Genomic DNA, 72,089 nt, shown 5'->3' on the forward strand with positions numbered 1-72,089 from the left:
AATTTTAGTGTAAGATTTGCTTCACAAGTAATAATAGTCTTTAGACAAAGTCCCAGTGTTATTTTGGCACTGTTGATTGTCCAAGATTGTCTGTCTATTTGTGAATGTATGAAGATTCTAGAACTATGCCATAAAACATTAGCTATATTACTATTCAAGTTTTTTTTTTTTTGTATATTGATTTGAAATATTAGTGTGTGAGGTTTTCAATCTTGACCATACACCTTAACCTAAACTCTACAACATCATCTATGTTGTCAATGAATTTACTGTATTCAGGAATAGATGAGACTAGGAATGTTATTAGCGTTAGGATGATAATCAGATTAAAATCACTCATAATATGTGAGTGCCCTGTTCGATAGCTGTATGATTTAAAGTGTATCTATCAGCTTGATAAGTTAATCAATGTGATTATTGATTTTGTGTTTCAGATTGGTATAAGAGTATTATTGGGTTGGTTACTAGTAACTAGAGTGATCTAATTAATAGCTGGTGTGTTTCGGGCTATGGCAAGTTGATCCAATTCGTCATCAGATTCGTCTATTTCTGGTAGCATAGGTAGTCCATATATGAATGATCCTGAGAAATCAAAATCAACGACTACCTCTCTGACAATAGATTGGTCGCTGGACTCTATGTAACCAGTGATAACTGTGTTGGTGATAGTGTGATTGGAGTTGTTGATTATTAGAGCTCTGCCACTGAGTTGTCCATCATCATTGATAATGAGTTGTGTTTGTCCAGGTAAGATCTTAATTCCTGCGTTTTTGTTTGAAATATGATCGTCGCTGAGGATCACTTGTGTTCCAGGTGCTAGGTTGAAAAAGTGGTTGATATTCATTACTATCACTTGGGTTTCTTTAGCTTTGATCTTTTTAACTACTCCTGTACAGAGCTGGAGCTCAAGTTCAGAACAAAAGATACTGCTCAGTGGTCCTTCAGGGTGAAGTATAGAATACAAACATGGCGCTAACCGGTGCTTGTCTGTGACAGGAGTCCATGTTAGCTGTAGGCTTCTAATACCATTCAATCCAAGTATCATAGGTGCAACATCCTCATGGTCTTCAGCTACAATTGAAAAGAGAATTGGGTAATGACGGCTTGAAAATGATGTGGGACGAATCATGAGAGTTACTTCTCTTGGTTCGGAGATCTTGTGATCTGCACATGTGACTGGTAGTTCATGACTTTCTTCCAGCTGATTTTTATCATCATTCATTACTATGCCAAACAACTTGCTATAGTATCTGGCTGATATGAGGTTTTTATCTGTTGCTGAGTCAAGTAAGGCTGTCATGCGCACATCATAGTCATATTTACAATCTATTTCTTCTGGCATACAACCAGAGCAATGAAGGTACAATTTTCTTTCTTCCTCCTTTGCTGGTGTAATGTTGTCTCCTACTTGATCGTTAAACTCATTGGGAATTATTTCCGCTGTGGCAGCTTTGATTCCACTGAGGTTACAATCTTTAGATGATTCCTTAGCATTGGCTTTAGCCCAGTCTTCATATGTTTGCCTGAAGACACCACTAGGTTTCACCTTACCACTATGGTACAATTCCATCATGGCTGGCCTTCCAGGACATAGGTGTCGAGAATGGTATAACTCTTTACCATATGTCTTATAACAGTTTGTGCAGAAAGCTGACGTCAATACAGTTGGGTATAACCTTCCTGTATCGTCACATAATAATCTACATCCATCAGATATGTTGTGAGAATATTGTCCACATGCTACACAGTAGCGTCCAGGTGATAATCTATAAGAAGCCTGATAATCCCGCTTGGTATTCCTTTGAAAATGCCTGTCCCTGTTATCCCTGTGATAAGGTTTGGGATTGGGTGATTTTGTAGCCATTTCTCTAACGGTGGATTTTCTTCTATGATAATTTGAGATGGCCTCTATTTTGGCAATTTGTCTGTCTCTGTAGTTGGCTCTTCTCTCTTTAGATTTCGAAGTGTTGGTGTTGTGGGTTCTCTTGTGTTCTACACTCTTTGTACAGTTTGTGCAGAGATTCCTCCCAACTTCAAGTGAACCACTCGTGTTAGGTCTACCAAGTTGTATTGTGTTCAGTTTCTGTGAGAGTAGAAGTTCTTTTGCTGGCTCTGCTACTTTTGTCCGCCTACGGGAAACAGTTTTCCACGAGTTTGGTAAGTTAGCTTGAGTTGATAGTGAGGCCAGAGATATCGCATTCAATTCAGGGCTCATATTCCTCTCACCAATTTGTTCTGATTCTTCTAGATTGGATATTTGTATTTCCTCATAAGCATCAGAGTCTCTAGTGTCTGTATTAGCTGAAGGGGTTTTTATACCAGGTGTTGTCGAGCGTCCCCGACAAGGAGTGGTTTCCTTATCAGCTTCATCATCCTTCTGGCCTTGCATGCGGGAAGATGACATGATAATAGTTGTAAAGTCTTAGAACTAATTGTAAGTTCTTTAAATGCCTGTGAGATGTTGTACTATTTTTAAGATAAAAATAGCGAAAGCTCGAGAGGTGTACAAATAATGGGTATAGTTTAAAACAGTCAAGAATCTGTTTAAACTAACAATTCTTTGCTTTAAAATGTGTTTAGCTATAGATGGGTGTGGTATCTGCTTCACCTATAGTCGTTTCTACGTCGCATATACGTGCGTGTGAGCTTTTGATTGATATTCTAAAATGTGCGCTAATGCACCCTTATCCTTAATTAAGCTCAACTGTAGAAACACTCCTACTTAACTTTTATATAAGTTTATTTATGGAGTCAATTTGAGCTAGTTAGCTATTCAAATTGGTTATCAAGTTAAGTAATGTTTGCAGCGGAGTCAATTTGGGTATGCTTATATACTATCACAAATTAACTTTAGTTTGCCCAGGAGTCGACTTTCCTAGCAAATTATGGTTGTCGAGAAAAAGAAACAGCAATTTATAATCCTTGTTGAATTCTTACTTCACTCTAAGGATATGTGTTTATAGCCTACGATCTACTTATTCCTGTAAGGCTATTATGAATATAACTTACTAAGGTTCACTCCCAAAGGATCGTCTATATTCTAATAATATTGCAACAATTTTGCCTGAATATCAAAGATCTCGCCACCTCTTACTTATAGTTGTATTAGGGGTTTCCCTTCCAATCCTATAAAGTAATTTGCGCAATATTGGGGCTTCACTTATGACTTCAATTCTTATAACTGTAGTAAGATATACAATTTAGATATACCTATATTTATATATGTAAAGATTGTTTTCAAAATTATCTAACCGGATGTAATCTAATTATAATTAGTAGTAATACAATATTCAAGTGCAAGTTTACTCTGAGGAAGTGTGAGATCCTACACTAGGTGGCCAACCTATAATGTGGAGGTTGTCAATCAAACTTCAAAGGAGCCTATCAACTTTGAATTAACGATACTTATACTTTTGAAAACTAATCTAACTGGTTTTAGTGCACTTCTTTCTAATTTATCTAAAGGTAATCTGTTAGGTTATAAAAACTCTGGGCTATATGTAGACACACTTTTATGTTACTTGGTTATAGTCTATGTGCTAGTAAGCCTAAGTAAACATACGTTTCTCGATATGAAAAAAAATTTTATGATTCCGGATATTTAAAGACAGTAGGGTACTTTTCCGTAGTACTTCTGCTACTTCTTTTAGAGACGTCCTACTCTCCCAAGGTAGGCTGCTGCAACCTCCTGCTGCGTTTGGTTTATAGAACTTTGTCTCTTAAAGTGTGCTATTCAGTACATAAAGGGCCTATATTGTTGACTATACTTTTATATCACTAATGGTCACTATCACTAGTAATTAACTTGTCTTCACTTTCACTGCTGAATCCTGGTGGTACATGAAATAGAAATGTTAGCATTAACAAAGTAAGTAAAAATTTAGTTTTCATGTCCTACTTATTGTTGAGTGAACTGTTTATTGCATTTATGTATGTGTTTGTAGGGAGCATACAAAAATTTTATAAATTAAGATTGAATTAAAAACTTTCTAAGTCAAAATAAAATAGAATTACTCTAAGTCCAAAGTTGGAAAATTTTGACTAAGTTCAAAAAGTTTCTAATGAGATTATTCTAAGTACAAAATCAATAAAATTTTGGCTAAGGGGAAAATTTATGAAAATATCTTAGGTGCAAAATTAATAAGTTTTGTCCAAGAAAAAATTCTTTTTCAATGAAAATTATACCAAGTACAAAATTAGTAAATTTTGACTAAGTCCAAAAAAATTTTTTCAATGAGAATATGCTAAGTACAAAATTAGTGAATTTTGACTAAGTCCAAAAATTTTTCAATGAAATTATGCTAAGTACAAAAATTAATAAATTTATCTTAGGACAAAAACTTTTCAATGAAATTATGCTAAGTACAAAAATTAATAAATTTTGACCAAGTCCAAAAACTTTTCAATGAAATTATGCTAAGTACAAAAATTAATAAATTTATCTTAGGACAAAAGAAATAGAATCACTCTAAGTCCAGACGTGGAATATTTTGTCCGAGATGAAATTCCCTAACAGTTCATTCACAAAGCTACTTTTAGAGGTTGCCCTTAAGTCAAAAGAAATAGAATCACTCTAAGTCCACTATTGGAATATTTTGACTAAGTGCAAATCTCGCTAAGTTAAGGATTTTAAAGTTATAAAGTATTAGAGCGTTAGAATTATCCTTCACCAAAAGAAATAGAATCTCTCTAAGTCCATAATTGGAATATTTTGGCTAAGACAGAAGTACTCTAAAACAAAATTTTCTCTTAAGTGTGAAAAATGAAATTTGTTAGTCTAGTTGGAAAAATTGCAATTATTACAAGTCCAAGTTTTGGTAAATTTCCAACCAAGTTCACCATTTCATAAAAATTACTATAAGTCCAGAGATTCAAGATTCTCTCTGTAACAAAAGAAATAGAACGGTGCTAAGTCCAAAAGTGGAATATTTTGCTCAGAGTCTCAGGAAATCTCCGGAATTATTGCTGATTGCATTCAGTAATTTGTTTACACTTATATCATTCCAACCGATCGATGTTGAGAATATCTTTGAGACTTTGAAATATTTTGTTTAACTCAAAATTTTGGAGGCAATAGTTATTTTGATACATCCGCATATAAATCAGAATTACATTAGGAATATAAGTCCTAGGCATGTATAAGTAAGTGCAAATCTCAGAAAATCGGTTCTAACGGCACCAAAGTATTAGTACAGTTTAACTTGAGTATAAATGCTACAAGTTTGTAATAATCTTTTGGCCCTTTACTACGACTCAAGAGTACTAACTGCTTTCGGCATATTGTTTCAGAAACATGGCTCCAAAGACAATATGTATCCCAACTAACAGCGTTTCCCGTGTTCTATAAGATTTGCTCCTAAGTTTTCATTTAATAAGACAGTTCAAAATGGTCCTTTACAAATAGTATTTTGATAGCTTATAAATGAAAAGTTACTCCATGCTCGATTCTTAATAAGTTCTGGTTTAAGTATCAAAGATTCAAGTATTTCAACACTTAGAGAACTTTCGAATAAGTAAAAATCATACTAAGTCCGAAGATTTATATATACTCCGCCACCTAGCACAACTCCTAGATTCCAAAATTCTGACTAAGTCCAAAAATCAAAATTCTGCACATAGCTCAATCATAGATTATTCCAACCCAAGTGTTTTACTAAAGAGAGGCGGACATGGAGGTGCCGGTGTGCTGGTATTCTCTAGGGCCTCTAGAGTGTCAACCAGTGCGAGTGTCCTTATAGGGCGGCGACCAATGGCCACAAATATGCTAGCATTCTCTAGGGCCTCTAGAGTGTCAGCTAGTGCAACTGCTCGTACACGAGGCTCTCAATTGCATTTGTGTCGTGCCTTTCAGTCCCTATCTCTTCAAACGCCTCATAGTCCTAACCTTGTTCTCAAATAGTTTCACAGGTTTTGGAAAATCCGATTTTGCCATAACTACAATTATTCGATTTTGGTAAAAATACCTGCCTTAGGCGGTTCGGGTACGGTAAGGAAAAAAAGAAAAAAAATTTATGAAGTAAAATTTTTCTAAGATACAACCGGTAAGTTGCACCATTGTGTGTGCGAATGGGGCGTTTGTCCATATTTAGGTATGGAGACCGCTCTTCTATGAGTACTACTAAAACCTACTTTTAATGCAATACACATAGACATTCTCATCGTCGGTTCGCTTGTTTAGAATGCTTAACCCTCTATTCCCACAAGTATAATACAAATTTGGTTGAGCTGGTGGAAGCTCAACAAAAGACCCACGCGAAGTATTATGTTGCTTTAACCTAAGAATAAATGGTTGGTTTTGATATTCGATCAGAATTATATAAGTATATTAAGTATTAAGGAAGGAAAATGTTTTTATAAAGTGTATTTATATTACAAGTGCATAAGTTAAGTATGAAAATATTTACAGGATAAGTGTTAAAATTATAAGTAGAGTAGGACAGAAATGTGCCCTAAGTCCCAAGCAGTGAATTGTGCTAAGTGTTAGAGTTCTAACACAAGGCATAAGCTCAATTCATGCTAAGTACTAAGGGGCCTAAATTTAAACTACAATGCATGCCAAACAACTAAGTCATTACCTTTTAAAGCCAGAAAGAGAAGTTGATGGTAGGGGAGTTAATAAATAACTGAATAAATTCAAGAGGTACATGCTATAACATTAGCTCTGGACCAGGATTTTAGTGTTTGTCTGTGCGATTAAATGTCTGTGTGTTAATATGTGACGTAAATCAGGCATGGTTGTAGGCATACATATTTGTACTGATTGTTTATATGATTACATTAACAATAAACATAATATCTTTAATAAACATATACTATTAGCAAATCACATACAGATTACCATGAATAGGCTAGCGTTACCCATATATGGTGTCATATAGGTAAAGATAGGCCTATGAATGCATAAATTGATACAAATAATGCCTTGGGCCTAGCTAAAGTAATTGTGTCTTGCCCCTGAGTGCTACTAGATAATTGCAGGGCACGCGTCAATCAAATATTCATAATATGCTCTATAAAGTGTTGACTTTATATCAAGCATAGATAGATAGTTGTGGATGCGAAGCATTTCTGTAAAAGTCTTATATGTACGTTCAAAGAATTTGAAAATTGAGGATCGCATCTCCAATAGTAGGATATATAAGTTGGAAGGAATTTTAATGTTAGAGGGAGATTTGAAATCTGCGTCAAATTTTAAGGATTTTTTTATATAAAATTCGTTTTTTGTATAATTCTTTATCTAAAAGCGGAAATACAATTTAAGTTAATTAATTTTGACATCTGTGATTGGTGGATTTTAAACTATCTGCTCTCTGATTGGGGAAGCTTAAGTGTCGTACATCATTCAACCAATGGGAGCGCAGGAAGTTTCCAATCCACCTCTCCTATTGGTCAAAATTAATTAACTTAAATTGTATTTCCGCTTTTAGATAAAGAATTATACAAAAAAACTAATTTTATTAAAAATCCTTAAAATTTGATGCAGATTTCAAATCTTCTAACCTAGTAATAGTGTCGGACTGATTATGACGTAAAAAAAATAGCCAATGAGATGCCACTATAAATTTTACCATTGGTCGATAATGTCCTCTCATTGGCTAATTTTTTTTACGTCATAATCAGTCCGACACTATTACTAGGTTCCAAATCTCCCTCTAACATTAAAATTCTTTCCAACCTATATAACTTAGTGTATAGCAAGGAATTCATCAAAGACGTCTAAGGGTGTTTACCACCCTTAAACATTGAAAACGCTCAAAAAAAATCATTAAAAATACATTCGATTAAACCCCTTAAACCTTAGAAATCCCTATCAAATAAAAAACTTGAACGTCTCTGAATTGTAATGTATACAGTATGTTACTGTCCCCTTGAACAGTTAATTTGACAGTATAAACAGATTTCTTACGTAATACACAAATTAACAACTTACAGAAGGTCAACAAATTCCAGGAAGGAAGTGTACAAGAGACTGTAAATAACCCTAGTACCCACAGTAAAGTTTCATTACAAAGCCCCATTTGTTGGCCCAAAAATTTTAAATACTTCTATTGGATTTTGATTGGTTGGTTCTAAACTATTAGTGACCATAATGTTCAACCAATACTAAATTAAAAAAGTAAAAAAATCATACCAACAAAAACATACTAAATTTATAATCCTTGCAGCGAGCTAAAACTTTTTTAAGAGGACGCGCCTTAAAATATATACATACAAAACAAACAGTATTTATGTAATTTACCTCTAACCCCCTGATTATTTTTGTTTTTAAAAAAAATTGATAGGGGTAGGGGGTAAAATCTTCCTTCAGCATAAAACCTTTACGAGATCTTTTGAGGCATAGAAATTGGATGAAATAAATAGTATGAATTTGTGTTTGCAAAATCTAAGTTTTAGTTAAAATGCAAAAACTCCGCTATTTAACATTTCATAGGTCCGTTTCGACATATAGTTAGAGTAATACTCAAGGGAAATATGGATTGGTCAATAAAAGAAAATTTTCTCTTATCAAGCTTCTTCCTTACCTTTAGTATAGATATACTCTAAAATACAAACACAAGTAACAAATAATATTTATTATCCTTGTAATAAAGTAACAGGATGTCTGTTTGTCTCTTTATTTATGTGTTTGTTTGGTAGTGCGAATGGGGTGCTTGTCCAATATTATGGCATAGAGATCGCTCTTCTATGAGTACTACTTAAAATCTTACTTTTACTGCAATACACATAGACATTCTCATCGTTGGCTCGTCAGTGTAGAATGCTTTTCCTTTTATTCCCACAAGTATAATACGAATTTGGTAAAACCCGTGGTAGCTCAACAAATACCCACACGAAGTATTATATTGCTTTAATCTAAGAATAAATGGCTGGTTAAGATGTTCGATCTATATCATAAAAGTATATTAAGCACTTAAGAAGGAAGATGGTTTTATAAGGTGTATTTACATTACAAGTGAATCAGTTAAGTATGAAAATATTTACAGGATAGGATATAATAAACATAAGTAGTGTAGGACAGAAAATGCCCTAAGTCCAAAGCATTTAATTGTGCATAGTGTTAGATCTCTAGCATAAGACCTAGGCACAATTAATGCTAAGTACTAAGGGACCTAAATTTAAACTACAATGCATGCTAAAACAGCTAAGGGCTAGCCAGAGTAATTGTATCTTGTGCCTGAGTTACGCGCGATAATTACCGTGGCTTGTCAATCATTATTTAGATCATAGTTTTATATGGTGTAAAATTTATAGAGAATATAAGTAAGTGGACTAGATGCGAAGCATTTCTGTAAGAGTCTTGTTCGTACATTCAAAGAATTTTGAAATTTGGAGGTCGCATCTCCATGTTTGTAAGTTTATAAAGAAGGATCTCGTTAACCGCTTAACCGATATAATTTTCCTTTACAGGGTATCATCTCAGAGTTCCTGGGAAGATTTAAAACTATTTTGGGAGAGAGTACCACCACCCCCCCAAGAGAAATCGCCCCTAGAAAAAGTAACCCCCCTTCAACAAAAAAATATTTTTTTTTCAAAACTAATATTTAAACTTACTTTTTCTTTTCTAAATTAAAATATTGGGTTATCGAATTCAAGTCCCCCTTCATCAAGTACCCCTAGAGGCCTCTAGTATGTTGATATAATAACAACGCTAAAGTTTGACAGGGTTGCCTGTGAAGGAAGTTTTTTTCAGCTATAGTTACAAATTGAGAAAGGAGTAAAAATTGAAGGAGAACTGAAAAAAAAATCCGGGAAGGCAAACAAATTATCAGCTGATTTATATTTTTTATTTTTTAAAGCTTGAAGCTTTTCTATATTCAGTGTCAGTCCGTGCGGCCAAAAGTATAGTTCTTATAGTTAATGTAGATGTTAGAAGTGTCCTTAATTGAAAAGTTTACATAGAGGTTCCTGTAACAGATAAGTACTATTATCCTTATAAAAAAATCTTTAGTTTTTTTTTGTTAATTTTTGTATATAATTCTAAACATTTTGTTAAATATTGAATGCACAGTTTCTTAATGTTAATGTTCGTTTGTCTGTGTGATTTATATAGCTTCGCTGATGTTGAAATTATGGATTTTTCTATCCTTGTTAATTTATGTTAAAATTGTAGGTGTGTGTTTTTAGGAGAGGTAAGGAGGTAGAGGGTAAATTAGAGAAAGGAGTAGAGAGAGAGAATGGGAGAGAGAAAGAGAGAGAGAGAGAGAGAGACAGAGAGAGACAGAGACAGAGAAGAGACAGCGAGAGAAAAGAGACAGCGAGAGAAGGGTTAGAGACAGGGAGACAGATAGAGACATATGAGAAAGAGTTATATGATTTATCAGAAAGCAAGGGGACAATAAATAGAAAGCTAAATAACAACCTAACGCTCACAAAGACAGAATTTTGTAGAAAAAATTATATGGTAGCTTAATTTATAGTTCATTGACATATCCCCGTATCCCTGCTTGTTTACTCTCCTTGAAAAATGCGAGGTAGTAGCTCGTCTGTCAGTTTCAAACAGCTGGTGTATGTAAACACAGAGTCATATGACCGCTAGATGTTACCTAAGTGTCATCTCTATATAGTGGGATGTGACCGCTAGATGTTAGCTTGCTGTCATCTCTATATAGTGGGATGTGACCGCTAGATGTTAGCTAGCTGTCATCCTTATATAGTGGGATGTGACCGCTAGATGTTAGCTAGCTGTCATCTCTATATAGAGGGATGTGACCGCTAGATGTTAGCTAGCTATCATCTCTATATAGTGGGATGTGACCGCTAGATGTTAGCTAGCTGTCATCTCTATGTATAGAGATGTGACCGCTTTTTATTACCCTGTGACTGACTTTTTAAATTAAAACTGTATTATACTGATTAACATAACATCTTTAGTTTAGTCATTTTGGAAATGTCATATCAAATTCAAACTTTGCATAATGATTCCCATAACAATTCTTTACATCTCTTTGAAATTTGCTAATGTTTTATATTTATGACAAAAAAAATGTATAAAAATATAAATACCCTCAACATCTGATTTTTGGAGTAATGATTCCTAGGACAAGAAGGTACTATACTATAAGTAAAAGACAAATATAATTAATTTCTAAAATTCTAAGTATGTCCTGAAAAAAAGTGTCCTGTATTTAATTAATTTTGCAACAAATTTATATGCAATTTTTTTATAAGACTAATTAAGTTCCGAAACTCTACAAGTGTAAATGTTCGTTTGTCCTACCGGCAGGTTTTAGATGTTTGCTTTTGTAGATATTGTGTTCCTTTATATTTTATTTTTAACAATACAGTTTTTGTGGCTCTAATGCAATATGGGCCGGGAAACCACAAAAATTTTGAACCCTACTATCAATATAACCTATCCAAATTTTGTCGCGTACCCTAAACAAAAGACTGAGATAACATAAGTATAAAACATTGGGTTCTAGTGTAATTTAACGTCCAATGTCCCCACCCTCCCTGCTTTCAAGTGCTTATTTCCTCTATCTAAAAATAAAATATTGAACTGACATAAAATGGGGCCGCTTTCCCCCCAAAGTGCCTTGTTGAGCATAAATAACCCTCCTTCTTATTTTTGAAATAAAAATAAGAGAAGCGGTCGTTTTTTTATACTGTAGGTCAGGTTAGGTTAGGTTATATTAGGTGAAGTAGGGGAGAGGGGGGAGGAATTCAGTGCTCGATAGGCTCTTTGTTGGAAAGCCCCAAGATGTGAAAACCTCATGGACTGTTTTTGACAGCTAGATCTAAAATATCCTTCACCAGAAATAAAGGATTCTTAAATTACACAAAAAGCATCGATATTATAAATTGTTTATTATTAATTGTGAATTCTCACATAAATGATACGCTTATAACATTATTCTTGATCATCCAAGGACTCTAACAGAATTTTGCTAAAAATATAAAAAAAAACAAGATTTAATGAACTGAAATGTTTCAAAGTTGATAAGCAATAAGTATACCCTAATGTTATTGGAATCCTAATGTAAGGTTTTAGATTTAAAAGGAGGATTCTTAAATGCCTAAATTTATCACCAAAGCAATATAAACGGATTGATACAAACGGGAGTAAATAGATTTTTTTCAATCTATTTATATATTCCCCTCCATTTTAGTTATCTATTTTAATAATAATATCTGCTTATGACAACTAAACTTTAAGATATCCACTTTCTCCTAGCTCATAGTTAGAGAAATTTTACTTCAGGTGGTTTCCCCTAAAGTGCCTAGCAAACCTCTTCCCTCCCCCCTCAACCATATTTTTTAATTGATTTAAATAGTTATTGACTTCTGAAGGGATTAGAAATAAAGAAACCAAGAATAACCATATGTTCAATTTGATTATAAAAAGGGTTAGGATTTCTGTTGTTGCTCAGTACTTTGAGAAAAGCACCAAATATTTTATTTGGACGTAATCGTTCTTGTTTTTTTTTTCTACTTTCCAACTGCCTACTAACCCTGATATTTTCCTAACTTTATTGCCAAAGCAGAAATCCTAGAATTATTTATTGAGTCATATATAATTCTATATTTTTATCTTTAATATTTGTAAAATTTATTCTTATTTTATTATTTTGTTGCTTTCCCTATAAGAGCACAGAAACCCTCTATCCTCCCAAATCTTTTTTAAAGAAATGAAAATAAGAGGGTTTAGTTTATTCTTTTATATCTAACTTTATCGAGGCCTAAACTGCGGGGCTCGAAGCCAATGGTTTTACCCTTTCCCCCCAACATACTATAACCTAACCTGAACCTAAAATAAAAAAACTCACGTAAAATACCCCCTCTCCCTTATTTTGAAAAATAAGGTAGGATGACGGGGAACTATAATTTTGTATCCATCTATCTTTCATTCTGCAGCCTTATTGGCAGATATTAAAGATAGAATGCCGATTTTTGGTGAAAATAATCTTTTTTAAAGAAAATACTCTGCTTTTTTCAATAGTTTAGCTTCGCTTTTATTAATATAGTCAACCTTGTTTGTTTTCAATCTCGGTGTAGGTCAAACTAGGCCTAGATTTTGTGGGCCTGCTGTAGGCCTGTATATGTGTACTTAATCTCAGGGATATCAAGGGATTAGACTAAAATGAACTATGAATTGATGTACATCCCCAGTGATGATTAACAATATTACTTTTTGTATAGATTTAGATTATTGGTAGGAAATTTTAAACACTACTAAAATCAATCAAGCCTTAATAAGTTTTAAGTCAATGAATTTACAAAACTTGAGTACTGGTAAAATTTTCAGTCAAATGTCCCCTCCCTCCCTGACTTAATCCCGTGTGTTTCAAATTATCAAATCAGCAGAACTCAATATTAATTCAACAGCACAAATTGCACCTTCCTCTTTGCTTCCCTTAAATTAATAAATCCATAAAAGCTAGACATTATTTTGCGCCTTTTTCTTGCAAGTTTGAAACATAATGAGCGGCAGTGAACGCACACCATTTTTTTTTTTAATTTGGCCTGCTTAACAAGTACAATAATGTCAATATGTAGATCTGAGGAGATAAGACAATGGACGATAAATTGATATAAGATAGACAATAATAGTTTTAAACTGGCCAAACAGTATTCACTAAAAGTACCCAAAGTTTTTGAGCCAACGAATAAGATAATGTGGTTATGAAAACTTTGGGAATCAATATAATTTACAGTCCGATATCCTCTCCCTATAACAGCGTAGTAACTTAATAATATTGCACTTTTATTAGTCTATGTACAAATGAATCATTTTATCATTTTCGAACTAATAATTTTAAAAAATTAAGGATGATTTAAACTTACAAGCAATTAAACGTACACAGTTGCTCTGTGAGAATATATTTCAACGGGAAAATATTGCATTTCATTCTTCATTTTCAAGTTTTTTTTTAAATCAAAGATAATCTATAAGAGATATATTAGACAGTATGTCCTCCAGAAATTAAAACATTTAAAAAATAAAACATAAATTATATAATATCTTTTATTATGATCTATTTATAAAGTTAGAGCAAAGAGAATTCCCTGACCTAAAACAGGTGCAACTAATTACCATACAAAATTAAAACTAATTAAAAATAGATTGTCTTTAGCAATATTTGGTTCTGTCCTCCAGAGGTCATGTAATACTGAACATAACTTTCCTTGTCAACTAAGGGTTAACCGGGAAGAGAGGGGGACATTAGGCTGTAAATTACACTTGTACCCAATGTTTTGTAACCACATTTTTTAATCGATGTCTTAAATTTTGGGTACTTTTATTGAATTTTGATTGATTGGTTCCAAACTAGTAATGTCTAAACTTTACAGATTATAATATTATTTATTTAATTGTCCACTGTCTTATCCCTTAATTTCCCTGTAATTTAGGTTAAACAACTTTAAAGTTGGACACAAAAATCATGAGATTTAATGATATATATGGGATGTGCTATCATTTTCACACCAAAATATCCGTTTATTAAAACCGCCAATGTCAGAATAATTATAATAAAAATCAGGTAGGGTATATAAATAAACATCTTAACATTTATCAATATTTAAAATCCATCAATATCAACAATCTAGTGAAGAGTAGTTAAACTATTAAAAACATCATAAAGTTTAATTTAATTAGACTACAAATAGAACATATTTATGGAGTTGCTGCTCTATTTGAAAAGTCAGAAATGGTCTATTTAGGGGACAGATAAAACGGGATATGGAGTTGCCGCGCTATCTAGAACGTCACAAAGTTGCATTTAAAGGACAGTCGTGACTTTTTCTAGAGTAGCGGCGCTCTTAAGAACGTCATAAAGTGTCCATTTAGAGGACAGGTAGAGAGGGTAAGACATGTCTACTTAAGTCTAGTTTCAAACAGATATAAATATGCTTTAAAAATTGTATATGCCCAGTTTTTTATATTTATAATGGCAATTTCCCTCAAAGTGCATAGTTGATAACAAAACCCGCTCCTTTTTAAAAATAAATAGAAGAACGTTGGGAAAGAGGCGGAATTTTTTCGTTTTTTTTATTACTTTAGGTTAGGTTTTATTGGGTAATGGGTTAGGGCACTACAAGTAGAATTAGGATTATTGAACTTTTCAACCAATAAATATAAACTACACATAACAAGTATTTTTGTTTATCATTATTGGAATGTACATTAATTTATCGCCTGTATCAAAAACTTTTTTTTGTTGCCTTTTTCTCCTGATTATTGTTACATGTCCTCGGGTGTATTTCACTTAGCTACATCATTATGCAACTGCGAAGGAGTAAATGACGGATGAAAATTTGTCCACGGGTTGGCCGTGCCGTGGGGGGTCATTTGTCCGGAGATTTTTATGTCGCACAGCTTCTATGTACTTTGCTGTGTTTGTAACCTTTATATTTACATATTCAAAAGTAAAAAGTAGTGTTTTGTTTATATTACCAAAAAACATTATATTTTTTTTATAGTATACAGCTTGAAGCTTTATTTTCGTTTGTTTTAAACGCATAATCTCAGAAAAGGCCAGTTTGATATGTTTATTTTTTTCAGATGAGCTCTATTTCAATTTTGGGATGGTTTTATGCTATTCTTGTGCTTTTCTCCATTCTTAAAAGCCCTTGAAACAAAAAAAGTTTTTCATTCTTTATATTTTTGGTGTAAAATATTTGGACAATATTCCTTCTTGTTAATGATAAGTTTAAAGTTTGAGATGTTTTTTTAAGTTAGTTTATTTTGTCAATTTGGCTTGTTAATACATTCTTTAACTTTTTAACTCACGTAAAAATATCGCATGCAATTTATTATTAAGTTAAAATTTTGTGTAAATGTTTAATAAAATTCCGTAGACGTTTTAATTTCAGGAAAGATTAATATTGGTTACAGGCTAATCGTAGCTGCTCTATAGATATTACCAAAAAGATTTTACTGCCATATTTAACATGTATCGTAGCATCTCTCGAGTTTGTCTGGAATAAACATCCTGAGCTGACAGCACTTTTACAGCAGAATAGAGTCAAATTCTAGATGATAAAAATTTTATTCTTTAAAATCAAAATTAGTCCTAATTTTTCATTTTAAAGAGCAAATGGTTTTTTAAAAATTAGAGTCTGTATGTCCGTTCATTCGCACGTAATGTTAGCTATTTTCGTTGATTTATGCAAGATAGAATTATCCTATCAATTTCAAACTTTGTGAATAATATAGAGGTTTAGAGAAAGTGTAACAATTGACAACAATTTTTCTATTATATAAGTATCATCTTTTTTTTGTAACAATTATTCCTTGAAAAATCAGGTACAATTGCTTAAGCAAAGTATTTATATTAAAGTTCTAAAGATTTAAGTATGTCTTAAACAGAATCCTGTAGTTATGGAATTTTGCAACAAATTTAGAAAATATTATGTTACACCTTTGAATTAATTTTCTGCTTATATTTACGAGTTACAAGTGTTTATGTTTATTTGTTCTACTATTTGATTTCATAGCTTCGCTTCTATGGGTTTTGTCATCCTTATTTTTTGTTGTGATTTAGAATGACGTTTGCATACCACTTGACCCAGTAAATGCGTTTATTTTTGCAAACAACTTTGGCGCGTGAGCGTGTTCGAAAATGTGCAAAATTATTGATGGATGGATTGACATGTTAGACGCAAATTTTGACAAATGGACGTACAGACTGTATATATGTATGTTGTCATATTTTAAAGCGAAGATTTGCTATAGTTAGGTCCGTACTTTCGTGCAGTGCTTATCATCAAGCTCAATATCTATATTTTAATTTTACAAATAAGAAATATTTTTTTTTAAATGTTCAACTTTTTTATGCTTGTAAGACACACAAACAAACATTTTAATTTTCAGAATTTGTTTTATTTTGATGCACCTTGACTTTTGAATAGCATTTAATACAGATGATAAAAATATATTCTCGGAAAAAGCCTTGCAGAAACGAAACATTGTACTGTAAACTGTATTGGTAATTTGGTAACCAATGTAACACACTTTTGGGTACTTTTATTGAATTTGTTAGAAACTAATAGTGTCAATACTTTTCAACCCATGATTTAAATCTACAGCCTTAAACTATAATTATTCTTAAAATATTGTATTTAAGTTTCAGAGAAAAAGAATGCCCTGTTTGGTTGCAGGATTGCCTATAACTACTCATCATTCTGTCACAATAAGGTAGAATTATATTTGCGTACGCGCCCATGAGACTTATTTGAGGGAAATGGGAAGGACAGAAAAACAGCCAAAACCAAACAGAGACTTAAACTAAAAAATAAAATAGTCTAAAAGAACCAAGATAACGGTTATTTAAAATAGAGAGTACTCAATCAGCTCTTACAAGAAACATGAGAAATATATTTAACGCCATTTTGATAATAATATTTTGTCTGTAGGAATTATGAAGCCTCACTTATCCTATCTCGAGTGAGCTCACAACAGAAGCAATATGATAAAGAGAATGATGACTCTAGCCGACAGAATAACAGCAACACAAAAAATGAGGGAATGTCTGTTCTCGACTTCAGACTCAGGTACAAGAAATATTATGTGGTGCTTTCACTAATTGTACCTATTGTGCACTGAAGCCCCATCCCCCAATTTTTAAAAAATAAATTAAAACTATGAGGGGTTTGGGAGGGGGGATTTTTTCCTTTGTTTAACTACCACAGGATGCCGTAACCCTCTGAGCTATCTATTACCCAATAAAAAATATCCTGACCTAAATCAATTTAAACAAACAAACAAAAAGCTACCCTTACGTTTATTTCAAATTCTAAAACTCAACTCAAGGGGAGTGGGGAGGGGGGGATTTCTGCTTAACAAGGCACTCTGAGGAAAATATTATTAATAAATAAGGGCAGTTTGAATCATCTTTAATAATCATCTGAAATCTTCCATTGACCAATGGACAGCTTCCTTGAAAATTGTAGAACAATAAATCCAGCCGTTGTTGTAAAATTTTTATTATGGGGAATATCTATTTTCATTCTCCCTGACAACTAGCGGACGTGTTTTATTTTAAAGTAGATAATCTCATGACAAGAACTATTTTTAAAATCAACGCATTACGTTGCAAAAAAATATGGAAAAAATATGAGGTCATTTGCAAAATATAAACACCAATTTTGCAAGTCTTTATGTGGACACACAAATATATTTCAAAATATGTACAGCAATTCTGTACAGAATGTTTTTAAATAGTACAGACACATTTGTTCAAACATTGAAAGGTAAATCCAAGCCAGGAGGCCTAAACGTTGATATAGCCCCGCCAATGCGTTGGGCAATCCTTTGGTTATTTTGTGGAATTCCATACAGATGAAATACATTTTTATAGTGATCAAATCTCTGAAATAAGTTTGGTCGGCCTTTAATACATTTTTAATTGCAGCATAGATTTGAATGTGGCCATCTTCGGATTTCATTACATTGAAAGATAGCTTACAAATAAATTTTTATTCATAGCTTGAAAATTTATTTAAATATGATTTTTGGCCAATATAAAAGTAGCCATATTTCCTAAAATTGCTTGTTGAGTACTTAAACCTCTCCACCCACCTTATTTTGAAAATGAATGGGAAATAAGTAAGAAGGGGGTGGCAGGGTATTTTTTTCCCTATGCCTTACCTCTGTGGTGGGCTCTAACCCTGCGGGATTACCCAGTACCTTATATGACCCAACATAACCTGTCTTAATGTAATAAACAAGTTAACAAACAAAAACTACCAACTCCTGTTATTTCTATTCACTTTGAAATAAGGGTTTCTGTGCTCGATTAAATTTTTATTGAATAAATCAAACTAACGAACTTCCTTTTAATTTTTCTTGTAACAAAAGTTGCAATGTACAAAATATTCTTTTTAGGAAAAAGACAAGAACTCATTGCTTACAAAGATGTTTGAAATTAAAATCAAAATATGATGACAAAATCAACTGAGATTACCCTTTTTGCTAAGAAATTTAAATTATTATTAGAAAAAAGGATGGATGTGACTAGTTTAAACCAACCAATCTAGATCAAGTACCCAAAGTTTTAAAGCACAAAGTTACAGTTTATTTTACCATGCAATTTCAGCTCAAAGTATCTGTGTTGGTAAAATTTCAAAATAGATTACATGTTATTTATAAAAAAAAAAGATTAAAATTGACAGAATACAAATTACGTGACTTTACAAAAAGTATATTTTACTAATGAAATAGGAAAAGGTTAAATACATTTTTCAATGACAAAATTTAACAAAATGTAGGATTTATCTGTTTTTCTGTCTTACACTAAATATCATGTAGTTTTGCATAAAAACTAATATTGTTTAAAATTGTTTATTATTAACTATCTGGGGCAATGCAATGAAAGGCCAGAGGCTATGCCACTAGTCTATAATGAAAAATAGTAAAGTTTTATCATGAGAACAATATATCAAAATGGCTGCCCTAGCATTAGTTTGTAATTGCTGCGCTATAGTTAGCATGAGTGGCAGAAAAAAGTGAATTGTGCAGCAATTCTAAAAATATGAAATTTCAAACCAAATTTTTAAAAGCGAAGCTTTTTTTCTTTTAAAATTGAATGATAGCGGTCACAGTCAATTAGAATGAACTCAAGTGAAATGAAGTCAGTTTTTATTAGCACAGCTGCTATATAATTAAAGTTCGTCCGTACGTACAGCTCAGTTAATTAGAAACTACCCAAGTGAAATGAAGTAGCTACTCTATAACTAAAGTACGTCCGTACGTACTGCTCAGTCATTTAGAAACTACCCAAGTGAAATGAAGTCAGCTTGTAATAGCGCAGCAGTTCTTTTATACTTGATACTAGCAGTTATACTCCTGGTTGCATCTTGGGGCATTTGAAGGATATTATCTTGATCCGTTAATAGTTAATTATAGTTTATTGTTATTTTCTTATATTTTTGTCATAATTACTTCTTATGTGAATACATATTTCCTAAATTATTGCCTAGCCTAAATATAATTTTATTGCATTAGCAATTTAGTCTGTATTATGTATTCATGTTAAGATAGCAATAAAAAGTATTTATTTATACTTATTGTAGCAAAGATAATATATAATTTACAAGCGTTTGTCCATCCATCCGTCTGTCCGTCGAGTATTTTCTAAAAATTCTTGTAAGTATTTTCCTAGACGATCTGTAATCTGTATCATTATGATTTCTTCTTAAATTACACAAAGACCATAAAATGAATTATCATTGCAGCTTAGTTTAGGTTGAGTAAATGATAGGGAAACCCTGCATGTATAGAATCAGGCTGGTATGTGACCCCACAGGGTTAGGTCACCCACAGTTGTAACTTTTTTCAGTTTAGATTTTAAAAAGAAATTATTAAAGGGGGATTTTTTTTTTGGGGGGGGGGGGGCTAACCCTCCATTTATAATTTTATGGGACATATGAGAAGCTACCTTTTAAAAGAGAACCATAACGTTTCAGCAGTCAGCGAAATTTTTCGTTATAGACAAACAGACATCCTGTTACTTTATTAAAAAAGCATAATACTTTTATAAATTATTGTTCTATTTTTCATATTGTTGACATTAAGATCTATATTTATTTATGCTCCATACTAGGTCTGTCTTATAACTATGAATTATGTTTACTAAATGATAAGGAGATGACAGTAAATAGCATAAAACCATCCAGACAAAATTTTACTTTGTATTATTATTGATAGAAGAGGCACAGATGCAAATGTTTAGAAATTTTGTTAATACAAGAACAAAATTAGAAATAAATAGTGCAGCACTGGTAATTAATAATGATGTTCTAGGAGAGAAGAGAGACAGAGAAGGCTGTTTAGAAATTCCAGCTTAAGATCTGTCAAAACTGAAGAGAAAAAAGACGAAGAAAAACCTGTGATACAAGAAAAGGTATAATCTTTATTTGCGAAGTTTTTCTGAAATCAAAATGTCCGTATGTCCATCTATCCATATATAAAAGTAGAACGATCAATGTCTGTCCGTCTGTCACTTTGCCTGTTCTTGTTTTGTCTGTCTGTACGTTTACTTGCCTAAAAAAAGGTTTTAAAGAACGATACAAAGCCATGGAGGGAGGGCAAATAAACTGTAAGTTACAATGATACCAGAAGCTTTATCTTACACTTTCTACATTTTTTCATTGTATAGTAAAGTCCAATCTTTCAATATGATTATTTTTATTAACAAAATGGATAGTATCAATTCATCGTTAATTGTCTTATCCCTTAAAATCCCTATCTTATTTTAGAAAGAGCCCTGTGTAGTAAAAGATAAACTTGGTAACGAGATCTACATCCGGGGGGAGAGTGTGGAAGATAGAAATGCCAGGTACAAGGTGTTTAAGTTGGTTGGTGCTTTCCCTTTTAGTGCGTTGTCGAGCATTGAACGTCCCTCATTAAAAAAATATAAACAAGAAGATGATTAGCCAGTTTGAAACCCTGCGGGGCAAATAGATTTACCTATTTGTAGGAGTACCATGCAAGTACTTATGTATGTATACTAATATGTATGTACTAAAGTAATAAAGAAACAAATGAAAAATTCCCTCCCTCTTTGAATTTATTTCAAATGTTTTTTTGCTCAACAACGCTCTTAAAGGAAAACGCCCAAACATTAAAAAATGAATATACTTATATTGTCCTGTCATCTTATTATATTAGGTAAGGGAAGGGGGTGGGGGGTCTCCATATGTGGGTTTAAGATCCATAAGGTATAATGATTTTTAAACTGGACGGTGAGTGACGACGTGAAATATTTTCCTTTATTGTTATGCTACCTTTGTATATAATTAACCTTGTTTATTTTCTAAAGAGAATTGGATCAGTGGCTAAAAAAGATGAAATACATTGGATCCAACGTTGGACTTGAACAATTCAAAGATTTAAAGGTAATGATTTTTTTCTTTTAACGGAATTCATATATATCTATTGCATATAATTATTGACAGCTTTCCGCGGATATTAAAGTAAAAAAATATAAGATTAATTCCAGTTTTGGTGGCCCCGAAGGATCAAAGGTCCAGGCAAACAAAACTGGTATTTATTCTATAATTTTTATTTATTATATGTGGAAAATTGTCCAAAATGATTTTTTTTTCTCCATTATTTAACATACTTAATAATCTTTAATGAGATATTAAATTTGACAACTAAGTTAAGTTTAAATGGAATAAAATATAAATTATAATTTTTTTTCTTGGTTTAGCTACTGTATTCAACACAATAATAAATTAGAAATTTTTGTCCTTTTCTTTTAGTAATAAAGAAATACAGATAGAAAGAAAGTAAAAAAGGAAAAATGACATTTAATATATAATTAGTTGTAGTCTTTTATTTGTTAGTTTATTACTTTAGGTCAGATTAGGTTAGGTTATATTGGATAATGGGTTGGCTAGTTGGGTTAGGGTCTGCGGCAGTGATTAGGCAAGGTAAAAATACCACTTATCTTCAATTGATGTTTTAAAAATGGGATTGGGGTCTATCATTGCTCGTTAGACACTTTGAGTGATAGCACCTTTGCATTTATAAGTCCCGCATGGCTCATGTGCAACATACTAAAGGTCGGTGTTTACCAGAGTGAGGTGAAGTACGGCTCCCCTACATTTGAACCCTACCCGGACCTGAAAGATCTCAAGTATACCTACCAGGGTGGTAAGGACCAGCAGGTAATCTTTTTTTGTAATGCAGCTACGCTATTATAATTACGGGTTGTCAGTTCGTCCAACCTTTATAATTATCTAATTTACCATTTAACTTCTTTATAAAAATTTGTGGTTAGAGTAGTTTAAATCGACATACGAATGTGCCAGTGAAATTTTTAGAGTTGCTACGCTTTGTAGATTTTACATACCTATTACAGGAATCATAATGCCAAGTTTGATATCGATAGAACAGTTCTGAAATGCCTAAAAAGTTATCTATTAATGACAAACGTATAAACGGATGATCTGGCTCTAATTATAGAAAAGATCAAATTTCTTAAAGTGAAAAGAGACATGTAATAAAAAAAATTATCACTGTATATTTGACCTTAGACTAGCATTTGTTTTCCCCCCTGTAAGCGAGATCCTAATTCGTTACATACACACATAGGAACTGATAGACATCATGTTGCTTCCAAATAATGTATTTTAGAGATTATCGATTTAGGAACAGAGATAATATATATCCTTGTTTTTTTCTATTCATTTTGAAGTTTTACCAGAAATATAACGTAAAACGGTAACAAAGCTGGATGATGGCAGCTACCTGGTTGGGTACTGGAAACTTGGAGTCAGACATGGAGACTTTATTTATTACATACACCTGAATATTTAGAAAAGATTCTATGGGAAAGGAAACCTGGAACTGGAGGATAGCAGATACCTGGTTGGATACTGGGAACATGGAGATTTTATTTCATTACAAATAATTTAATATTCAGAAAAGATTCCATAGAGGTAATCTGGAATTGGAGGATAGCAGCTACCTGGTTGGATACTGGGAACATGGAGTTGGACATGGAGACTATATTTAGTTTCAGATATTTAAATATTTTGAAAAGATTCCATGGGAAAGGAAACCTGGAACTGGAAGATGGCAGCTACCTAGTTGGGTACAGGGAAGATTGAGATTTTATTTCATTTCAAATATCTGAATGTTTAGAAAAGATTCCATGGAAAAGGTAACCTAGAACTGGAGGATGGCAGCTACCTGGTAGGTTACTGGGAACATGGAGTTAGACATGGAGATTTCAAGGTATTAGATACTTATTTATCAGAAGAATTGGAGCTTTCCCTTTAAAAAAATAGTATCTAACGAATAGGGGTGGGGGGGGGGATTTGTTTTTTGCCTAACCAATACCTAATTAAACCTAAGGTCCTATACAAGTGGTGCCCCAATCTTGTGAGGATTCCCTGGGTTGTACCCAATATAAACAAGCCTAACTTAACATGAGGTAAACCATAAGCACACAAAAAACCCCCCCTCCCCCTTATTTCCAATTATTTAAATTGTGAGGGGACTTTTTTTCGCTAGGAACTTCGGATAAAAACGCATGTTTAATTGTTTACATTTTAGGTTGAAAGTAGAAAGGGTGACGTGTGTTTTCTAAGTGGAGAATATTATCATGACAAACTCAACAACAAATGTCGTATTTATTTCGCAGATGAAACTTGGTTGGAGGGATATTTCAAAGGAAAAACATTAGTTTTAAGATTTTCTTTTGTGGATACAACTATTTATTATCCTATATCTATAATACAAAATAGAATGATGTATGTCCATCCGTCCGTCTGTCCCTTAAGATCTCGTTAACCACTGAACCGAGTGGATTCTACTCTTCAGAGAATATAACTAATAGTCCTGTGGTGGTTTTAAGCCATTTCTGGGGGATGGGGGACACCTCCAACCCCCCCCCCAAAAAAAAAAATCTCCCCCATTTTTTTTCGCATATGTTTTGCGAATTCGCCATTTATTCGCGAGAATTGGTGACCCATTCGCATTTTTTTCAGCTGGGTAGGTAATAGAAGATGTAATGATTCCCATACTCGCATAATTTTTTTTGGCAGGTACATATTTTTTTTTTAATTACCTCTTGGTGCAAAGCCCCCTTGGCAATATAGCTACTGATCCTGTGGTGGTTTTAAGCTATTTTCTTAAAATAAAAGAATAACACCCCCCCCCCCCTAAAACCATTTTCTTTTAAAACACTGTTCATATTGGATAAAATCGTCCTATTTATATAAAGAGAAAGTTATGCATATATAACATTTTGCGAGAAATTCCCTAAAGTCAAGCTCGGAATAAATTACTCTATCTTAAAGGATAATATATAAAAACAAGGATAGAAATATTTATTCCATAGGTATTATATACATATAATATAGCACTTTAGAAAATTCGGGTATAGTCCTTTCCACGACATCCCTTCATACGATTCTTCGTATTTTTCACAGTAGCTTTTCTCCTATTTCTAGCCCCTGCGGGGGGCTCTAACCCAGCGGGGCCAATTACCTAAGCCTGTGGGGCAATCACCTAACACAATATAACCTAACCTAACCTAAAATAACCTATAAAAAGACATTTTAAAAATACGAAGAATCGCTCCTTATGTAGGTATGTCGTGGAAAGGACTATACCCGAAAATTCTGCTATATAGATTAGTGGTTTTTACTGTACGTTGAGATCTCACTAACTTCTGAACTAATAAAGCTTACTATTTTAGAGGAACCTTTTCATATGTCCTGGAATAATTTAAATAGATGCTCAAGGCACAGTCACTTGTAATTTATTATAGATTTTTTGAATTCAAACCTCCAATTTTACTTTTACTTTAAAAAAGAAAAGTAAAAAAATTAAGAGGGGGAGGGGGGAGGTTCCCACTTCCAATCCTTACAGGACCTCTAGGAAGCTTCACTATAAAGAAGAACCATGTCGGTTCATTGGTTAGCAAGATCCTTCACTACACACAAAAATATTACTTTCATATTATATTTATACTATGCTTCCTCTAAGGAATACATCATAAGAAGAGTTCCCTGGTGAGTTTATGAGATTATCAACATTAACATATTATTACTAGGGATAAAGGTTCTTGAAAATAGTAAAAAAAACATACCTACACTTAAACCAAACTTCCCCTAAAATTATAATATAATTAGATTAGCCATTTTGGAGATAATAAAACTATGTAGTTTCCAATGGAGTTAAAAATCACCAAAACATTACACACAAAGTTTTACTAAAAGCTCTATTACATTTGCGATATTGATCTCTTTTCCCGGAAATCATTTTTTATTTATTGAAGAAGGTATCTCTATCCTCTCAAAAAATCATCCCTTCCATAACAAATTCAATTTTTTTGTAGAATATAAAATAAAAAAAAATATTACAAAATTGTATATTAGAACTTATTCCTTAACAAAATAGCTCAAGCTACAAGCAAAAATATTACCAAATATTATTTAATAAAATTTACAATAGTGAAAAGTATTACTTCATAAAAATTTTATATAGAAATACTTTGGGGACATATCACTTAATTATCTTAGGTTTAAATGATAAAAATTATGACATAAATACAAAAAATAATAACTAATGTTAATATTATAATCAGACGGAGTACTGCATGGTTTCTGTAGAATATTTGACAAGAAGAATAAACTCACTTTTCTAGGCAAACAGAATTATGTATTTGATGTCATACAATATAAATAAAAGAATATATATATTCATAAAAAACTATGTTTATAGAATAAATATGAAAAGCCTAGATGAACAATCTATTTTGAACCAATAGAAACACAGTGTAGTAAAAATCCGACCACATTTATGGGTTACAAAAAATATTGGTACAAGTTAGCAGTTTAATTTTTCTCATCTAAATCAAATAATAAGTCACCTATAAACAGTTAAATTTCTTAGGATAAAGTTTTGCTTGGGAAATCATTTCGAGCCTATAACGTACATGATTAATTGTTATAAATGATTTTATATCTGACTTTAAGTTGAAACTACACTTCAAAATTCTCAGTATTTTATATACCAACTAACCAAAATTGACTTAAGTCCCCAAAAGTTGTTAAGCCAATGAATAAGAAAACGTTATTATAAAACTTTTCAAAGTGATACCACAGTAACAATATAGCTTTAAATTGATAATGGAGATAATTATTATATTCAAATATTTTATTTTGGCCGAATTATATAAACCCTGTATTACATATTTGTTTTTCTTTCTCTCACATACTCTGAATAATAATAAGGGGATGAGATATTAGTCAGGAAGATAAAGGGATAAGAAAATGGCCGATAAATTGATGTAAATTCCCAATGTTAACACAAATTAACACTTATACACATATATAATTAGTGGTTGTAACGTTTAGGCACTCAATTAAAAAAAAAAACAATCGAAATTTATCAAAAATTCCCCAAAGTTGTAAAGAAAACGAATAAGAAAACGATATTAAAACTTTGGGGACTAGTGTAATAAACAGCCCATTGTCCCCTCTCTTCCTGGAAATTAGTTAGAAAATGATAAATAACAAAAATCTTCCTGAGATTATAGTCATTAGGCAAAACCTCTAGCCTTTAAGGTTATATGGTACTTTAATATAAGCATGTTTTTTTTTGTAAATGAGAACACATTTAATAATAATATAAATGTTTCTTTTTACTTAATGCAAATCAGCCTGAACCTTTTCAGAACAATTATGTAACATTCATAGAAACTATGGATATTTTTTTAGCTTGCATAGATCGTATACATACATCTCGCTACATTAGAATTTTGATACTTTTAGAATAGATTAATATATTTATTGTACTAGATGGATTGTAAGACAATGGCTGATAAATAGATGTATGTAACCAATAATGATACAAAAAATACCTCTTCTGTAGATTATAATTAGTAGCTGAAACGTTTGAACACTGAACTTGATTAACCAACCAATCAATCCATAAATCAATAAATAAGAAAACGTTATGATAGGACTTTAGGGACTAGTGTAATAAACAGCCGATTGTACCTTTTCTATCTGCGAATTTGGGTTCTAGAACTACTACATTTACATGTAATAAATCTGTTTTGACGTCAGGAATGTATAGAAATGGAATGCCCTTTGGTACATGCTGGAAAATTATCAAGGGTAAGATGTTTATTTTTTAATAAGTGAAGCTTTTCTATAATGAGGGTTTGTCCCTGAAAATCAATAGGTCTGTCAATTCGCAAGAGATAGCACTTTTTCTGTGTGTAAAAGACATAAGGCTATAAGTCGTTTAGTATTTAAATAGGGTATTTAATAGGGTAAATATGTAGAAATTGAAATTTGGTTTCATAATACCATCTAGTTCAATAATAAGCTAGAATAATAGAATGGACAATTACAAAAAATTACGAAACCTTTCACGCATGCTTTTATTGTATGTTTTGATTTCTATTATTTTTGCAGCAGGACTGACAGATTTACAGACCAAATAAATTATATACTGAACGCTCCTAGATATTGTGAATGTCCCAAATAAATATCATCATCATATACTGAATAGCAACTGAGAAAAATACATTTATCCCATAACATTACTGACGGACAGACAGATGTGAATTAAGGAGTAGCTTCACTACTAAATGTTTAGGCGGTGGGTGTGTTGTGGGCGTGGCAGATGAAGATGGTAAAATTACAGGTAAATAATATTGTCAATGTTCGTTTGTCTTTCTGATTTGTATTTTATGGAAGTTGTCAGTGTCTCGACAATCACAAAATATGTATGCAGGGCAGGGACTTTACTTGATAAGACAATGGATAAATAGATGTACAGCTTCTGTAGATTAAAAATAATAGTAGAAATTACAACAACCAATCCAGATTTGATAAAAGTACCCAAAGTTTTTAACCAAACCAGTGTTTTTTTTAGTGCAATGCCCTATCCCTCCCAGATAAAATGGATAACAATTTTAAAAGCATCCTATATAAATGCAAAACCGTTTGAAATATAGAAGTTTAAAGCAATATGAGGTTCCGGAAAACTTTAAACAGTTTAGGTGACTACAATTTTCACAGAGATTTTTAAAAGCGAAGCTTTTCTATAATTAGGGTCGGTCCGTCCGTCCGTACGTCCGAGACAGATAGCTTTTATTCGTTAATTTGGGCATGTTTGAATTGTTCTATCGATTTCAAACTTTGCATGGTGATTCCTGTAGTAGTTAGGTACGATTTAGAAAGAGTAGCAACTCTATAATTATTACCAGAATGTACGTACGTCCATTTTAAACTTGTTAATTTTTCTACTTTTTTAACAACAAATTTTTTATGTGATCTAATTATCACTTAGATCTGATTTTTTGTATATTGATTCCTGGGACAACAAAGAACAATATTATAAGCGAAGCAACTCTATAATCAAGTCCTAAAATTGTTAGTATGTCCATGACCATTATCCTGTATCAAGCAGTTTTTCAACAAGTTTACTTACAATTTTGATTCAACTCTTATACTTTTAAGTGTTAATGTCTGTTTGTCCTATCGTTTCAGTGCTTTGCTTTTATGGATTTTGTCATCCTTGTTTTATTTAAACCTAAGCTTATTTTGGCTGTTATAAGAATTTCAACAATACTTTAATTATACCTATCATTGAAATGTTATCATACTTATTTTTTTTCCGTACAAGCCAGCATTTTAGTATTTAAAATAAAACAAGGAGGGGAGGGACCTTGGACTGTAAATTACACTTGTCCAAAAAAGTTTTTCGCCACGTTATCATGTTCGTTTGCTCAAAATTTCGGTTGTTTTCAAACTAGTAGTGCCCTAACATTTAAACCAATCTATATAAGAGGTAATTTTGTTCATTATCATTGGGGATGCATTTCAATTTATCGTTCATTGTCTTATCCCTTAAGATACCTGATATTATTGGGGTCGTGTATAAATTTATCGTTTATTGTCTTATCCCTTAAGAACCCTAATGAAAATCTCCACCATATATTATACCTAGGAAAGTTAGTTCTAAGCGTATTTAAGTTTTTGTTTTTCTTTGGAAACTTTGTTAAGCTCAGATTCTTCAAACTTTCTCTGGTCAATACACATATGTGTGCAGTGGATATATACTCAACTCAGGGATATTAAGGGATAAGACAATGGAAGATATATTGATATACATCCCCAATGATGATAAACAAGATAACAACTTCTGTGTTATAAAATAATTTGTTAAAGAAGTTAACAAATAAGAGAGATTTTTAGAAAACTTTGGGTATCAGTGTAATTTACAGTCCAATGCCCCCTTCATTCCTGGTAACTACTCCATAGAAGCAAAATCTAGAATTTTATTATAATATTTAGATAAACCTAACCCGCGCGACATAGATGATTTTTTACCCATTTATTTAGGTCCTTTTTACTTAAAAAAAGTTATGACATGCGTAGCATATAATATTATGCCTAATGGTCAAAGGCAAATCGTTGGGTTTAAAATAGACTTTCTGATGATAAATACATATTGTCTAAATTGGCAAACCTAAGAGTAATGCCACGTTAGAATTCATCATAGATCAATTTTAATTCTTCTTTGTCTGGTGTTTCTTTCCGGTCAAAATAAAGTTCTTTTTTTATTATTATTCTCAAAGGTCAAGTGTCAAAGGTCGACCTCCCCCCCCCCCTTCCATCCCAACTTAAGTACCCCTATAGACCTATAAGGACGTATCCGCTAGTGACAAGATAGTGTTCTTTTTTATTTTTCTTTGAAAACCTTTCCTCGAATCATCTTTTCTTTCTACAAACTTGACAAACTTTATGTTTTTCTTTCCTCAGGTTTCTTTAATCCACACAGGGACCTTAAGGGATGAGACAATGATGATAAATTAATGTACACATGATGATCACAAATAACTCTTCTGTATATAAAAGTTATTTGTTTAAAAATTTGGACAATTCTAATTTGAAACCTTCAATACCCCAATACTAAACATTTTCAAAAAACAAATTATTAACTAGCGGCTTCGCCCCAAGAGGTTTAATCAAAACAATTTTTCGTATTTTAGATTTAAAAGAAAAATTTAAAAAAAGAATTGGGGGTGGGGGAGATTTTTTTTTGTTTTTTGGGGGGAGGGGGCAGTCGACCCCACTATTTTAATTTTAGTTTTAAAAAAATGGGGGGGGTATTTTTCATTTTTTGGGGGGTTTGGGGGTGTCCCAACCCACAAAAAATAGTTATTAACCTTCACGGGACCTATGAGAAGCTACCCTGTAAAGGAGAACCCGATCGGTTCAGCGGTTAGCGAGATCCTTCGCTACAAACAAACAGACAGACAAACAAACAGACAGACAGACAAACAGGCAGACAGACATCGTTCTACTTTGTATTATTTTTTAAAACAAATTATAAGGTAATGTAGGTATAAAACTTAGTTTGGGCATCAGTAAAATTTTCAGTGTAACGTCAGTCTAATTTCCTGGTAGGTTACTTTAACCCACGTAATATCAAGCATATGATTTTTGAGAGTAAACCTTATTTATATTTAACAAAAAGGCTAGATCTTAATGTAAATTTAGGCATGTTTTATGAATGAATATAGCCTACATAAATCCTATATATAAAATTATACCTTGTCGTTTTAGAAATGAATATAGCCTACAAAATACTGATTGTAAAAAATATACCATGTCGTTTCAGGAATGAACATTGCCTACATATAACCTGATTGTAAAAAATATACCATATTGTTTTAGGAATGAACATTGCCTACATATATCCTGACTTTAAAAACGCCCTGGTTGGAAAATTCAAAGATGGAGTGTTAGAATGCGCCCAGGTACAAACTTTTTAGATATACAATGCATCTTTATTGTTTAGGTCTGTCCGTATGTTGACGGTCCGACTGCCGTTAAAATACGGCCTCTATGCAGCTTATCATGGGTACTGGTGTATAACTGTTTTACTGCTCTATTTATGGGCATTAATTCTTAATTCTTAAAAACAAAAGGCTTTGGTATATAATGAGTTTTTGTAATAGCTAAGCTACTCTATAATTCGAGATTTCCGTCAGTACGTTCGTCAGGAAAAGATGATTGACTCTGCTGGTATTCATGATAGGTGTCCACTATTATGTCGTGATGATTCCCTAAACAAATGAGCATTCAGTATACATATAATTTACCTGGTCTGTTGGTTTGTCAATCATGCTACAAAAATAAAAGAACATATATGTAAAGTTTCGTGATTAATAGAAAGTTATTTTTGATTAATTGTAACTGAACATCTTCTCTTTAACTCACTTTGTCCGTATGTCCATCCATCATACGTATTTGCTTCGCTACTTATGTTTCCATCTTTTTTAAAATTGAGAGCTAATCGATGTGAATTTATTACCTCCTTCGATTTTAAGTGATCATCTAGAGAATCTAGAACATCATCCGCGTGTAATGGGATGCGATACTCTAACACCCAATGGTATTAGGTTAAGTAACATCCATCAGACAACCAACCCTTTGATTGCACGACATTTGCCTAAGTATTTGCGCATGTTTGTGGGCCAAGCCATTCCTCTTCTCTTACTATTCATGTCTCGCACCTGACATAGCAACAGTAGGAACCATTTTTAACGTCTTTAGTGTCGGCCCGAGATTAGAACCTCCCCGGCGACGAGCGGATGCGCTACGTGTTGAGCCACGAACGCGGGTATAATCAATGTGATTTAATTTAGGCTGCTACAGTAAGCAAAGTGACGACAGACAACTTTTGTATAAAAGTCCCGCATTTCACAACCCCAGAAGGAAGATTGTACAGGTAAATATCAACTTATAAGGACAAACAAAATTTGATTCCCTTACGATTAGGCCCCATGTTGTAGATCTCAATAACTAATGAACTAATTTGGTTCTTTATATTAGGTAAGATTCACATAGATCACTTGATGGTTTTGGCCTCTTTCATTTTTATATTTAAGTCTTGAAATGTTTAGATCTATTTTTCAGCTTCTTTCTGATGTTATGAATACAGAGCCACTAGATGCTAGGTGCACCTCACCATTTAGCAGCTGCTTGAATCCCAATTTAACACATAGAAATATGAATAATCTCATTATGAGCTGTTTACAAACTGAGTTATAAACTAAATGACAATTAGTCAAGAGTTGCTTAATATGCCTATTCTTCCTAAAAATCAATATTATAAAAATTAAACTATAAAAAGTAATCATAAGCTAAAAAAAACTATGTTTAAGAAGAACATTCCGACTTCAAGGTAAGAGTTGCTGCGCTATATAAATTGTACAAACTATTACAGAAATCATTAGGCCAAGTTTGAAATGGATAGGACAATTCTAAATTGCCTCAATTAAAAATAGAGGAAAATGTAAGAAACTAAGCAATGTGCTGACATTTCTAAAAAGATTATTACCAAAGTTTTAATTGTTGAAACTTCTACAAATCACAGGGATCTTAAGGGATAAGACAAAATTTAACAAAAAATCCCCTAAGACGTTACACAACAAATGCTTTATGAATAGGGACTAGTATGTTTTATATTCCAATGTCCCCTACCTCCCTGACAAACCTGCAAAACTTAGAAATCATAATAATAGGGAGATATGGAGGGATCTAAAAGGATAACACAATGGCTGATAAATTGAGATACCCCCTACTAATGTAAACATGACTCCTTCTGTACAAAAAAAATTGGTGGTTAAAACGTTTGAACACTCAACTTAATAAACCAACTAATCAAAATTCAGTAAAAGTCCCCAAAGTTGTTAAGCAAACGAATAAGAAAACGTTTTATAAACTTTAGGGATTAGTTTAATAAACAGCCCATTGTCCCCTCTCTTTCTTGAGATATGTGTCTATGTGCATGTAAGGGATCATTGTTTTTGTATCTCATAGAGTTAAGGTAAATATAATAAAACATTCTAGAAAGCATTAAATGCTTCCTTGAATCAGTGATGTTGAAGCCCAATAAACATAAATTTTTGCTCGATAATAAAACAGGAATTAGTTATTGTTTGTTTTTGTTATTTATATCATTTTCAAAAAGAAGCTAAATATGAATCTTTTACGTATATTATATCTACTATATGTTGCTCCCCCTTTTTGTAAAGAATTCTCTGAGATAAATTAATTTATTTAACTAAAAATATTCTTTTCATTGAGTATAATTTGATTGTTTGTGCATAAAAAAAGTAATAAAGATAACATAAAAACTAATGTTTTTTTTTATTTTTAACAAGAAAATGATATTTTAAAAAACATGTATAGTTGATTTGATAAAAGTAAAGACATATGAACTATTCTAAAGCAACACAAAATGGAAAAAAAACAGCGGTGGATTTTACAAAAATTGTTTATGTGATGTTGATGAACACAGTAAAAGTGTCGGACTGATTATGACGTAACAAAAAAAATAGCCAATGAGAGGCCATTATTGACCAATGGTATATTTAAAGTGGCCTCTCATTGGCTATTTTTTTTTACGTCATAATTAGTCCGACACTTTTACTGTGTTCGATGTTGATATATTAAATGTTTTAAACTTTCAAAACTTTACGTCTTTTTTTCAAAATTGTAGTCACAGGAGCTTTTCTAAGTTTGGTATATCTGGGGGAACAGGACCTGCAAGATTATAACATGACAAGTGAATGTACCCTACCAGACAGACCTACAAAAATGAGCTACTTGTAGAGTAGATGTGCTACTTTAAAAAAAGTAAAAATATTTCGTAGAAAACATCTCTGAAAAAGTTTAGAAACTAATTTTCATCAACTCACCTTCATCCTAATCCTAATATAAACTTTTATTCACATTTTTCTCAAATATTTGAAATGGACTTCTTTTTTTAACCCACCTTTTTAATAGCGAAAATACTCTACAATTCACTTTGTCTGTCCATCTATAATGAGATTTTCTCTGCTGACGTTTAGTATAGACAGCTGAAATTTTTGGTGAAGACGCCCTGTAATAATTAACATCCTAGGACCAAAACGTTCTAACCCTTTTATCCTATTAAATAAAAGTAGTAAGCATTTTTTGTCTGTCGCAAAGGATATCTCTAAAAACTGAACCGATATAGTCCTATTGACAGTGAAGCTTCTTATAGGTTCTTGGATGGTTTTAGGCTATTTCATTTTTATACCTAAGAAGTCTCTGTATAGTTTTAGGCTATATTTCTGCCCTTCCTTATTTCTTTGAATAAATAGCCCCTAGATGCTAGGAGCGCAACCGCTAGTTACTTTTAAAACCCCAACAAACCTTCAAAAGGATGGAGAGGATAATGGACTACAAATTATTATGGTATCCAAATCTTTTTAATTATGCCCTCTTATTCGATGGGTTAGAACGTTGGGTACTTTTAATAAAACTTGATTGGTTGGCTCAAAAATGTACAAAATGTTTTACCACTATTACTAATTTATAGGAGGGTAAATTCTTTATCATTGGGGATGTACATTGTACATCGTCCAGTACTTAAATAACCTAAATTTTGTAATGTTTTTAATGGGGTGCCGGGTGGTTCAATTTGCGTTTTAAAGGGAATTTAGAATTGAATATTTTATCAGATGTTTTCGCAAAACAAATTTGATATTTCAGCTGAAATTAATTATTTAAACTATAAACGGAAATTTTGTTTACTCTGAGCAGAGATCAAATAATTTTTAGATAGGAATTATGTTTTTTTAGCATAAAGAGATTATTCTTTGTGTAGATTCTTTAACTTATTATAAGAAACTTTGTACGTTTGTTAGTCTAAAAATGCTGTGCTAATAGATTTTAGGTTCTTTGAGAAAAATGTGAATTTCTCGGCTGATGTTTAAGATAGAATAACATTAGTCTTCAAAGTCCAACAAGCATTTAATATCAAGTCTGCATTAAGCAAAATAGAAAACGATTATAATTCTATAAGAATCATCACTGTTAGTAATCCTAAAAGTAACAGCATAACCGTCTGTATGTGTATCTAAAAGGTTTAGATAATTTTTGGGGAGGGTACCTTCATCCTTCCAAGAAAAAATCATCTCTGGGGGCGAACTCGCTAGTGAAGTTAAACTTTAAAGTGAACAATACGCAACTATCATTAATGATGTTACTATTATCAAAGATTTCTTAATTAGATTATTAATCACATTTGTTTAAAACTTTTAAATCCAATTATTTAAATTAACTTTGATGTTCATAATGACTTTATTTTATACGTAGTGAAGTTTTATTTTATTTTGTTTTATTTAGACGTGAAGAATCAAATTATGATATAGTAACTCAGACACCAAATCTTCCTGACCCATATGAATCTTGTATAGTAGAGGTAAGAGGTTTAGAGAATATGTATATTGCAACACTTATAACCAAATATAGATATTCATTATATATAGATATTCATCATAATAATAAATTGTAGCAAATCTGCTCTGAAATTCACTTTGACTATCTATCCATTCGTCATTATGTAACTCTATTGGAAAATGTGATTTTCTCGTCTACTAATAATGACAGGCAGCTGATTTTTTGGTGAAGATTGCCTGTACTAATAAGCAAAGCATTCGTATAGTTTTCACATGGTTCGTTGGTCAGTCGGTCATGCTTCAATGTTCGTGAAATATTTTTTTGTAAAGAATTGGTGATTTTTTATAGGTATATATTTTTATCCTTATTTATCATACCATTTAATTAAGTTTTATCTTTTCAAAGTCACAGATATAATGATGGACTTTTTATCCATACATTTTAGGTTCATCATTCCAATGTGCCAGGGGCAAACGATGGTCTGTTTGCTAGGAGAGACATTCAACCAAATACAGTGCTAGGTAAGAAAATAAATTTTATTTTTTCCCCTCGATTTGCCTTTTATGCTTCTTTTCCCACCCCATCCCCCCATTTAGAAATAAATTTAAATATGGTAAGAGTCCTAAGGGGAGTCTTTCTTTCACTCTTCCAGTCTCTCTCTTTTCTTCTCTCTCCTTCTCGCATTCTCTTCCTCTCTTTTTCACCTTTACTTATTTTAATCCATTCATTTATTATTTCAAAAAGCTTACAACTATTTGACATAATCACCCTTGCAAAAATTTTATTTTAAAATTATTTTCTGAATATTGTCAGTCAAAAAGAAACTTTTTAAATGTTTTTATTTTTCAGCTTTTTACCATGGTATCAAGGTTCCACCTAAGGTAAAGAATTTATTTTATAGATTTAAAGCTAAAATTTCTAAGGTTTTCATGACATATTTTTGGTCCCAAGAATCTCTAAAACAAGGGTCTACTTATGTTTAATTATAATATTTAATTATCATTACCAACAGTTTGACATTAGAAGCACGTTTGATTTTTTAGATATCTATAGTAGAACAATATAATGGGTGTGGGCATTGGGCTGTTTATTGCACTAGTCCCCAAAGTCTTATAATAACGTTTTCTTGGCGTTGCTACAAAAGACCAACTCTACAAAAGACCAACACCTACAAAAGACCAACTCTACAAAAGACCAACACCTACAAAAGACCAACTCTACTTTTGTAGGTGTTGGTCTTTTTAGAGTTGGTCTTTTGTAGCAACGTCGTTTTCTTAGTCGTTGGCTTAACAACCTTGGGAACTTAAATTGAATTTTTATTGATTAATTCATAGGGGTTAAGTGTCCAAACGTTTCCACCACTTATTATAATCTACAGAACGGGTAATTTTGTGTATCTTCATTGGAAATATACATCAATTTATCCACCATTGTCTTATCCTTTTAGATCCATATGAACAATGCCTTTAAGTTAGGAAAACATTTTGGTCAATAGAAATATCATATATCTTAAGTTGAAAAGATAAACACAGAAGTTAAGTTAAAAACTTTGGGTATAATTATAATTTACAGCCCAATGTCCTTCCTAAAAATGTTTTTTATAATTGCAGAGTGGTGACGATCCAACATGGGAGCAGAATGCCTATAAGATTTTTGATCCTGCAAATACTCCAGTGAGTAAATATAGATAGATAAGAAAGTAAGATAAATATAAAGTATAAAGTAAATAGGATTAGTGCCTATTAAGATCTAGGAAACAACAATCTAGGAGATATGGCTACAATAAAAAAAAATATACTTTACAAAAAATATAGTCTTTTTTATTTAGTTAAAAACAAATTAAGCCGCTATTTTGGCACGTTTTAGCTTTTTTTCGTTAATTTAGGCAAGTTTGAATTGTTCTATCGTTTTTAAACTTTGCATGGTGATTTCTGTAGTAGTTTGGTTCGATTTGGAAAGCGTAGCATCTCTATAATCATTACCAGAATGTCCGTAGGTCCATTTTAAACAAGTTGATTTTTCTACTTTTTTAACAACAAATTTTTTTGTGTTGTAATTATCCGTTTGATCTGATTTTTGGTATATTGATTTCTCGGACAACAAAGTACAATTTTGTAAGCGAAGCAATTCTATAATCAAGTCCTAAAAATGTAAGTATGTCCATTTACATTATACTGTATCAAGCAGTATTCAACAAATTTACTTACAAGTTTCCTTCGACTCTTATACTTTTATATTCTGATTATTCAGTTCCGACACTATAAAAGTGTTAATGTTCGTTTGTCCTACCGTTTCAGTGCTTCGCTTTTATGGATGTTGTCATCTTTGTTTACTTATGTTCATATCTGTTTTTAATTGTTTGTATATTTAGGATGGAACTTTGGATATTCCAGAGAAATTTCGTGATATTAATAATTACTGCTCCTCATTGGCACATAAAACAAACCATAGGTAATTGTTTAATCTATCTATCCATCTAAATAAATATCTATCTGTCTGTCTTTCTAATTGGTGTTCTTAAACACTTGAACACTTCGGATATTTTTTTCTTTACAATGCACGAAGATACTGCTAATTTTTTGTGAAAAAATGTATATAAACAACCATACCCTAATGAAATTTATGCAAATAAACGAAAATATTTAAAGCCTCATGTGTTGTTTTTTCATCCTTGTTGGGGAACGGTATAGTTGGTACGCGTCCTTTTTATGAATGTACTGCGGATATTTTAAAAATCAAATTTTGTGGCTTTTATAAACATTGGTTAAATGCTATAGAACCACCAAAACATAGACAAACTGTTAAAACAAGATAACTATGCAGACAAACAAATAAAAATACTTTTATACAGACAGATATAGAGACAGACAGACAAATATATAAATAAAAAAGATAAATTGACAGACACATAAGTAGAAAGACAAGCACTATAATACAATCAGATCAGTGGCGTGCGAAGCACTTTGTCTAGGGGGGGGCATTTTGAAGATTTTGTAAAATTTTGCCCCCCCCTAAAGCAAAGTGCCCCGGGGGGGCACTTTGCTTTAGGGGGGGGCATTTTGATTATATACACTAACTTTAAATAAGGGCGTTTTAAGGGGTGGGATTATTTGATTATGGGCCTTCTAGTCCTTATCCCTTCTTCCCCATCCCTATTTCCCATTTATATCCCCCATCTCTTCTCCCCCATCTCTTCTCCCCCATCCCTTCTCCCCACCCTGCAATGACCAAAGGGAAGGGAGCTAGAAAGCATCTTCGAAAAAGAAGTACAGAAGATAATTTAACCTTCCCCCCCCCCCCCACCACAAAACATTTTTTTATAGGTGGAAGGGGATGTTATAAAATCTCAATAGGAAGGATGAATAACCCCATTAAAAAATTTTTTGGGGGGGAGATAAAAACACTCATTTTGGAAATAATTTACTTAAAATTTACCTATTATGTAAAACTGATTTTAAACAAGGATGACAACATCTATAAGTAGCAAAGCACAAAAAAATCATTAATAAGAATACAGACAAGTAGATTTAAAGAGCATCTGTTAAAATCAATATATATTTTAGATAGAAAAAGTCACAAATCCTTTTTTCTGTATGTTGTGTGATGACAGTCAAAGTAAATTACATACTGGATGCTCGAAACAGCAAGAAATTTTTTTTTTAATCTTATAATCCACAAAAAAAATCATCGTTCCATAAAAACCAAAGATATAAAGAAAATTACTTGTCCTTTCATCTACAGATATAAAAATCTCTTAGAAATATGGAAAACTTTGGGGTATAGTTTCTTTTGTGGCAACGCCTCTTAAAGGGCATTTCGTCGTATTTTCATAATAGCTTTTAATAGGTTATTCTAGGTTAAGTTGGGTCAGGTGATTTCCCCGCAGGGTTAGGCAATTGGCCCCACAGGAGCTATAAATAGGTGAAAAGCTGCTGTGAAAATACGACGAAATGCACCTTAAGAGGCAATGTCACAAAAGGGACTATACCCGAAATTTAAAAGATACAAAAAAAGCCAAAAACGTCCGACGTCTGACCTCCATGAATTTTTAATAGTTAATTATACTCCATAATGATGGGAATGTTAACATTAAGTTTTAGCCTTCTATCTTTAATTGCAGTTGAAAAAATCACATTTCCCCCTTAGCATTTCGTACTGACAGCCATAGTGAATTATAGAGAAGCTAAAAAGTTATATTAACATATCCTACCCTCTTTAAATGGCACTTTAAAAATCTGTTAATTTTTGATTAAGTGGTGTTTCCAATGATTTATAAGGGAAGTGCGTGAAGCGCACCTAAAAATATTTACTCCCCCTTTGAACTGAAATCAATTAAAGACAACAAGAGTGGCGTATTTTATCAAGTTAGGAATATAGAGTGTAGTTAGTTTTAAGGGTTTTTAATGAAAATTGCCATAAAAAAAAACATGTCTTTTTGTAAGGGTATGTACACAAAAAAAAATGATAAACTTATCCTGAAAATAATATGACATCATATATAGTTATTCATTTAGACAGACATACAGTGTTGAGAAAAAGGCTTAGATAAATATCAACGCTGTTTCTTTTTTTATATAAAATAACTTTTTAATTAAATATTTGTTGTTTTATAGAAATAAAAACAAAATATACAATGAAATAAAAAGCAGAAACCATTTGGAAGGGCGCGAAGCGCAAATTTTTTCTTTAAATATGAAGGGAGGGAGGGGTTTTTGGGCTATTTATTACACTAGTCCCCAATATGTCATATAAAATTTTCTTATTCGTTGGCTCAACAACTTTGGGGACTTTAATGGAATTTTGATTGGTTGGTTAATTAAGTCGAGTTTCCATACATTTCATCCACTAATTGTAATCTATATAAGGGTAATCATCATTGGGGATGTACAAAATTTCTTTAGTAAAAAGTTTATATTATACAAAATAAAATACTTCCTATTACCTGGTTTGTTATGTTCAGTGAAAAAAGATTATAACCTAATATCTACACTAGTTAAAAAATTTGTTAAGGTTAAATGAATAGTAACTGTCTGTTTGGCGCGAAGCGCCAAAATTTTTTTTTTGGAGTATTTCTACACTAATTAAAAAATTTAGTAAGGTTAAATGAATAGTAACTGTCTGTTTGGCGCGAAGCAGCAAAATTTTTTTTTGAGTATTTCTTGATCTTTTTTTTGGAAACTGGGATAGTTTTGCTTTTTGTAGGGTAGGGGGCAAAAAGGGGCATTTTTGTTGACCAGGGGGGGGCAAAATGGGGCATTTTTCAACATTTAGGGGGGGGCAGGGGGGGCGGTGGCTAGGGGGGGGCAGGGGGGGGCGTTTTGGTCGCTAGGGGGGGGCGATTGCCCCAAATGCCCCCTTCGGTTCGCACGCCACTGAATCAGATATGAGAACATACAAACAAACAAAACAGACATACAAACAAACAAATAACAAGAAGAAGCGCTGAAAAGTGTCATGTGTGACGTGATGAAAAATTCCTCCTTTTTAAACGTATTTTTATATAGTCAAACTTGACACTTTCCACCGTCAAAAATATAAAACAGACAAACAGCCATACAAATCTTATTTGTGTATATTTTAGTTTTGTTCCTAACTCTGAGTTTATGGTGTTTAACCATCCAAGATTTGGAATTATTCCCTGCATTGCCTCCAAACATTTCATTGCCAAGGTAAACTATTTTACAGTATGACATCTTCGAATCCGATTAATATCCGCTGGATTAGGACCGGTTCGGCGCCATACAAAAAAAAAATAGGGTAATGTCGGTTTCGTAATATCGCATGAAAACACGTTACTTCATTTTCTTTCCATGATCCGACAGAGTTTTACATATAATAAAATAAATAACTTCTTTTTTTGTTGGTTTGAGCCTTCGATTTCACTGAGCAAACAATTCTGAAAATAATCAAATAATCTACATTTGACTACCTGAGTAAAACTTTCTATAATACGATGCGATAAATATATATTCCTTTACAATTGTTAATGACAGCCAGACATAAACGTTTGTAAAGTAGCTGTACTAATAAAAGGTGTAGTTATGCTTTCTTTACAATTTCTATGAAAATTTGGTAAGGGGGGGAAAGTCACTCAAAAATCAATCATCGCTGTTTTTACATTGCATTGGTCTAATTTCTTAAGTAGATATATTGTGGTATCCGCCTAGGATGAATGGCAGACACCAGAGTTCAAAATGACTACGGCAGTGTGAACAGACATGGACACCTATACTATAGAGAAGCTACGCTTCTCTAGCAATCACTAAATAATAAACAGCATCTATTCAGTTGTTCCTTTATTGAAGGTCTAAGGATTACTAAAGTTATATACAACAAACAATAGCTACACAGATAGGAATAAATAATCATAAATAAAGGCAATATAATACATATACAATAGTCAGTTTGGGCAATAATGATCCCCCATCCCTGGAAAGGGTGGGGGGAATTAACAATACAGCTTAACCATAATAAGGCTGTCAGATTCAATCATTAATTTTAGGCATAGGGAGGGGGTCGGCAGACCCCTTCCCCAGGACTCGGGGGAGGGCCTTTGGCCCTTCCCCGAACCCCGGTCAGGGGTGCCATAGGCATGGCTCACGGTTGCCGAATACCACAACTCTCCCCTCAGAAGGCTGGGAGGGGGTCCCCCTGCCAGACTTCCGACAGTGGTTGAGGCCTTCGGCCCGCTCCTTAGGGCTAAGATATATACAAATGATAATAATTCAATGGAATCCTAGTGGTGATTTTCAGGGCTGATGGGCTCCCAACGTGGGATAGAAAGTAGAGGCTGGCTTTGGTTGGACACGTAGCTCGGCGCTGGCAGGTGTCAGGTTGGCGTGGGGCACAGCTGCTGCGGGGCATTCTGGTTGTTGTTGGCAGCGGCTGGGGCACTGGCTGCCAAGTTGACCGTCTGAGCGGCAGCCTGGCCTCCCGAGGGGCCGCGGGGCCTTCCAGAGGGCGGTCCAGGCCTGCCTGGGCGGTCATGCCCGCTATCGGCTGATTGCATGGACACCATTTCCTCGGCGGCTTCCCGGCCGATGGGAATGGCATCCCAGTCTACTGAAAAGTCCCGGGACTTGGCATGGGTGAGCCGGGCTCTGGCCAAGGCCTTCCTGTACAAGGTTGGATGGTACAGGAACACTTGTGACATCGCATTCATGGCAGCCCGTACACCTCCTTGTGCGGCTGCCAGGGAAATGATGGTCAAATCCCCCAGCAGTTTGAGGATCAACAACAGCAAACACAGTATGGCTGCGCCATCTCCCCACTCGTGGATAGCTTGTCTGAACCCAGCCCAGACATCCAGGGCGGCCTCTCCTTCCTCCGCCAGTCGGTCGATGTTGTAGGACACGATCCCATGGTCTCCGGTGGCCGAACAGCTACCTTGCTGAACGCATGAGCCATAGGACAGGCCGGTCAGCATGGCGGCTTTATACGCTGGGAACGCTAGCAGCTGCTGCCAGTCGTTCAGCTCAGCCTGCGAATACAAGCCTCCCGAACTAAAGTCATCCAAGGGTTCTGTCAGCAGCTGCTTGGGCGTATCCAGCGGGGGTGGCCTCTTCTTAGGTGCGGGGGTTAGCTCTATCCAGCCTTCCTCCGCGTGCACAGTCAGGGGGTAGGTGGAGGAGCAGGGAATCTTGGTGGCGTGGCCGCTATACACCCGTGTCACAGCGTCTACAAATCCTGTGGGTTCCACTGGTACTTTGTCCCAACATTCATTGCTTTCACGGACAACATATTTGTTGCGTTGGCAGGTAAGCTGGAGCAGGACATCTCCCCTCAGCACAGAGAACGTGCTCCCCTGGACACGCACCGGGTGGGCCGGGTCTAGTTGCTGGAGCTTCCAGCAATTGGCCGCTACTTCTTCTGCCGCTGTGCTTTTCATGCGTGTCTCCAGGGTAAATCCAATGTAGCCTGCATGTATCTGGGCCTGCAGGGGGACATCCACATCCCGGGCCGATACTCTGGGCAGCGCTGCCGCGGCCGGGTCAGCTGCCACGAACAATGCTGGGTGGTTGGTGGCATGGGCCTCAAAGTCGCAGTTCACTATTGAGGTGGGGGTGGTCATGTTGATGAAGAACTGGGCTTGATGGTCAACCAGGAACGCATCCATCACTAGGCTAGGCTGGAGGCTGCGGATCAGCCTCAAGGGGCAATCTCTCCCCAGGTGGTCCCACACGTAGGTTGCTTCCCCAGTGATGCAAGACAGCTCAGAATGGGGACATTCTAGGGTCAGGTGGTCAGATTGGGACTCCACCCGTCCATCCTCTACTATGTAGGTCTCTTCCTTGACCAGCAGCCGTCGTTCCTGGAGCACTAATTCATTGCGGTACAGCTGGCCCTCGAAGTGGACGTCCTCCCCTTCACAAACCACCCCCTCTGGGCTGTTGACCAAGGCGCCCACCATGTCGAGGGTGAAGAACAGAGGATGGTTCAGCTGGAACGTCAGTGGCTGGGTCTTGCCTGGCAGCGTGTAGACTCGGTTCCTGGCCAGGTCTCGGCACGTTTCTGGATCAATCTTGGTTGGCCTCATGAGGGTGGGGACCGAGGTCACCTTGAGGTAACCCCATACCCCACACCTGAATGTCCACTGGGACACGGTGAGCTGACAACTGTATCCTGTTGTTTCCCTAATCTTGACTTGCTGCAGGACATGTACTTCATGGCCCAGGGGCACCTCCTGGTGTAGCGGTTCCGTGCTACACATCTTCTCCTTATTGTAGGCTGTGACGTGGGTGGGGTTGGCGCAGTCCCACCCTACCAGGACGTAGCTAGTTGTAGGCCACACGGCTGCCAGCAGTAGTCCCCACAGAACCATCCACCAATGTGAGAAGCTGCCAGACAGCCATCTACCTCGCGCACGCGGCTGGGGATCTTCGGCTCGGGTCACGGCTGCTTCTTGGGGCTGGACACGGCTGGGCTGCTCCTGGCTAGATACAAATTTCCATTGAGCGTTATCTTTATGTGTCCGGGGCACCCCGATACCCTCTCCAATGACAGACTGACAGGCAACTGGCGCCTGCCTGGGTGTCGGCTCCCCTAGCCCCAAGGGGTCCCTTCCCCTGTCCATGGCATGCCCAGTGGCATGGGGCTGAAGTGCGTGTGGCACAGGCTCGCCCTGACTCACGTCCCTCCCCTGCCCTAGGAACTCAGGTGCATGTGGCACAGGCAAGTCTTTATATCCCCAAATTTCAATCTCCCCAGCCTCTGGTGCAGGAGGCACAGGCAAGGTTGGGGGTTTACAATAATTTGGATACAATACATTTGTTAAATTTAACTTATCCTGGCTCGACTGGAAGTGCTGGGCAGCTGGGTTCCCTCGGCTGGCAGGGGGCGCTGGATGGTGTACGGCTGGGCTCTCCCTACAGGCTGGTGGCGCTGGCTGACTGGGGGTGACGGGTGTCACCCCTTCCTCTGGGACTGCTGGCTCGTTCCAGGATCCAGGTATCTTGGTGGCGGCGACGGTTGTCGCCCCAGGCACCAGGGTGGAGGCGCTGGATAGCACCCCCCAATCATCGCAGGTGGCGGCGCCGGGTGGCGCCCCATACATCGACTCTGATGCGCTGGCTAGCGCCTCCTGTCTCTCTCGTTCAACGGCCGCCAGGGCATCCCCGTACACCGTCTCAGTGACGCTGGGTAGCGCCCCTCCACTCTTGCTGGGTAGGCTCGGTCGGGCAGGCCCCATCATGTTTAGGCTGAAGGGCTGGGGCCTCAGGACTTCTGGCTCGGCAATGTTGTTGGGCTGCACAAACTCCGGCCCCAGGTGGTTGAGGCTAAAGCCCAGGCCAACCCGGTTGGGTTCAGCCGCGCCGCCCAGTACGTTGATTCTAGCTGGGACGGTTCCAAACTGCGGCATTCCGTCGGCTCGGCCCGCTGCGTTGGGGGCGGCTGCTTGCTGCGGTGGAGCTGGGGGCGCGCTCCCTTCCATGTTGGCTACTCTGCTGGGCTTTCCTGGGGGAGCGCCCTTGTCTGCAGTGCGCCTCCGGCCGGCTACCTGGTCCCAGTCGGCTCTGCACTCGGCCGCCGTATGGCCAGCATAGTGGCAACGCTCGCACTTGGCAGGACGGTCACGGCGTGGCTGGGTGCGTCTCTCCTCTAGGCTGACTTCCATAGGCGTCGGACAGTCTCGGGCTCGGTGGCCTTTCCCCTGGCAGCGGTAGCAACGGCCTGAAGTCTTGTCATCTGGGGCGACCTTCCCCATCTGGTGGAGACCCGGAGCCAAGGCGCCAATCTCCATTGGCTCCGACTCGTCGTAGTTGGGCAACTGGACGCTGGCTGACCCCGTGAGCCCGTCGGTGGCGTCCACTAGGCACACACCCTCCTTCAGCTGCTTGGTAATCATTGTGACGGTGAACATGGCTCGCCTCGTGTACTCAGGTACAGAGGCGATCTCATGACTCATCATTTCACGTTTCACATTAGCGTTACGAATGCCACGATTTAATTCATCGATTAATAACTCGAGATCCTCATGGCTGTAGGCCTCCCTATACAAGGCACACTTTGTGGATATGTATGCTTGTATAGGTTCTGTCGAGTGTTGCCTGTAATCCCTGAAGGCTTGCTTCAAAGTCTGGGATTCAAAGGCTGGACGAAATAACATTTCACACTCGGCCTTGACTTGTTCGTATGTCAAGGCTTGGCCTGCCTCGCCAAACAGATGAGAAGCCATTTCCGCTGCTTGCCCCACCAGTGACAGTAAAAGGGCGTTGCGGCGGTTGAGGGTGTCATGGGGCGGCACGCGGTAAGCCGCCCATGACATCTCGAGTCTGCGGATGTGGGAACTCCAGGATTGCTTGGGCGGTCCTCTATACTCTGGCAGGTTACTCAGCATCAGCTTGCGGTACTCGGCTGGAGCCGGCTGAGGGTCATCCTGGAGCCATCCTTGGGCTTGGTCGCCTCCTGGCGCTTGCGGCTGTTCCATCGGGTCAACGGTTCAGCGGCGGGACACAAAGTTATAAGTCAATATTATAAATGGTTTACACTTGGGGCTTTCTAGCCTAGCAGCCAACACTGTTTATCACTAGGTTGGTAGTTTAACTACAAAGATATAACTTAGATGTACTTATCACTAGTTTTTTCGGAGTTTGTAGAGTAGGCTGGTAGGGGTAGATAGCTGTTGAGGGTCTGAACTGCTGTCAGGAACTGATTGGGTTTTCCTTTATCACACTATAGATAGAAGGGAGAAGCTTGTAATTCTTGTTTTCTAAACATATCTCTGTTAGATGCTATGGAGTAGCTCCGCTCCTGTGTGTGTGTGTGTGTGCGTGAAATATCCTTTCCTTGCAGCGCGCTTACGCACCGTCAAATCCGCGCACACAGGTAAAACGCGCACTTATCCCTCAACTCGCTCTCTCATTGGTCCGCTTTGTCCGTTGAATTTTTGTGATATGTCCCGAACTCTGTTGCGCGACCCGTAAATGGCGCTCTGTTCTCCCGGTCGCTATCTCCACACCGTGGGAGGACTTAGTCAAGTGTGGGTAGGAGGGGGGAAGCGCGTGAGGGGACGGGGTAAAACCGTCCGTTCCCCCTGCGGGGAAGGGGGAGTGCTGTGGGTTTGAGGTAACTGTGTGATGAGGTAATGGTGCCCTTTCTCCTTAATCCTGGGCTTATTGTTATGTCACCTTGATTGTATTTTCTTCAATGGATGGTGGGCCCCTCCCTTTCCTCTGGAATAAGGGGTGTATTTGTTGTGCTGGAGGCTTGGGTGGTTAGATTGTTTATCAAGGCATTGTTATATTACATCTAGATTCTATTTTTGGCCTTATCACAATACATAACAGATTTGCTTACCAAGCCTGTTCTATTTTTAGTTTTATCACAATACACAACAAATTGTTTGCCAATCCTTGCTCATAAATCTATTGTTCAGCCATCACACTAGGGTGGTAATCCCTACAATGTGATATAATATCTGCTTTTCTAGATGGGTGGCTGCGCTGTAGCCTCTCAGGATACTTGGAGTTGACGTAGTTTCCTCTGCTTGGTACACTACACTCGTATGTTGGCTCGCAGCTCGCAGCTATTTGGCGTGTTTCAGCCTATCGGCGGCAGGGAATGTCCCGTCCTGCAGCGCCGTATATCCGAATCCGGCTGTTGGCGGCAGGGAATGTCCCGTCCTGCGGCGCCGCTGGTTCGAATCCTTGGCTTGTTTCAGTCTGTCGGCGGCAGGGAATGTCCCGTCCTGCAGCGCCGTGTATCCGAATCCGGCTTATGGCGGCAGGGAATGTCCCGTCCTGCAGCGCCGCTGGTTCGAATCCTGCTATCTCTTGCAGTAAATGTTGGCCTATTTTCAGCCGTTTACACTTAGTTGGCCTGTTTCAGCCCGTCCGCAGGCCTGTTTCAGCCCTTGAGCGCTCAATTCTCCGTTAGATGTCGGCGCTTCTCGCGGTTCTCCGTCAAGTTTCGCTGTCTCGCTTCCACAACTGCCGGATGCAGAGTTAGACCTTGCTATCCAGGGTGGGTAATTCAGGTTGCTTGTGTCAGTTTTGCCAGTTTCACTGCTGGGAGTACCTTAGCCTCAGCTGCGCGTCTGCTCTACACTTGTGGTTTGCCGTAATCTCACACAGCTGTCACCAAAAGTTGTGGTATCCGCCTAGGATGAATGGCAGACACCAGAGTTCAAAATGACTACGGCAGTGTGAACAGACGTGGACACCTATACTATAGAGAAGCTACGCTTCTCTAGCAATCACTAAATAATAAACAGCATCTATTCAGTTGTTCCTTTATTGAAGGTCTAAGGATTACTAAAGTTATATACAACAAACAATAGCTACACAGATAGGAATAAATAATCATAAATAAAGGCAATATAATACATATACAATAGTCAGTTTGGGCAATAATGATCCCCCATCCCTGGAAAGGGTGGGGGGAATTAACAATACAGCTTAACCATAATAAGGCTGTCAGATTCAATCATTAATTTTAGGCATAGGGAGGGGGTCGGCAGACCCCTTCCCCAGGACTCGGGGGAGGGCCTTTGGCCCTTCCCCGAACCCCGGTCAGGGGTGCCATAGGCATGGCTCACGGTTGCCGAATACCACAATATATTATACATAGAGCTAATGTATTATGTTTTAAGGGCGAAGAAATATTTGTGAGATATGGATATGAATTAGATTACTGTCCAGACTGGTACCTAGAGGCTTGGGAAAAAGGTAAATAGATTGATAGATGTCTTGTCTTGATAGACAGATATATACCTTACTAGATACCTTTATAGATATTATAATAGACTAGATATATAGACAATTCAAGGATTAAATTAGATTACAGTCCAGACAGGTACCTAGAGGCTTGGAAAAAAGGTAAATAGATAACTTGATAGAAAGATAAATGTCTTTTTAGGATAATTTTAAACTAGCGGCTACGCCAATAACGCCTATAAAAGTATAGGGGCGGGTGAGATTTTTAACTTGGGTACCCTCCCCAAAATAGTTATAAACCTTCATTGGAATACGAAGCTTTGGTGTAAAGGAGAACTATTGCAGTTCAGTCGTTCGAGAGATCTTTTGCTTCTGACTTACATATATTTTGTTACTTTCATAATGGAATTGGAAAAGGGGAAACAGGCAAAGTAGTAGATATTTAGAAAATTGATTTTTTAACAATTTTAACAGTAATACGACCTTTTTAACAGTATTCCTGCTATATTTGCTATTTTTCTTTCTTCTTTAGTTTCTTTTCATCTGTGTCATATACCCATCTGGCAAAATATTTCTTGCAAAGGTTGTAGTTTAGTGTGATGGACGTAAGCTGGGTGCGCGACGGACAAACGTTTTAATTGGTTACAGTTTTAGAGAACTTTCGCGTCTAGCCCAAACAACAACAGAGATTTCTATTCACAAGTTTAGTGGTGTTAGGTTATAACAATACTCATCTTAATAGCCTTTTCTACCTAGGTAATTACCCAGTGCCTGATTCCATGAAGGCCGAGTATTCTTCTGTGCCATCATGGGCCACCAGCACCAACGACGACAAACAAAATCAGCTCCCGGATTCTCTTAATTCTTAATTGTAATGACGACATTATTCATTTATAATTGTAAGGACGACATTTCAAATTTTTTTTTTATAAACAGCTTTTGAGAAAGCATTTTTAAACTCATTTTTTCTTTTGTTGAAATTGTGATTTTAAAGCTGCCATATTTTTTTAGTAATAGAGTATTAGCATAAAGAGTCAGTCACATTTAAGGTTGGATTATACAATCTATTTTGTCTGCTTTGCGCCTTCCCTATCAAAAATGTGCCTTCCTGTTAGATTTAGTTCAATTTCATACAAATTTATATAAAAAAAGATAATAGGTGAAATAAAAAGTAAAATTATCATATAGTAGTATGTATAGTTTTTGGTAAATTTTGACTGTTGATGATTTTTATTGTATTTAAATTTAATACTGGCATTCTGTGGTAATTTACAAATTATATGATATTAATTTTACTCTTTTGGAATGTTGGGTAGAAATTGTACATTCAAATAGCCCATGTACCAAAGAACTTAAATATTTTTTATTAGTAAACAGAAAAAAACTATCAAAATATCTATTTTTAAGTAAGATATGTAAAATAGAAAAACTGAATCAAATATGAAAATTTCTAATATCATATTTTATTTTCTCGTATTCATTCGAATCCGGTGGATAGGAACCGGTTCTCTTCCATACGAAAAAACTATGTCTAGCATCGTATTATATCTGACTTTCTACGAATATAAAAATGTACAAACTAGTTTTAATCTTATAATTGTACATTCTATATCCGCGGAAAGCCGTTTATAATACGATTCGAGAAATAACTATTAAATTTTGAAGGCTTATTAACAGAAATCTTAAGGGATAAGACAATGGATTAATTGATAAATGATGTGCCCCCCCCCCCCCCCCAATTACACAAATTACACCTTCTATAGATTAAGATTAACCGAATCAAATAAGATTCGATATAAATTACAATAATTGTAAGTCATTAGTTGGCCTAAAAACAGGGTAATTTTGTTTATCATTTTGTGAATGAATGTACATCAATGTATCGTCCATTGTCTTATCTCTTAAGTTCTCTGGAGGTGTTAGCTTCGTCGACATGATCCAAATAAAGTAATTATATGATGTAATATCTGTAAAACTGCAACTAAGTGATGTGCATTCACTTCCGCGCATTTTATTTTATTCGCATAATTCATGAAGACACAATCCTGTCCGCAGGTGTGTCTGTAGCTTAAGATCTTGATATCCGCCGAACCTTTTTTTTAACTAAAATGGAAAGTAAAGAAATCAATATAACCGAGAGACCTCTAGGGGCAAGCTGCTAGTAGCAAATAAATAAAAGGAAGTATTTAAATACGAGAATATAGCAAAAAGCAATTGTACAGAAGTGAATGCATATTTCAACTATATGAGCTTAAATGTAATTATTAAAACTGCTTATTTATAATCAAATAAATGTAAATAAATTTTTAGAATAAAATTTCATTGGTTAGTTTAGGTTGATGTAAAGCCTACTGGTTTTCTTAACCTGAGAGAAAACAAACGCTTTGGTTGCACGACCATTATTTGGAATTCCTACCTAACTGTGTGCGTTGTAATGAGTTAGGCCTGTTTATGGTAAGGATTCCTTGAACTATTCAACACAATATCATAAACAAAACATTTTAAACATTTTATGGCAAATTTACCAGGTATTTACAGGGATAAGCAATGTCCGATAAATTGATGTGCATCTCCAATGAGGACAAACAAAATTATCTCTTCTGTACATTAAAATTAGGGGTTAAAACGTTAACCTTTTACTCTTTACTCCCTTGTGAATATAAACAGCCCGAATAGCTTATATAATAAGCTTAGTTTTTATGGAAGTTGCTATCCTTTTTTAAATAAATGGCATACCCACCATTTCTTTAAAAATACCCCCCGCCCCCTTTTGGTGTTTAAACATAACAGCTGTAAAAACCTTTTTTTGAAACAGCTACAAAATCTTAATGAAGTTAAAAATCAACTTATCGATTTCCTTGTAATTATTATAGAGTTTCTAAGCTTTATAAATCATACCCATGCCAATTGTTACTAAAATCAACTCAAGGTGCCAATTTATTATAACATTGATTTACGATACGAGCTATCCGCTACGGACGAACTAACAATATCTGTGGAAAGCTTCGCTGAGAAATCATAGTATGATTGAATTATTTTAGAATGTATTTTTTTCTTTTTCAAGTAAAATATTTCTTTTAATTTAGCTTTATTATAGCAATACTTTTGAACGCTACTTATGAACTATGAGTAACACATATAAGCATCTCTTTTAAAAGGTTGTAATCCGCGGGCGGTCATTTTGATGTTTAGTTTCTAGGTAGCACCAGGGATTAAATAGATAAAACATGAATTATATGCGTAAGATGTTAAAAACTCCTCCTGTAGGTTAAACTATAGATTTAAAAACAAGTGGTTATAAATCTTTGGGTACCTGTATAATTTACTGCACAATGTTCCTTCTTCCCTGGGAATCATCGGTTTAAAATAAAGGAAAAGGGGAGAAAAGCTTTAAACGCGCATTTTCTTATTCGTTGACATTAAAACTTGCGATACTTTTTGTAAAATGTTGATTGGTTGGTTCAAACTAGCAGTGTTCAAACTATTTAAACAATGATTATAATCTACATAAGTTGTTTCATAATTCACCATTGGGCAAATAATATTCACCCTTTGGTAGTATAAAATTTATTAGGCATAGAAAACAAAAATATTCACCTTACTTCCTCTCCTTTTATGTATATTTGTTATCTAAGATCTTACAGACGGCTCAATGGATAACAGTTTCATTTAATTTATGCATTTTTTTATGTTTTACAATATGTTGTGTATTGCGTGTCCGATCGTTTCCTTTAAGAGACAGACGGACGTACAAGCCCTAATCATAGCATAGCTGCGCTACTAATAATAATAAGTGGCGTGCTCGCTCGCTCATATAACCACTTAAATGAGGCGTGGCCTAAGAGTGGGGGGAAGGGTTAAAATAAATAGGGGTTTAAGTATTTATTATCTAAATATTATAAGTAGCGCAGCTACTGAAAACTAGACTTACGTCATTCCAACATTTAGAATCTTTAAAAAAACGCATTTAGGGTTTAAATATATTAACTCCCAAAAAGTTTATAATAAAAAATCTCTTTTCATTATGTATAATAGGCAATTGTTTTTATTTGTATTTTAGTTTTCTTTACTTATCATGGATTTGAGGGATGAGACATTGAACAATTAATTGAAATTGTTGGTTGAAAAGTTTAGATACTGCTTGTTTGAACCAAGTACCCAAAAGTTTTAGCCTGCAAAGGAGAGAACTTGATTATAAAACGTTGGGTACCATCGTAATTTAAAATCCAATAACCCCCTACCTCCCTCCTACTTATGATCAAAAATGTCCTTGTTAAGTAGCGAAGTTAAAATGGGAGGAGATTTTTCTTTTAATTCGCCATAATATGGGTATTTATTACCAAATTTTAATACAATAAATTTATTGCGTATTAGCTTTGGTTAATCAGTTTATCAAATTCTGTAAAACAAGTAGCATCTATAATAAGTGATCTTAAAATGGCAAATTTAATATCGAATTACCATCAAGAACAGTTTTATCCATATGTTTCTAATACAAAACGAAAATATGAAGAAATTTATGAGGAGGAAAATGTGTATGTGATCAAAAGATCTCGTTGTATGGCTCCTCAGATAAATGATGACTATCAGCAAACGGCGACTGCGGTTGTGTGCCATGATCAGACGCCAGTTTCGTCTCGGTATCGCGGCGGTAACGGCGGCTATCAACAGCAGAGGAGAATTGTTCAGCACCAGCAGCCAAATTTGATTATCAGCAATCCACTGCGATATAAACAATATTCACAGGTTACAAATTTTTAATAATTCAAGGTGGAGGGAGGGGGAATTTAAATAGCTTAAAACCACCCAAAACTTAACAATAAATATGTGAAGCTTCTCTAAAACAAAGAACTTAATCGTTGTGTAGTTAGCCAACTCGCTACTCAAAGTGGATGTGAGGTGACATGAAATACCTTAAAACTATTGAAAATTTGAAAGGCTAAAAATTAAAAGTAAAATAGACTTTTACTATTTCATAAGAAATTTAAAGCTTTCCTAAATTGAGAAACTCAATTGGTTCAGTGGTTAGCTTAAATACTTAGCAGACAAATATTTATTTTTTGTTTCCTTTAACATTTATTTAGCAACTATTGTTTTAATCCTACTTTTAGATGTAAAATTTATATTTGTTTGTGAGTTAACCTGAAATATTTTAGACACATGTAATAGAGGAAAGAACAGGCTACTTCCATCACAGTGGGGCTCAGATAAGACAATATACCTGGCAAAACGAGACTCCAGTCCCAGAGAATAATTATCAGGTTAGCGTTAATATGCATTGTATTTTAGGAATTAATAGTCATTGAACATTAAGGAATTGAAAATAAAGATGCTTCGCCTATACCATTGTATATAATAATACCAGGAATCACCATAAATAGGATAAATACCCAGGGATCTTAAGGGAAAAGACAATAAACGTTAAATTATGTACAATATACAATATACATCCATAATGATGATAAACAAAACCACCTCTTTTGTAGGCTAAAATTATTGGTTGAAAAATCTGTAACCAGTTAATCAAAGTTAAGTACCCAACGTTTTTGAGCCAACGAATTGGAAAACATGGTTATAAAACTATATATTTTAAGTAATTGCCTCCAAAAATAGTATAATTAATTTTTTTAGAATATTTATGAGAAAAGCTTGGATTTAGTGAGACGATGGAAAGAAGGTGGTTTTTATATGGAGGTATGTTTAATATTTTTCATATTATACACACTTTTCTGCGAATATTAAAATAAAAAAATAACAGGACCAATTCCATTTTTTGCTTGAGGAGCCATAAATCCGGGCCAAAAAAATAGGACTTCATTTAATTTTTCGTGGAAAATGATCTATAATACTTATAGATACACTGTGTTTTAGACGGACGAACAGACAAAGTGAATTATAAAGTAGCTTCGTTACAACCAATTAAATTTCATATTTAAAACCCAAAATTTTAACCTATATAAACTAAGATTTTTTTATGTTTAGGTATATTATTGTTCCGCCTGTCAACTGCCATTTGAAAATGCTGACAGATTAAAGGATCATATTGACTACATGCATAATAACAACAAGGTAACATATACATTGATTTACTTGATCTATTTGATTTAAACTCTGATTTTGAGCCATGCTTTATACCAAGTTTAGGTAAAAATCACGAAACCTTACATTTATAAAAAAAACTTTGCAGAATATGTTCATTAAAGATAACATAAAAATTCTGAGAAAATTCTCAACTCTCTTTAAAAAATGATATAGAAATAAAAGAAAATCTCTAAACTTTACTAAAAATAAATACATGTTTTTTGTTGTCTGCCTAACAAACTAAGTAATTTGTATAATGAATGCTCATTGGAAAGTGAATTCTTTACCAAAAAAAGCTGTGATTTATCTAAAATAGCAGCTGTGAAAAGTTTCATTATCACTCATGACAGTAGAGACTAACATACGGACTACGACAGACGAAGAAAATTGAATAATAGATTCACTTCCAAAAGAACACCTTGTTAAATAGTAGTTGTGACCACTTTATTAACAGTCTGCCAAAGTATTATGACAATTTAAGGGTTCTGATAATTCTGTACTTTTCAGGGATGCATAGATACGTCCGTATGTCGAGGGTGTGGAGAATTTGTTGGACAAAGTGAATTAACAAACAGCAGCACAGTCGTAGCCGATTTAAGAGAGAAACATGAACAAAATTGCTCCATGGTTAGACCCCATAAATGTAAGTATTATTTTAATTTGGGGGATCTTATGGAATAAGACAATAGACGATAAAGTTTTTGAGGCAATTATCAAGATTAAAAGATTATAAAACTTTGGGCTAGTAAATAACAGTCCAATGACCCCTCTATCCCTGCTTTATAAAAGGTTGCATTCCAAGGTTTCGTGATTTTTCATTAAAAAATCTAATTTCAGGTGACTGTTGCAGTAAAAGATTTGTATTTGACAAACGGCTAAGTAATCATATAAAGATTTGTGGGCAGAAGAATTTGACCTGCAGAGTTTGTAGCAATATCTTTACAGATGAACATATGCTAAAGTATCATATGGTTTTACATGCTTTTGTTTAATTCAAAATTATTGAATTTGAAATAATACACCAAGAGATTTTTATTTGTAACTTTTATGTCGGACAGAAGTTTTTTAACATACCATACTCTTTTCTGTTTATCAACTGTTAATTAGTGTCATATTGTTCTTTTCCTTATAAACAAAGCCTTAAAGAATCCATAGAAAAGAATCCTAAAAATTTATGTTAAAAATATTATCTAGGATTCGAATTTAAAACCAGAAGTTACAAATATGATTACAATTAATTTCTTTATGATAATGCTCGTTTCAATAAAATTGGAATGAGACACAGGTTTTTAAATAGATGCTTCGCATTTAAATATTGTGATATATAAATAAATTTATGCTGAAAATTGTGATTTATATTGAATTAAATTATATTTACTTTTGCAATGATCATTATATGTTGGGTTTTGTACAATTTGATTGTAAATATATAATACATGAAAAATAGAATTAATTTTAATTAGACATTTTATAATGTATGATACAAACAATATGACATACTGAGGCTTAATTATAAGGATGTTTTGCTCATATTAGTGCCTAATCATCCTAAATTTCATTCTTTAAGAGAATAGTTTAATAGTATAAGTGCTCTGATTCCGCAGCCTCAGCCACCATTATCCACTCAACAGGCTGTAAAAAAGAATAAGCAATAAAAATTAAATTTCAAATTTAGTCAACCAACCCTGAGCTATTAAAATATCTCTTTGAAATAATCAATCAAACAGCTTAGACAAAACCCAACGTTGTAGTAGCAAATTAATTTGGGTATGCTGGACAGCTTTGAAGATGAATCAGCCGCCCTTAGCCTCAGATATAGTTTGATTCAGTTTGCTAACAATAGCCATTAATGGTTTTAAAATTGTACCTTACCGTTACGGGAATTACCCTGCCAAGTTTTCAATCAGTATCAAATATGCCTAAAATTACGATAAAAGCTATCCGTTTTGTAAGAATGGACAGACTGACACTAAGGAAAAAAATCTTAGCTGTAAAAAATATCTAAAGCTATTTATTTTGTATGAAGAAAAAGTCAAATCACCCAAATATAATGGTTCAAACCTATTCTAAAAAGTATCAAGAGCATCTTATTTAGAATCAGTACACATAATAAGGGACGTCGTAGCTTTCATTTAAAGTGACTGTCATGCCGAGAAATGTAAGTGCGCCTACCACCCCCCCCCCTCTCCCCCCGATTCCTTATGTTTAACCCTTACAGATCGGGCATCAGAAGGTCATTGATATCTAAGTATTCACCAAAAAAATTTTAGGTTTCACCTTATTACACAAAAGTCATTGAAAAAACTAGAGGGGGGGGGGGGGCTCTTGTAAGAGTTAAAATAAATTGAAAATAGTACGGGAGGGGATAGTTTTCTTTTTTTCATGGTTATCAACTGCAGGGGTCTTAACTCTAAGTATCTTAAACCTGCGGCGCCCTATTCCTGTGTGGATACCCAGTAACCAAACTAACTTAATTTTATGCCCATTGTCTTTTCATTAAAAAAACTGCATATACTCGACATAAACCAAAAATTGAAATTCGCGCGAATGTGTTAAAAGTGCGCCGCTTTATGTTATAGCAAACTTTGAGTCTATCCAAATATTTCACAGCCCCATTTAAGCTGAGTAATGTTGCAAAACAATTTGCTTTTTGCAAGGGCTCAGATTTTATCTCATTTACAACCCATGGGTGAAGAGTTATAAAAGAGGAAATTATTGGTTGAAACGTTTGGATATTGCAAGCTAGGAACCAATCAAACATAAATAAAGACTAGTACCCATTTTTAAAGGCTATCGAAGAAGAAAATATGTTTTAAAATTTAGGATACCAGTGTAATTTACAGTCGAATTATCCTTTCCTCCTTGGGGACAAACAACTTTTTAAGCCTTTTTAACTTTTCTCTTATCCATCTTTTTACTTGCCAGGATAAGCTAGTTTTGCTTTATCACAATGGGGTGTGAATTCACTTCTGCATATGCATTACATTATAAAGTTATCAGAAACATATATTATTACAGATGAAACAATTGTACTTTCCATAAAATTAATTTCTGCAGGGAGAGGGGGGGGGGGGGGTGTTTATTTTGTCAACAGGGGTTAATTCTCACTCCTCAACTGGAATAATACCCAAAAATCATTATCTTGTTTTTTTGCTATAGTAAATTTTTGCAATATGAAACACTTTGTGGATGAGAAAACTTAAGCGGAAGTGGACGAACAACTTAATATGAATGTAATGCAAGTTATAAAGGTATAAACAAAGATCATCATGTCCATAAGTTGCGCAGCAATAACTAGATTTAATCATTAATTGGCTTCTCATTTGCCAGCGCTTAAGTGTAAAATTATTTCAATCAAACAACATGTGATTGGTATTAGCATAACCAACAAATCAACTGGCCATTTTTTTACCTATACAAAGCTTCACTGTAATGGAAAACCAGTAAAGCAGTTAGCGAGATTCCTATTTTTCCACAGACACTCACTCTGTTTCCTTTATTTAAAGAATAGTTATACAATACATTTAAAATTGTATTATATAGTTTGGCCCAGAAAATAACCATTCTATTAATATTTTTTATCTTATTTTTTTCATTTTTTTCTTTCTGCTCTCCTAATGGTTACCCGTATATTTTCAAACAGATTTGCTAATTTTGAATGCATTCATTCTTGCTAAAAAAAATATCAAAGCTTTTTTTCAAGATTAAACATTTTTTTCTTAGATTCGTTGTAGTTATAACCTCAATGTGTTAAAATCAATTTTAAGTTTCCCATTTATCCTTCAATAAGAGTAATATGATGTCTAACTTCCTGTCTGTCTTGTGTTTGTACCGAAGTTTATTGCTACCCTTGTACTGATCTGATATGGTTCTCCTTTAAAAATTCTTACTATTTGGAGGAAGGGTACCTGTACTCTACCAAGAAGACCCTGAAAAAAACACAAAAAAACTATAATATACAGTGCACCCTCCCCCCCTTCCCTCAATCTTTTAAATGCCCGTAGAGGAATCTATATATAAAAGTTAACATTCTTTTAAATTTTAAAATCAAAAGTTCATAAAGTTCCAAATATATAAATTTATTTTGACTTTAAATGTTATGGTTATCTAAGATAGATCTATTCACTAGTGCGCTAAAGGCCAATCCTTGGACACGAGTTATTTTTTTCTAAGTAGCGCAACTACTCTAAACTAGTGTAGCCGCGACTTGAGCAGAATACGTAGTACAATGTAAGTTTAGACTAACCAATCAAGTCTTAATAAAAGTACCCAAAGTTTTATAAATCTTTGTAATTTACAGTATAATGTCCCCTTCTTCTCTGGAAATTAAAGGCAAGCAGAATATCATGTTTTTTTCCAGTATGGTTTCGAAACGGATTATAATCCGCTTGATTAGAACCGGTTCTAAGCCGAACTGAAAAATTATGTTTTGTCTCGTATCATTTCCAGTTTTCTCCAAATATAAAAATGTACAATCATAATATTAAAACCATTTTTGTTAGCCCGTGCCTCGGGTCTAACAAAACTGCTACATTTTATTTCCGCGAAAAGCTGTTTATGATACGATGCGATAAATAACTATTCTAAAGTTTCAACATGAATTAATTTAATTTCCAAATCTAAATTCATGTAGCTGGATGTTATCAATGTACTGAATTTCAATCAAACTCTGCATTTGTGCAACAGGGAGGGAGGGAGGAGACATCAAACTGTAAATTATACTGGTACCCAAAGTTTTGTATCAACATTATCACATTCCTATACTTTTGCACCAAAAATAATCTACAGAAGGGATAATTTTGTTTCACATCATTGTAAATGCTTATCAATTTATCGGCCTGCTATAACGAAAACTTTTCGTTCTTCCTTTTCCTTTTTAGATTTGACTTTTCCTTTATCCCTGGTTCTAAACTTATAATTTTGGATTCAAAAAGAGATTATTTCATTTTTTTCTTCCTTTCTTTTTTTTCACAATGCTCGAGGCTTTGAGAATTGTGGGCAATTTACCTCCAACGGATAGTGGACCATAAACTTTTTTAAAAAGAAAATATTCTATACTAAAGCTAAAAAATCGTGTTTATCTAAACTTTTTGAAGAAAAACTTAAAAACGTTAATTAAGTATGAAAACTATTTTCTTCGATTTTTCTGAAGTTATTATCGCATTCTATGGGTTTTTTATTATCATTTACTTATATCGAAAGTGCCAAACATTGTACCCTAACTTATTCATTTAATAAAAAACCAACCGTGTATATTGGTTAATCAAAATTTGATAATTGACCACGAAAAAATAACCAGATATTTATCTGTAGAATCTCGCTGGACCAATATGGTTCTACTTTGCAGTGAAGACGAGAGGAGGTTTATATCTATTTTGGGGGAAGATTACTGCTACCCTTCAGGAGAAATCACTTCCGGGAGAAATTCTTACCCCAATTTTTTTTCTTTTTCTTAAAAAAATAATTTATATTCAAGAGTCAACTTTATCCCCCCCCCCCCCCTTCCACTTATTACCTCAAGTGCTCTTAGAGGCCCCTTATAGCTCAGTTTCTAGTTTAAAGTATTACAGTAATGTAAGTACATTTTATTTAAAATCTTCTTTGACATTTATTCAGGCCATGCCTCATACAATCTTTCTGGGAGGCTGGGGATAATGGGCTCTTAATTACATTCTAGTACTTGATTGATTGATTGATTAGCCATAGTCTCTTAGGGTTTGGACCTAAGTAGTCATGGAGTAGGCTGAGACACTTTTGTATAGCCACTAGGGCTATCAAGCTCCACGTTCAAGCCCATTATGACTTGACCCGCTATCTCATGAGAGCTACTCATTATTACCTCACCCTCGCCGAGTATGGCAGGTGTCCCAAATTAAGTCACCGTAATGAATGACGCTCTCCGCAGAGGAGCTTGGGATAAGGGTAGTACTGATATTATGTACGTGACTATTGAGTATCCAAACTTACTCAATAATCCCCTTCTTACACAACCAGGGGAAGTTGCGTGAATGTATTCAAAGATTTAAAGGGTGTTAAAATAAAAACCAATCGCTTCACTTTTTTCAATATAAACCTTACAGTTTTGGTCTAAAACTAATAAAAAATAATACAATTCATGCCCAAGCAATGACAATGAGAAAACAATATTGAATTTTGAATCTACTCACCCTTCCAGAGCCCTAGAGTTTAAGACCTAGCCCTTGCAGAGAAATTTGCCCTACGCCGAAAGTGCATATTTTATTACAAATTTGTCTTTTTAAAAACCAATCGCTTACAATTTAAACCACCATAAGTACTTAAAATCTTGTAGATAGACCCCCCTAATGTTTGGAGTTTTTGATGGGGCATGTAAAGACCTTTCTTTAGACACCCTAACAAGGTTTCTAACACGATCTTAGCCGATTTGGCATCAAAAAGAAAGACCTGGCAATCCTCAGAAACTAGGAATAGACAGAGCTGTCATGCCTCAAAGTTGGATGGGAATGTCTTTTTTATGTCAAATTGGCATAGATTGAGCTAGAAACCTTGTTAAGGTGTCTAAAGAAAGGTCTTTACATGCCCCATCAAAAACTCTAAACATTATGGGGTCTATCTCCAAGATTTGAAGTACTTATAGTGGTTCTAATTGTGAGCGATCGGTTTTTTTTTTAACACCCTTTATATGATCTTAATAGTTAACTCAGAAACTTTGGTAATTTTTACATAATTTTGATTGGTTATAATGAACTAGTAGCGTCTGAACGTTACAACCAATAACAACCTACAGGAGGGTGAATTTGTTTATTATCATTAGATATTTAAATTTATTCAGTGTCCATTGTATTATCCCTTAATATTCCTGCAATTGTTGAATAGTTTGCCTTGATATCAGGAATACAGAGATAGCACAATCAATGATCAAATAAAATTCTTTCATTCAAACCAGAGAGGGAGGGGACATTGGGCTGTTTATTACACTAGTTCCCAAAGTTGTATAATAACGTTTCTTATTTATTTTAACAACTTTGGGAACTTTTTATTGAATTTTGATTGGTTGGTTCATTAGATTGAGTGTCCAAATGTTTTAAGCACTTAATGCATTTTATAGAAGGGGTAAATTTGTGCATCACCATTGGGGATATGATTCATACTCCAACAGCAATCCTCAATGATGGCAATTGCCGTGGTAGAATTTTTTCTTTAGTATAGCATGGTGGAGAGATTTTAGAGTAAATTAGTTTATTTACTATTGTCCACTCCCTTTCCCTGTGTTGATATGGTTTAAATAGCATACATACTCCAAATGTCAACATATATAAAACTCTAAGTTCAATTTTTAGATGCACAACTTATAATATTTTGAATTCTTAAACTTGGCAATAGGCTGTAATCATATTACTGAAATATAGTAAGACAGCGTTGTACAATATTAAATGTAGTCGATTTCAGGTTTTAGGTATAATCCTGCAGGTCCTGATCCTCCAGGTTCATATAATGATTAGACTCTATTTATCTCTAAAACATTTCTTTAAGTCTTCCTGAATATGTTCTTACTTTGTTGTTTAACACTTTGATTGCACGATCTTTGTCTTGAAGTCTTGTACTGTTCACGTTTTAGGCCAATGCATTATCTCCAACTTTGTTTAAGTCACACTTCCGACAAAGTAGCAGAAGGAACTAATTCTGACGTCTTTAGCGTTTGGCCGAGATTCGAACCAATCATTTATCCGACAAGTACCGGATAAAATAACAATTCCATCAACATGCCTTTTCCACAAGTGCAATTCTGCATTGTACAAGAAATATTTGCACATAACACATTAAAAGAAAAAAGTGGAAAGTTTAGAATTCTTTTTAAAAGTTTATGTGCGTATATCATAACAGTTAATCCTTATATAAAAAAACCTGCATGACTGTAATTTTATGGGAGCTTTAGATCTCACTAGCAGCTTGACCAATATAAAATGCCCTTTCCATTTAAAAATATTTGACATAGAAGCAGAAGGAACCATCTTAAACATCTATGGTAATGACTTATGATGAACCGAGATTCCAACCAAACACCAACCAACAAAACTATTATTTTCTTTATTATTCAATTTATCGTCCATTGTCTTATCCCTTTAGATCAGGAAACAAATAGTCAGAAGTAGTTAAAAGATGAGAAACTTTTACTATTGTGTCAGAAAGTATGGATGGAGGGAAGAACGGTCAAACGCACGGACATTCCATTTCACAGAGTAGCTGTACTTCATTTTTTTGCCTGACCTATCCACTATTCTGATAGTGGTCATAATAAAGACTTTATATTGCTTATGTAATATGATATTTGGGCACAAGTTGAAATACAATGGGACCACTATATCATGTAATACTAGTAATGAGAATTACTAGAAATCCTTATAATAAAGTAACATGATGTATGTATATATATTGAGATATCGTTAACCACTGGACCGATATGATTCTTCACTTGGTCCCTAGGGGAGCATACTTCCACTTTCCCAAGATAAATCGCCCTTGAAAAAACAACACCTCAAAAAATAACAATATATTTTTTCTTTTGCTTTTTGAAACTAAACTGGTGAGAGAATGTTTTTATTTGACATACTTTTTAAAATGCTATAGTGAATTATAAAAAGGTCCAGTACATGTCCAAACAAAGAAGTAAAATCAGCAACGCTTTTTATCCAAATATCGGAGCTTAAAATTAAGGGGAGATGAAAGCAATACATAACGTTGAAAGAGTCCAAAAAAAAATCACGCAGGCAAACCCTTCAAAAATTTTAACCCGTTAGTTCTAATATAATCTGAAAGGACAACCATATCACTTCAGTGGTCAGTGGTTAGCGAAATATAGATAAAGTTTCTGTATCATTGCATAAACACAAGCACAGAAGATAAGATTTGATCTGCCCCTATATTTTGTTACAATATGAATACATAATAAATAAATAAAGTTACTCAAAAGTTCATGGTCGTTTTCACAAATATTTTACAGACAACCAATCCTTAAATTTGTCTTGAGGTTTAGGCGCTTCTTTGTTGGTTTAGGTACTGTTGGTCTGAAGCAGCCTATAGGGCCCATTAAAAAAAGACGGCATACAATACAAATGACCAATGAGTGGCCAGTATACAATGTAATTGACCAATTGTAAAATGTATACTGGCCTAGCATTGGTCATTTGTATTGTATGACGTAATTTTTATTAGGTACTATAAACTGCTTCCGTTGGTCCTAAATGATTTTCGGTGCTTTCCTTCAAGTACATATTGAAAACTGAAACCCTTTGAAAATTGATAGGGGAGGGGGGGGGGGGCTATAAATTACTCCCCAGTTAACCAATCTATGTAAATTATTTTCTGTTATTGTATGAAAAATGTAACAAAAAGAAGATAAAGTTACTTATGTATGTCGTTTAGGTCAGGTTTCTTAAGGGATAAGACAATAGATGACAAATTAATGTTTATCTCCATTTTTTATAGACAAATGCAGCCCTTCTGCATAGTGATTTGTTGAAAAATTGAACTACTAGTAGTTTGAACTAACAAATGACTATTCAATGAGAGAAATTGTTTATGAAACTTTGGGAACCAGTATAATTAACAATACAATGTCCTTCCTTCCTTTATTTAGGTATGACATACACTACTAATACACACAGGGCTAGAAAAATAGCCACTAATTTAATCTTCACCATAAATTGTTGTGTAACCCTTAAGTAACATATGATAGTCGAGGGGTAGAATTGTGTTTAGATAAATAAAACCAATGTCTTCTCCAACCAATATTTGGAGTTTGTTAGAGATTTGTAGGACCATGAACAATAAGATCTCGGAAACTTCTCATCCAATTTTTTAACAATCAATTGCTATGATACTCTATATTTGTTAATGTTCGTTTGTCTGACCATTTATTATGCTACGCTTCACTTTTATGGATGTTGTCAATCTTAGGAAGGATTTAAAAAACGGGAAGAAGCAGCTTAAAGTGCCTAATAAAAATTTTTTGTCACACAATACAAATGATAAATGATAGGCCACTATACCATGTAAATGACCAATGGTAAAATGCAAACAGGCCTATCATTGGTTATTTGTATTGTATGACGTCATTTTTTTATATATTTTTATAAGCTTCTTCACACACGGGATTGTTTTATCCGCTCTCTGCAGGGGGTTGTAATCCCCATATTCAAACCAGAAAATTAATTTTGATATGCCTAATTTAAATACAGTGAATCATCTGTAAAATAACAATGATGACATTATCCATAGGTAGCGAAGTACACACAATTTATGGATAGACACTGGAACAAAGTGTGATTTGGAAAAGTTTAAGGGGGGAATTCTTTACATGTCAATATATAAATATATTTTATTAGCATGGCCGACCGACAGATGTACTTTATGAGTTATTTAACCCTTACAGATCGGGCCCCTATTCCCACCTTAATAGATCGGGGGGGGGGGGTCATATTGACCCCCCCTCTATCTCGGCTTCTGTTACAGATAAAGACGTAAAATTTTTTTCTGGTGGTTCATGCAGGGGCGTCCTAGCTTTTTATTTTGGGGGGGGTAAAAATTTTTTAAGGGGGGGGTAAATCGTTTTGGGGGGGGGGTAAAATGGCGCGCGAAGCGTGCCACAAATTTTTTTACCTCCCCCAAAAATTTTACCCCGGGGGTAAAATTTGCTTGGGGGGGGTAATTACTCCCCCTGAAACCTGTTGGCAGGGGTAAATTTAGTTTACCCCCCCCAAAATTTACCCCCGGGGTAAAATTTTTGGGGGGGGGGTAATTTAAATTTTATTAAATATATAGTATTAAAAATTTTTTTTATTCGAGATTTTTTAGTTTGGGGGGGGGGTATTTACCCCCCCAAAATTGTTTGGGGGGGGTAAATACCCCCTCCTAAATGGTTGGGGGTGACTACGGCACCCCCAGGGTAGGGGTAAATTTTAAATGGGGGGAGTAAAATGAAAAAAATATTGGGGGGGGTAATCGCCCCATTACCCCCCCCCCCCTTGGACGCCTATGGGTTCATGTGTATTTTTAGAGAAAATTACTTTTTCTAGTCATAGCAGTCAGGCCGCTCCTTAGCCGCTTTTAGCTGCCAGCCGCTAAATTTTAAAACAGCTGTAGAGCGGCCAATTTTGCAGCTAGGATGACCAAATTTTAGGACGAACTTTTATTTTTCATAACAAAAAAATTACGTTTTCTGATCATCGCCAAAAAACGGCAATTAACAGAAACCGCCATTTCCGGCGGTTACGGCGGTAAAACGGCGGTTGGCGGCGCCAATTAATATTTTTATCTGTTTATTATTGCTCAAGGATTTACCAAAAAAATGTATAGGTCTCTAGCTGTAATAGAAGCCACGATATTCATGATATATGTCTGTAGTTAAAGCCGGACAAAAATCGGTCATAAAGTTGGTCAGGGTGCGGTCAAACGGTCATAACACCACTTTTCTCATAAGGTCATTGATATCTCAGTATTCAACAAAAAAATTTTAGGTTTCTATCTTATATACAAAGTCATAATGTAGAAATTAAGAATTATTTAGAATTTATTTTTAATTTTGGTGCTACCCAACCGACTTTGACCGGACACCACGACCGACACAGACCAGATATCCTAATAAAATCAACTCTTGCCGACGTATAATTACTAAACTTAAAAAGTCATGAAGTCACAACTCTCTATCTTACCTACAAAAAAAATGACATCGAAAAAATAGAGGGGTGGGGGGGTCAATATGACCCCCCCCCCCCCCACCCCGATCTGTAAGGGTTAATTAATGCTCTTCACGAAAAATCAGAAGTCTAAGTATATCTTGAATAGCAGCTAAGAAAATAACAGACCGACAAACAAAGTAAATTATAGAGTAATAAAGCTAATATCGATGACACAAAAACTCACATGGATAAGAGAGGGGGCATAGATTGCTTACTAACAAAATGCAAGATTTATCTTACATATTAACAGTAATGATTTACAGTCTGTAAACACTGTTTATTAAAATTATAAATCTGATTGTATAGTTAGAGATAGAGGGATAGGGAAATGGAAACAAAATATTTACCCATAATCTTATTTTTGAGATATTAACCTTTTAATTTGTGGTAGAAAGGGTTGAAGATTGATTATTTGGTATTGTTCATTCCCTCCCTGACATGTGTAAATATTGACAGTAGACACGAAACTAATATATAAACACAAGAAGGGAGGGGACACTAAACTGTAAATAACACAGGTACCCAAAGTTTTATTAGCACGTTATCGTAACTCAAACACTTTGTTACTTTTGTCGTATTTCAAACTATTAATGTTAACTAGTTTCTATCAATGATTTAAATCTAAAGGGTAATTTTGTTTATAATCATTGGGGATATATATAAATTAACATTAACAAACAAAGAATAAGTGCACCTATACTATTCAAATAACATAATTTTAAATCTGAGCTAAAACTTAGTATAAATGTGTTTAATCGTCCTTGTTTATTTAATATTTCTTGATGCTCTGAAAGAACACTTAAAAACAAAAGAAATAAATTTGAATTACAAGCTTATAAATTTTAAAATAAATATGTACCTCCTATTACAAAATTAAATGTAACAATAAATAGCACAGCTACCATGTAACTAAGCTGTTTCCGTCCAACTGACAGAATACCCTACTAGTGTACACATATCTACTAATGTACCAACCTATATGGTCCCCTGGTGAATGTAACTTCTTTAACTACTAGTGTACACACATCCACTCATATACCTTACTATATGGTTCTCTGGTGTGAATGTAACCACTCTAACTACTAGTTTACACACATCCACTCATGTACCTTACTATATGGTACCCTGGTGTGAATGTAACTACTCTAACTACTAGTGTACACATATTCACTTATGTACCTTACTCTATGGTACCCTGGTGTGGACGTAACTTCTCTAACTACTAGTGTACACATATTCACTCATGTACCTTACTATATGGTACCCTGGTGTGAATATAACCACTTTAACTACTAATGTACACACATCCACTCATGTACCTTACTATATGGTACCCTGGTGTGAATGTAACCGCTCTAACCACTAGACACAAATATTTTGGTCTGTGGTTACTTATGTGTTAGCCTGTTCCAAAAGCAATATAAAATCCTTATATAAAGAAATTTGAGTTTGAAAATTCTTGAACTTGGCAAATCTTTCAGGATTTTGCCTACCTAATAGTGACAAAACCATAAATCCACTTGTCTATCTATTTCCAAAAGCATTTATCATTTAAAGGTGGTGGGCTTTTCAGATTAATCCATCCATCTTAAATAGTAGCTGAGCAAATTTAATTTCCACTACAGTTTTACTGACAGTTATTATGATTTTTAGTTAAATTTTCGAATATAATATTTTGGGACAGTCTAACAAACACAAATGTACCTTTATCAATCATATAATCACACAAAACGCAAAGACAGGTCTAATCATCTAAGAATAAAAACCAAAATGGAGGGAAAAAGACACCTAAACAGAAAATGATTTCTTAAAAAATCGTCAAGTTTTAAAAACTGTAGCTTCTAAAGATTTGATAATTTGATTGTTTCTCTTTTAAGGATGTTGTCATCCTTGTATAATTTGATTTCTTTAAACTATTTTTTAGAATCAGCTTGTGTCTATTAAAAAATTACGTCATACAATACAAATTTTTAATGATAGGCCAGTGTGCATAGTAATTAACCAATGGTAAAATGTAAACTGGCCTATCATTGGTTATTGGTATCGTATGACGTCATTTTTATTAGGCTCAATAAGCTGCTTCTATTTTCTCTATTCTAGAAAAGACTATTTTCAAGGTCGTATTAATGGATAGTCAGACGAGCATTACGTTACTGCTAATGTTAGAATATTCATCCTAATCCAAGTATAAAAAAAGTATAAAACAAATAAAGGCAACATTAGCCAAAAATTGCATAGTCTTTTTGGTAATAGATTACAACTATTATGGGACCTATAGTGATAAGACAATGGATGCTAAATTTATGTACATCTCTAATAATAATAAACAAAGAATCCCTTCCTGTAGATTCAAATCATGGATTGAAAAGTGGGATGAATCAACCATGTTTTATCAATTAAATTACATCAGGATATTAAACTAACGAATTTGTTTTTAAAATTTTGCCTACCACTATAATTTTGAAAATAGTCCAGTTATTAATTCGTTAATGTTATTGTTTTACCGTAGGTTATGTTGTATTTGGGAGTGGTTAGCCATCTCAGGGTTAATGTTTAGAAGGAATATGCTTTCATGGCTTAGGGCCCCCCGCAGGAAGAAAAAACTATTCAACGCTTATTAAGAATTTATTTTTAAAAATGAGGGTGGGGAGGGGGGGTTGGAGTTTAATTAATCAAATGGTACTTTGAGGAAAAGAACTTATATTTATAGAGTTGTTGCGCTACTTAAAATAATAAATGGGTTATAAGGCAATGATTACGGTGCAATTGCTCAAACAAACCAAACATAGAATAATATTGTAGAAAGTATTGATCAACACAAAAATGCAGGGATCTAAAAGGAAAAGATAATAGCCGATAATTTGATGTCCATTCCCAATGATGAAACACAAAATTACCCATCTGTAGATTTAAAAAAGTAGTTGAAACGTTGGAACACTCAATGATACAATTAATCTAAATTCACAAAAGTCCCCAAAGAGGCTTGATTGATGAATTTCCAACAATCCATAATGAGCAAACATTAAATCGTTCCATTTTGCTAATTTACCATTTTTTAGTCTATTTCACCTCCTCATTGTCATTTTTCCCTGTTATTTCTCTTATAAGTTTAAAACCTATGTTATAATTGGAAGAAATCGTTTGTTTATTTCTTAAGTATGTTTATCTATGTATTTTACAGTATAATATATTTAATAATAAGGCCCGACCCATAACGGTACACTTAAAAAACTGCAAATGAAAAAAGAAAACAGCAGACTTAAACAGCAGCCAAGAAAATCAAATTTTCCCAATGGCATTACGGATGCCGGATGAATAGACAGACAACATTTAGTAAAAAGTAGCTTCTCTCATCATCATCGCCATATATCCCTTCTTTCCAGAGCATAGGCCACGCACAATAGTTCTCCATTTATCTTTGAATTGGGCCTCAGTAGAGGCATCATTGAAAGATGATAGATTTTCATCTCTCAGTTCATCCAGGAATTCCCTCCTCCAGGTTGTTTTTTGTCTACCTGGTTTTCTCTTTCCAAATAGGGGTTCCAAGTGAAGGCTTGATTGGTAAAATCATCATGCCCTTTTCTTAGGGTGTGCCCCAACCATCTCCATTTTCTCTGTTTAATTGTCAGTTTAGTGTCTGACATATCACTGACATATTTGTGATCTTGTTTGTGGATTCTCCTAAGACATTTGTTGACATATGTCTGTAGCTTAGAGACCACTGCTGTGTTTAGGAACCAAGTTTCGGCCCCATACAGCAAAACAGAGAAAACATTTGACTTGAAAAGTCTTAACTTGGTCTTCTCTACTTAAACACAATGAAAGATAGTTAAAAGCAGAGTTTCAAAATCTAAAATTTGCTATTTTCAAATTTAGTAGTTTTTAAAAAGCGTCGACCTCTAAATTTGGAGAATTAATTGTAATAATTTCCGCTGACAACATGGGTCATTTTTCATTACTACACAGGGAGGGAGGGATAGGACAACATGGGTCATTTTTCATTACTACACAGGTAGGGAGGGATAGGAAAACATGGGTCATTTTTCATTACTACACAGGTAGGGAGGGATAGGACAACATAGGTCATTTTTCGTTACTACACAGGGAGGGAGGGATAGGAAAACATGGGTCATTTTTCATTACTACACAGGTAGGGAGGGATAGGACAACATGGGTTATTTTTCATTACTACACAGGTAGGGAGGGATAGGACAACATGGGTCATTTTTCATTACTACACAGGTAGGAAGGGATAGGACAACATGGGTCATTTTTCATTACTACACAGGTAGGGAGGAATAGGACAACATGGGTCATTTTCATTACTACCCAGGTAGGGAGGGATAGGACAACATGGGTCATTTTTCATTACTACACAAAGAGGGGGGGGATAGGACAACATGGGTCATTTTTCATTACTACCCAGGTAGGGAGAGATAGAACAACATGGGTCAATTTTCATTACTATCCACAGGGAGGGAGAGATAGGACAACATGGATCATTTTTCATTACTACCCAGGTAGGGAAGGATAGAACAACATGGGTCAATTTTCATTACTATCCACAGGGAGGGAGAGATAGGACAACATGGGTCATTTTTTATTACTACCCAGGGAGGGAGGGATAGGACAACATGGATAATTTTTCATTACATCGTGAGCTTTGGATACCAGTGTAATCTTCAGTCGAATGTCGCCTCCCTCCTTAAATTTTTATTTCTAACATGCATGGATGTTGAACTATATAATAATATCGTACCCAAATTTTTTTTTATAGTGTTATTACAACTGTATTCCTTTTGATTGTATTCTACAAGTATACTATCATTGATTTACTTGCCATTGTCAATCCCTGATTACTACAAGTTTAACTTTAACTTTGTATAGAACAATGGACATGAATTAATGTAAAACTATTTTGGGGGAAGGTACCTTTACTATACCAAGAAAAATCATCCCTAAAAAACAATCCAAATTTTAAAAAAAATCTAAATTCGATAATATTTTTAAGTTAAATATTTTCTATTTAGATTTTAAAGTATAGTATATCTAAGATTTGTAAGATTAATAGGATTTAAATGTAATCTTATATGTGCTTAAATCAAGATTATATTTAGAATAAATTTTTTGGGCAACAAAATTTAGTAGAATATATATTGTTAAGTCAACTGACTACCATGGATCTTAAGGGATAGAACAGAGGACGATAAAGGGATTTACACCCCCAATTCACACAGCTTACTTCGTAGTTTTTTTTTATAAAACGATGTTTGCTTATGTTTCGTTTAAAGACTAACAGACAGAAAAACAAGGATGACATCCAAAAAGCGAAGCTTAACTTATCAGATAACACTCATTAAGAAATATAAAAGGTTGTTATGCTTTCTAAATGTTTCAAACTGTTACACATATCATCACACTCAGCACGAAATCG

At 34.7% G+C, this 72,089-nt stretch overlaps 2 protein-coding genes across 5 annotated transcripts; both read left to right on the forward strand.

The window, feature by feature from the left end:
• The first annotated feature begins 17,073 nt into the window (after positions 1–17,073).
• Positions 17,074–51,174, forward strand: LOC145335424 (histone-lysine N-methyltransferase SETD7-like). 4 transcript variants are annotated; one of them, XM_080181165.1, is made up of 21 exons: positions 17,074–17,140; positions 17,359–17,496; positions 20,747–20,846; positions 21,202–21,281; positions 21,765–21,840; positions 22,513–22,617; positions 23,597–23,689; positions 24,011–24,126; positions 26,047–26,108; positions 27,535–27,585; positions 28,073–28,120; positions 31,162–31,244; positions 32,136–32,218; positions 35,650–35,725; positions 36,149–36,224; positions 36,553–36,584; positions 37,314–37,376; positions 38,075–38,154; positions 41,285–41,372; positions 48,794–48,869; positions 49,614–51,174. In XM_080181165.1, exons 1-21 carry the CDS (start codon positions 17,085–17,087, stop codon positions 49,724–49,726), a joined length of 1,695 nt encoding a protein of 564 aa, XP_080037291.1. In that variant the 5' UTR covers positions 17,074–17,084; the 3' UTR covers positions 49,727–51,174. The 4 variants fall into 4 exon arrangements, with proteins under 4 accessions (XP_080037291.1, XP_080037292.1, XP_080037294.1 ...); XM_080181166.1 differs by having other exon boundaries at positions 22,528–22,617; XM_080181168.1 differs by lacking the exons at positions 17,074–17,140; positions 17,359–17,496 and adding an exon at positions 19,510–19,574.
• A 1,588-nt stretch (positions 51,175–52,762) lies between these two features.
• On the forward strand, positions 52,763–56,382 carry LOC145335034 (uncharacterized). The gene is made up of 6 exons (XM_080180722.1): positions 52,763–53,603; positions 54,014–54,118; positions 54,489–54,551; positions 54,840–54,926; positions 55,446–55,581; positions 55,776–56,382. The coding sequence occupies exons 1-6, from the start codon at positions 53,295–53,297 to the stop codon at positions 55,928–55,930; spliced, it is 855 nt and encodes a 284-aa protein (XP_080036848.1). The 5' UTR covers positions 52,763–53,294; the 3' UTR covers positions 55,931–56,382.
• Positions 56,383–72,089: the final 15,707 nt, after the last annotated feature.

This window comes from Acartia tonsa, chromosome 13 (genome assembly GCF_053477335.1).
Source record: "Acartia tonsa isolate MP-2025a chromosome 13, ASM5347733v1, whole genome shotgun sequence".
In the NCBI taxonomy this organism is placed as follows: Eukaryota; Metazoa; Arthropoda; class Copepoda; order Calanoida; family Acartiidae; genus Acartia; species Acartia tonsa.

Excerpts from the sequence above, each read along its gene's own strand:
- LOC145335424 (XM_080181165.1), top strand. The coding sequence starts at position 17,085 with ATGCCCTGTTTGGTTGCAGGATTGCCTATAACTACTCATCATTCTGTC. Across the intron at positions 21,282-21,764 it reads GTGGAAGATAGAAATGCCAG|AGAATTGGATCAGTGGCTAA; the intron begins GTACAAGGTGTT and ends TATTTTCTAAAG. Across the intron at positions 41,373-48,793 it reads CCAAACATTTCATTGCCAAG|GGCGAAGAAATATTTGTGAG; the intron begins GTAAACTATTTT and ends TTATGTTTTAAG.
- LOC145335034 (XM_080180722.1), top strand. The coding sequence starts at position 53,295 with ATGGCAAATTTAATATCGAATTACCATCAAGAACAGTTTTATCCATAT. Across the intron at positions 53,604-54,013 it reads GATATAAACAATATTCACAG|ACACATGTAATAGAGGAAAG; the intron begins GTTACAAATTTT and ends GAAATATTTTAG. Across the intron at positions 54,119-54,488 it reads TCCCAGAGAATAATTATCAG|AATATTTATGAGAAAAGCTT; the intron begins GTTAGCGTTAAT and ends TAATTTTTTTAG.